The 72,089-nt window shown below is 48.6% G+C and overlaps 3 non-coding genes and 1 pseudogene across 3 annotated transcripts; 3 read left to right on the top strand and 1 right to left on the bottom strand.

Annotated features, from left to right (window-relative positions):
• Positions 1–25,094: 25,094 nt before the first annotated feature.
• On the bottom strand, positions 25,095–49,940 carry LOC133359713 (E3 ubiquitin/ISG15 ligase TRIM25-like; annotated as a pseudogene).
• On the top strand, positions 42,624–42,695 carry TRNAA-UGC (transfer RNA alanine (anticodon UGC)). The gene has a single exon. It is a non-coding gene; the product is annotated as a tRNA-Ala (tRNA).
• TRNAA-UGC (transfer RNA alanine (anticodon UGC)) lies at positions 43,198–43,269 on the top strand. Its single transcript has one exon. It is a non-coding gene; the product is annotated as a tRNA-Ala (tRNA).
• TRNAA-UGC (transfer RNA alanine (anticodon UGC)) lies at positions 44,099–44,170 on the top strand. Its single transcript has one exon. It is a non-coding gene; the product is annotated as a tRNA-Ala (tRNA).
• Positions 49,941–72,089: the final 22,149 nt, after the last annotated feature.

The following is a 72,089-nucleotide window of genomic DNA, read 5'->3' as shown; positions in this document are numbered from 1 at the left end:
TCAGGTTCGTTTTTGTAGTTTCCTCTCTCACTCTCTCGCGTCGTGGGAGTGTGTGGTGAAAAATTGTGCTGCACATAATCAGAATTCGCGCACACAACCAACTTCTGTACTCCGTTATCAATGGCATTCGCTCTCTCTGCGATTACATGCACATTTGCCGAGTCAGTGTGTCGATTTAATCCCGTGCCTCGTAATGTTGCCCTTTTGGTTTTTTCGAGTGGGTTGGATTTCAACACCATTCCCGATACGTCATTGACATTTGCTCCATTCCAGCACTCCGATCCACCTTAATTTTGGTTTCCCTTGGATATTTTTCATTCAAAGGCTCACGCCTGCACTCCTCAGGGCGTGTCTCTGTGTTCGCTCTCTCTGCCCCACCATCGCGCGCTCTTGCGACGTGCGGCACTGGTTGTCCTCTTTGTCTCTGCTGTCTGTTATCTACTGTCCGATCACACTTCAATTCAGCCCTGTCCTTGCATTCGGTCTGCGCGTCATTTACGGGAGCACTGTCCGCGTTTCTTACCGCATCGTATGCATTTAATGTTTCCCGGTCGTGGTGGTATTTGTCCGCCCTGTCACTTGCAGCCTGCTTGCATTTCCCAATGAGGCCAGGGTTTAACAAAACTTCAGCGTGCGTGGCGCGTATGGGCTGCTCGCACTCAATCACTGTGGGTGGTTCATCACGTATTTGGACCGCATTCTGTGTTATTCCTCTATTCCCTCCTGGTATAGCCGGTGGAGGAATTGGTCGGAATTGGACCGATTGTGTTTGACCTCCCATCCTGCGATTCTCCTGAATGTTCGCATCCATACCTCCGCAGTCTGTGTACCACCTTCCCGCTAGATGGTTATCTTGCCATCTTTGTGTGTAATTTGGACCTTGCGTGTGTCGTGGGATGGGGTGTTGATATGGTTCTGCTCTGAACCTCTCCCTCCTGCGATTCTCGTACATTTTTGGCCCAGTGTTTTTCCCATTTGGGTGCCAAATTTTTCCTGGATTGTTACTTCGCCATCTTTGTGCATAATTTTGACCTTGCGTATGTCGTGGCATGGGGTGTTGATATGATTCTGCCCTTGGTCTCCACATTCTGCGATTCTCCTGAATGTTCGCCTCCGTACCTCCGCAGTCTGTGTACCACCTTCTCGCTAGATGGTTATGTCGCCATCTTTGTGTGTAATTTTGACCTTGCGTGTGTCGTGGCATGGGGTGTTGATATGGTTCTGCTCTGAACCTCCCCCTGCGATTCTCCTGAATGTTCGCTTTTGTGCCGCTCTCATTCTCGTGCCCCCCTCTCTCTGGGTTATTTTGCCATGTGTGCGTGCGTGTTTGCTCCTCCCTGCATTGTGGGACTGCTCGGTGATTTTTATTCCTCTCTGAGAGGCTGGGTTCCTTATCCCTCTCCCTGTGTTTTGGATCCGAATTATGATTCTTAGCTCTGTATAACCATGCCATGTATGCCTTGCTCTCTATGCGGTGTAAGGATGCGGTTTCTGGATTCAAAACCATTCTCACCCTTTCTGTAATCTCTGGGCTCAAGGATTCAAAAAACATAATTTTGAACATTTTATCTCCTTCGTGGTATTGATTCACATCGCCTGCGTAATACGCTCTTTTAAATTATAAAAGGTAGTCATGTGGGTCTTGGTCCATGCCCTGGGTCATCGATTTTACCGCATAAAACCCCTCAGTGAGTGTCGAATATTCTCCAAACTTCCGAATCACTGCCAGGCTCAGTTGTTTAAAATCATTTCTAACCTTGTGTGGTAGTGAATTTACCCATGGTATAGATTCTCTATGTAAGCTTCGTTTCAACAAACTCGCTTTTTCATCCCGTCTCATCAGCCCTCTAATCATTGCCTCCTCTTCTACTGTTGCGATATGTGTGTGTATATCCATAGTCTGATTGTGTGGGTCAAAATCGGGAATTCTGACTAGAGCCTTGTCCATCAATTTAAGGGTTTTACTGTTGAATAGGTATTCCGAAAGTTGATCGCCGTCAGCGTCATCATCAAACAAGTTATCATCAGGCAATCTGTCACTTTGGTCTGTGCCGTGTCGGGCGTGTTTCAGCGGCGTGCATTTTTTGTGTGCGCGCCCAGTTCTGTGTCGCTCGTGTTGCCATTTACCTTCAGTTTTTGCCTCTGCCTTTAGTGAGGAAAGTCCTGGCGACTTTACTTTAACATTTGCCTCCCTCTATCTGTGAAGTTGTCAGTCTCACATGTTTTTGTTTGCATATGTATCTCTCCATCCCTTTCCTCGAATTGTGAGGGTTTCCCTTTGTCAAGGATTTTTTGTTCGATATCCATAATTTTTGTGCGATCAGTCCCTGGACTCTGTCCACGTACCCAAGAGTGTGATTTACTGTTACTTCCATACTTATTCTGTGGATCAACGTCTTTGAGTTTCGCTGGTGTCGCGAGCACTGATTTCTCCTCCCTCTCGAGGGTGTGAGGACATTTTTCCTCGTTTATTAGAGAAAATTTCTCTCCCGTTTCCTTTCCGAATTTTTCCTCATTCCCCAATCCCTGTCTGTATGCCTGTGTGGGAAGGCATGAGTCCTGTCCTGCCTTCTCTGCAGTTTTTGCATCGTGTTCGTCTTCGTTACATTTTATCCAGTCAATTAGTTTCCCTCGGGGTGTGTCCGTGTTATCGATACAGCTCCCTTCCCATATGTCTCTCTGACTGTACTGCTTTGTAACAGATTGGTCGGTACGTTTTAATACGAGCTCCCAGAATCCCGTAATCCATTCAAATATTATTCTTAATCCTAGCATCTCAAGTGTGGCGTCAGCTGCCCTGACATTCCTTTTCAGAGTACTTATAAAACAATTATCTCACAGAGTGTAGTCAGTTTGACTCGAGCTATTCTGTTATTTTCCGATTCAGAGTGCGTATCTCTAACACAATTTATCACAGGATACAATCGGTTCGATATGATTTATCTAAATTCCACTGTCTTTGTTTCAACCTGCTATTCTGGATTTTAACCTCAGAGGGCGTTTTTTTTTGTTTTACGCCCGTTTACAATCACCATGCAATGTTCGGTCACGATATTCTGGTTAACACGTAGTGATTCATTCCTTCATCCATGCAAAACACTGTCTGCGAGAGATCCCGGACGACGCCACCCATTATGTTGTATGTGTTGGGTTATGAAATTTTGATAAAAATAATAAAAATCAATAATTTTCAAAAAAATGCGCAAATCGCATTAATTATGGTAATGTATGTATTAACATGCATAAATTATGATAATGTGTGTAATTAAATGCATAAATTATGATAATCGCTGAGATAATCGTAGTAATTTATGCGGATGCTTGCGATTATGTTACTGTGAGCAGTTATGATAATTAGGCTTAGCTTCGTTTATCCAGTGTTATATCAATCAGGAAAACACGATTATCATCGATTAAACGTTTACCGATTATCTTAGTGTGTTTATGTTATTTTAGGTCTCCAGTTTCAGATCTCATCACAGGATACAGTTATCAAGAATAAGATAGTTTTGCATGGACTTGGAAAGAACACACGATATGCTTCTGTGATAACAATTTTATTCTAAACAAACACGTGACATTCTAGCATGCAGGTCAGACATGCGTCAATAAATTCATGGGCAAGATTATGCAATTAACGAAATTGAATGACTAAAAATACTTCTTCATTGGCAAGATTATGCAGTTAACGAAAATGAATGACTAAAACATTTATTCATGTAACTCGATGGCAGCAACTGCTTTGCACGATCAGTTGATATTAAACGCACCACCTCGACATGGCAACCCTTTTTGAAACGCAAAGACAATTTTTTTTTCTTATTCGTGTGCGTGCTGTGTGTGCGTTGTCCCCTCGTAATATTAATTGTGTCGTTAGCTTGTGTGGTGTAGGAGGATACAAACAGCGGCCAGAAGTTTTCTCTGGGTTGGGCGTGGCCGCCGCGAGCCCCTGCTGCTCCCTCGCTCGGACGCGTCTCTGCTTGTGCGCTCTCTCTCTCTCCACTGCTGGATGACGAGTTGGCACGACGCTCGGTGACGCCCGGTGACGTCTGAGTCGTGCTGCTCTTGCGCTCTCTCTCCCTCTACTGCTAGATGACGAGTTGGCACGATGCTCGGTGACGCCCGGTGACGTCCGAGTCGTGCTGCTCTTGCGCTCTCTCTCCCTCTCCTGCTGGATGACGAGTTGGCACGACGCTCGGTGACGCCCGGTGACGTCCGAGTCGTGCTGCTCTTGCGCTCTCTCTCCCTCTACTGCTAGATGACGAGTTGGCACGATGCTCGCAGTCGCTCTGGACGTCTTGTCTGTTTACACTGGTCGTTGGTAGGTGTGCCCTCAAACACACGGTGCATTCGATGGCGCTGTCCTCTTCCTCACAGCCGTTCGATCAGGCTTTCTCCACTGCTTCGCGCTCTCTGCTTTGCTCGCTTGGCGATCTCCGCCTTTCCTGCGGGTTGATCGCTGGTCGTCACTCTGACGAGGAGCGATGTTTCGTTCGTGGCAGGGTGGACGTTGGTGTCTTTGTTGGCTTCACTCGCAGCTCGGCGACTCAGGGTAGCGATTCTTCTCAGGTGGTGCAGACCTCGGCTTGTTGCTGCACGTCGCTACCCCGCGAACCTCGTCATTCTGGATGACGAGAGCTTCTTCGTTGGCGGTGACGAGAGGAGATGGGGCCGACGCCCCGTACGATCTGTGGTGGGGGCCTGAGCCCCTGACGATCTGAGTTGAATGGATTTTTCCCCGGCTTATATCGGGAAAATCCACTCAGTCTTCCCGAGTTGTTCGAAGGCCGTCATATATCTTTCTGTGGGTTGAACACATCTGCGTCCGTGTGTTTCGTGTGTCGTGTGCGTGTTTATTAGTAAAGACACAGCTGTGTAATCATTCTGGAAGGAGGGGTGGGGAATGTTATTTGCTCGCGTGTGCAAATCTTGCTGTCCGTGCTGCGGGGAGACAAAGACGGCCGTGTTTAACTCAAATGTGAGCACCCTCTCCTCTCTCCGCGTCTCTTGCGAGAGAAAACAAACAGAAAAAAAAACCAGATGTTCTCGAATGTCAGCACAAACCCCCCCCTTTGTGACCTTTCTGCTCCGTTCTTGCTTGCCCTGCATGGGTCATTCTGAGGTCAGACCCCGCTGGAAGACAAAGGTGGTCGAGGAGATGTATGCGATCCTTATGTGGTCCTGTGTGTTACATTTATTCTTGATACATTTTTTTTATGAGTTCCTTCGGTCTTAGTATCGTGGTAATCATTCGTCTATGTTTAATGAATATTCGTAATGATCCACGTCACATCATTATTTTTGAGGGTTTCGCCAAGTTTAGTTCCCCAGAGATTGGTGTTTTATTCTGAGTTATTTTTTTTAATGTCCTGAGGTTAAGTGTAACTATGTTTCCACTTGAGCTTTCTGGAATTCGTACTCTTTAGTTTTTAGGAGGTCGTGTAGGTAGGAAACATTTTATTCTAAATAATATGTATGCGGTGAATATAAGGGAATTACTAATAATAAAAAAATTATTGTTTGTTGGTTAATTATCTTTGTTAAGTTTCTACTTTTCGGTAAGGAAAACGTTAAGAAAACGCGAAGTTTCAATCGTTATTTACTCTGCACCTTATCTGTACATCTCCAGATGTCTTGGGAGGTTAGTCCATACATCTTTTGTCCATCTGGATGTCTATGACCTCTCTGTGACCGACTTCTTACCAGTTTAATGGCCGTTTCACAGATTCCTGGTGTGCTTGTAGTGGGTTGTTTTCATTATTTAATTTAAAAAATATATATATATAGATAAAAAAAATATATATATTTTTCTTAATTATTCTTAATATTAATAACGGAAAACAGGGCATAGATGCAACAGCACCCCCTTTCGGTACGTAATGTCGAAGGAAAATTCCTGTAATGATTCCAACCACCGAGCCAATTGGCCTGATGGTTGGTCCAGTTTTAAGGAGTATTGCAAAGCCGCGTGATCAGTGCGGACGAGAAACTTCCTTCCATACAGGTACGGCCGGTACAGACGGACAAAATGCACAATCGCCAAAGTTCCCGCCTTGTCACGCAATACTGTGTTTCTGCGGGGGATAGAACCCTGCTGCCGTACGCAACCACTCGCTCCACCCCGTCTTATCGTTGTGATAAAACGGCCCCAATGCCGATGTCGCTAGCATCTGTGTCAAGGATGAACGGCTGTGAAAAGTCCGGGTAATCGAGCGTAGGCGCCGTGGCAAGGTGATCCCGAAGCGAGTGAAAAGAGCTTTCCTCCTCCGGCCCCCACTTAAACCTTTGATTTTTGCCCATCAGAACATGCAATGGTTTAGCCAATGTTGCAAAGTTCTTAACGAAGCGGCGATAATAGGATGCGAATCCAATAAACCGCCGAACATCGCCCACCGAAGTGGGTGTGGGCCACTCTCGGACACATTGCATTTTCTGAGGGTCCGTAGACACGCCATCCGAACTGACGATATGACCCAAGTAACGGACGGAGTGTTGCAAAAGGTGGCATTTCCTAGGTTTAAACTTTAAGTCAGCCGACCTCATCCATTGAAAAACCGTCTCCAGGCGTTGGAGGAGTTCATTAAACATGCGGCTAAAAACGATGATATCGTCTAAATATATGAGGCACGATTCCCACTGTAATCCAGCCAGTACCAATTCCATGAGTCGCTGAAACGTCGCCGGAGCCGCGTTCAGGCCCATAGGCAACCGATTAAATTCAAAAAAACCTTGCGGCGTGCGGAATGCCGTCTTGGGTTTTGACTCGTCATCGAGGGGAAGCTGCCAAAAGCCCGAGGAATTTAGCACCCAATAAAGCGTCCAACTAGTCATCCATCCTTGGCAAAGGGTACGCGTCCGCCACAGAAATCTTATTTAACCGGCGGAAATCTACGCAAAACCTTGTCCCACCATCCTTTTTCTTAACCAGAACCACGGGCACGCCCCAAGGGCTGTTGGACGGCGAAATGATATCTGCCGCCAACAACTCGTCCACAGCGCCGCGCACATATTCTCTTTCTGCCGGGCTCATGCGATGCGGATGCATACAGATGGGAGGTGTCGCACCGGTGTCAATATGGTGTGACAAAAGTGACGTGCGGCCGAGATCCAAATCATTCCTGCTGAAAACGTCAGCGTAACGTAGCAATAATGACTGCAGGGCAGTCCTTTGCTCGTCCGACAAGGAAGAGTTTTCCCCGCACAATTTCGCGATCCACCGTTCCTGCGAACGATCGCGTGGACGTTCACCAGTGGGTATTTGTGCGTGCGGCTTTTCGTCAAAAGTGGCGAAATCGGTAGTGGCGTGAGCCAAGACCGATCCCTCCGGAACAACAATCCGGTCAGGCCCTCCATTCAACACCTGTATGAACGGTGCCTGACCTGGCCGCACGATCGTTTGGGCCGCCGCCAAGGAAAAAGATTTAGCCACCGAATTTGACGGGGACAAAAGCACGCCCATTGCACCCTTTTTAACTTGAAGAGGTTTCCGGCAACGCAGCGGAATGAGCATTTGTGCGCCCGATGGGACTTCAACCGTAGCAGCGACTACGGCGGTAACCACGTTTCCCAGAGGCATACTGCCCAGCAGGGAAGGCAGGAACGACATCCTACGTCCCCCCGGCATTTCCAAACAATCTTTGTCGACCCGTATAGTTAGTGGCATACGGCGCAAGAAGTCTGTACCTAGCAAGCATGGAACAGCTAGCGAACGCGAGATCAACACGGACCCCTTAGCGGTAATATTCCCGATAGCGATGCTCACATCGACCTGACCGTAGATACCCATGCTACCCCCATTAGCAGCTATGCACGCATCATTAACCCGACGTATCCGTGACGTGGGAATGGACAAAAGATGAAAGATCACATCGGAAATGATGGTAGCAGATGCACCAGTGTCCACTAAAATACGTACATCGACGCCCTCGATGGTACCCCGTACCGTCGATGAGCCCGATGCCGCAGCTACAACCCTACGAGCCAATTTTTTCCATTGTGTAGCAGAGCGTGGAAAAGATGCAAAAGAGGGGCAATTATCATCAGGATTACAAGCATGTGTGCGAGTGGATGAATGATGTGACACGACCTGCCAGGTGTCCGATTTGTGCCGACTCGCCCGTTGGTGTTGCGGCTTCGAGCCCAGCGGGGGAGATGGAGGTCCCCTCGGCGGAAGCGGTGAAGGCAGAGGTCGGCAGCGGCAGTCGCGGGCGAAATGGCCTCGCCGGCCGCACTTGAAACACGTGGCCGTCGTCGACCGGCGGTCGAACGACTCGGCCCTCGCACGTGGACTGCTCGCGTAGCCACCACGCTGGTCGCGCGACCGCCGTCCCGGAATCCCATGCGGAACAGCAGCAGCAGCCAGCACATCGTCGTCGCCGGAGTCGTCGGAGCAGTGTACGACCAGTCGTGGAGACCACCCCAATGGTGGCCCGTCGATTTCTGGTTTCCCCGTCCACGCCGCCATCTGGTCCCATCGCTTGATATTAAACTTAGCGTCCAGGCAGCGCGCCACCCATCGTGATGTAAGCGGTTCGTGGCCGCATACCGGCAGCGAGATGTTGAGCTCCTGGGACAGCTCCAGCATACGGGAAAGGATGAGAGGATCCAGATGGTCGGCTGTCGCGTTGGGGTACGCGGCCATGGCCAGCGCCACCAACGCCCCCCGATACGCCAAAGGCGACTCCTCCGGTCCTCGGCGACGCGACGTAAATTTTCTCGTGGCCGCCGTCGGCGGGTCGTAGAAATCCGCCATCTCTGCGAATGCATCACGCAGCGTCTTCTTCTTGGTCGCCGTGATGGAGCGGAAGACCCCCAACGAAACATCATCGAGCAGTGTAGGTAGCGCTTCCAGTGCCTCCGCCTCCGTCCAATGCATGGATCTGAAGGCCGACTCGAAGCGCCATGTAAAAGCACTCCAATCGCCCCCGGTGATAAATTCCTTGATCTGTGGAAGGCGATGTCCCCGGTGGCAGGCAAACGCCGCGGGCGTCTCCGACTTTGTTTCCCACGCTCCACTCGTTGCAGGCAAGATGGCGTCCGGCGACCGCGTAGTGGCAGGCTCGCACAAAATGGCGCCCAAGGGCTCCGGTGCTGCTGCCCCGCCCACGATGGCGGTCTCTTCCCGCGTGGCAGGAGCAATGGCGGACGCCGATTCCTGGGCGGGATCTCTCTCCGCGGCGTTGAGCTGGTCCGCTATCTGGCGACTCACGGCTGGTGAGGACGCCACTGCAGTCACCAAACTGAGCAGAATAGCGCGTAAAGACTCGATCTGCTCCGCCATCAGCCGCCATCCGTCCTTCGCTCCCGCTGCGGTCGACTCCTCACCCTGTCGGCGGGCAGACAATCAGCTCAGTCACCCACGCACGTGGCGCTCAGAGCCCGCACGCGCATGGCTCCTGCTCTCTTCATTCCCAGGTCTGCTCCCGACTTCCTCGTCTCTCTCCCTCTTCATCCCTCGGTCACGTGGTACCCCCCAGCCAATCATCCGTAGTCCGCTCAGCCCGTTCCAGATCATTCCCCGTCAATCCCGGGACCACGCCTCTGATCCGGCTTCCCATTAGCTGAGGCTCAACTTGGCCAAGCCAATGACTCTAGCTAACGTGCCGTGATCACGCCGAGGCCATGCTCCCTGTCTCTCCCCTTATTGGCTACACAGCGGGACCGGCAAGCCAATCGCCACGTAAGCCCTACATGGCTCTTATTACACATACCTGGGGGGTTTGATAAAGAAAGAAGTTGTATGTACTTACGTGCCCGTGCTTAATTTGTGTATCGATTATTTAGCTACTAAACAAGTCTGGCCACGTCTCATACCCCCCAGAAAGGGCATCTCGCAACTTCAGGGGCTGCGTGCACGCCAGGTTAAGAACCACTGTCTACAGGGACCAATCTCCTCTCATAAACCACGAGACCCCTGAGGCCTACAGGTCGCCTCCTTCTAAGGACTCCAAGGTTAAGGCTCTGTTCGTGTGCAGATGGGGTGGGTGAGTGAGTGGATGCGTGAGTGGAGGTGGGTGAGTGGGTGGGTGGGTGAGTTTGGGTGGGTGAGTGGGTGGGTGGGTGGATGAGTGAGTGGGTGTGTGAGTTGGTGGGTCAGATGCCTTCTATGACCTCCTGTCACAGGTGCTGGCTAAAGTGGCCACTCGGGACAGAGTCATCTTGTTGGGTGACTTCAATGCCCGAGTTGGTAATGATGCTGGCACCTGGTCTGGAGTGTTTGGAAGCCATGGGCCAGATCAGCTCAATAACAACGGTAGGAGGCTGCTAGATTTTTGTGCAGCCCATGGACTTGTAATTACCAACACGCTCTTCTGGTATCGGCGCATCCACACAACATCATGGATGCATGCCGGGTCCAAGCAAGAACATTTGCTGGACTACATGGTGACGGACCAGCGGATGCGAGCCCATGTCCTTTACACCAGGACCTACCGTGGAGCTGATCTGCCCTCTGACCATCGACTAGTCATCTGTAAGATGCGCCTGCCATTCTTCCACTCCGGTGGTGGGTGTACACCCAGGACCCCATTCCAACCTAAAGTGGCCTGGTCTCAGTTAGCTGATGAAAGTTGCAAGCGAGAATTTCATCATCGCTTGCAGCTGGGGTTGGCATCATCCCCCACTCCTCCTGATTTCGAGGGTAAATGGGCGAGGTTTAGGACTGTGACTCATGCAGCTGCAATAGCTGCTTTGGGTTCGCGGTCCAGACCTCCCCAGAGACCCTGGCTGACAGAGGAGGTGTTCAGGATAGTTGAGAAAAAGCGACAGGCCCACTCTCATCGGCAACAGCATCCCACATCAGAGAATGAAGAGGCTTACCGCAGCCTTCCCTCGGAGGTTCGGAGAGCCGTAAGGCACTGCAAGGATGGGTGGTGGTCGCGGGTTACTGAGGAGATGGAGTCTGCCTCAGTGGCCCGCGATCACAAATCACTATTTAACTCGATCAAAAAATGAACCTGGTGTGCCACACCTATTATCATCATTAGGGGAAAAACGGTGATCCAATCTCCGACCCCCAGGAACAGGTTTGAAGATTTGCTGAGCATTTCTGTGAGGTCCTGGGGGAGGGGAAATCCCTCAGCCAGGAAAACATCATTGCACAACGTGGGGATAACCCTGCTGAGGCTGCGGTTCCTAAAACATTGGAAGAGGTCACCCCCTTTGAGCGGCTGGCTGAGGGGAGACAGCGCTGTCTCCCCGACAGACCTGGTCTTTACCTGAGGACGGCTGCTTGCGTTGTGGCCGAAACGTCGTGAAAATTATTTTATTATGTTTTAATTTTATTATTTTATTATTTCCCTTCTACGTGACTTTACCAAAAGAACCAAAAAGATCATAACAACAGTGTGAACCGCTGGACGGGTTCCGCAGGATTAGAAGGATGCCCTGGTGGCCCCCCTCTTTAAGAAGGGGGACCGCACAGACTTTAACAACTCCAGGGGCATCTCACTCCTCAGTGTGCCGGGAAAGGTTCTGTCAAGGATTTTTCAACATCGCCTTGCTAGGCACGCTGAGAAGAGGCTTGTGGAGCCCCAATGCGGTTTCAGGAAAGGGCGGTCCTGCACAGATGCCATATTTCTGTCCATCTGCTACAGCAGAGGTGTATGGAATTTCAACAAGACCTAGATATCTGCTTTATTGACCTGGTCAAGGCCTATGATACCATCAGTAGGCCTGGGCTCTGGGTTGTTCTTCGTGCTTTCGGAGTCCCTGACCCTCTGCTTACGATCATTAAGGACCTTCATGATGGTGAGTGGACCCGGGTTAAACTACGTGGCCGGGAGTCAGAGCCTTTCCCTGTACACCTTGGGGTGCGACAGGGATGTCCTCTGGCTCCCATATTATTTAACATCTATTTTGACCACGTAGTTCGTGAAGCCTTCAATAGCTGTACTGGGGGAATATCCATTTGGTACAGATATAATGGAAGGCTGATCGATGCCCGGGTGCGATCAAGGGATGGCTCCCTATTGGTAAATCATGTTATGTAAGCCGATGATTTGGTAAAAGCTGCTCATTCAGAGGAGGAGTTGGAGAAGCTGCTGCTGAGACTGGAGCGTGCCACTAAGAGGTGGGGCCTTACCATCAGCCCCACCAAAACTAAGCACCTGCCTGGGTATTTTGTACCATCGGACACTCCACCCCCACAGCTCCCAATCGGTGATGGGGCAGTAGTGGAGAGAGTGGAGAGTTTCCCATACCTGGGCAGTGTGCTTATGACCGGCTCCAGTTTAACAGCAGAGGTCTCACTCCGAAGCAGTCGAGCGGCAATATATTTTCATCGGTTGCGTAACGCTGTGTGGAAGCTACCTGGTCTGTCGCTCCGCACGAAGATTCAGGTCTTCTCGGCCACAGTCATTCCCTCCCTTCTGATTGTGTGAGTGGGTTGGTGAGTGGATGGATGAGTGGGTGAATGGGTTGGTAAGTGGGTGGATGATTGGGTGAATGGGTGATGGGACTGTTGCCTGCACTGTGCAGCTCCCAAGACTGAAACAACACTTTGTCTTTAGATATCAGACAATCTGAATCGTTAAAGCTGTTTTTTTCCGTTTTGAAAACGCACCCCTTTAAACTGGCCTTCATCCCGTTTGCCCTGTTGGTGAGTGAGTGAGGGATTGAGTTTGTAAGTGAGGTTGGTTAGTTGGTGAATGAGGTGGGTGAGTGGTTAAGTGGGTGGATGGGTGAGTAGCTGATTGAGTGGGTGAGTGAGTAGGTGAGTAAGTTGGTGAGAAATTAAGTGGGTGAGTGAGTGACTGGGAAGGTGGGTGGGTGCGTAGGTAAGTTTGTGAATGGGTGGGTGAGTGAGTAGGTGAGTGAGTGGCTGAGTGGCTATATCACCCTTTACCCCCCCCCCATCCCCCTACCAAGCCCTGCCCGTCTACCCTGCAGGCTCTGTCTATTTTCTGCTTTCCATACGCGCGGTGCATTGATGGCGGGACCCTACAGATGCAATTCGCAACTCTCCAAGTGTAAATTATTGTTGTAGTTGTTGTCATATGCACACGATAAGTAGTAAGTAGTGTCCCTATAATGTACAAAGCGTCTTTTGCAGCAGGAATGTTTTTTTAAATAAATAAATAGCAGAAGAAAATATTTCAGCTTCTTGTTTTGAGTTTCATTTTGACACTCGCGTGACGAAACCTCTGCGTTTTTAAAAACAAACAACGCTGTATCCTTTATATATTTATTTGTTATCTTAGTTTTTTCTTCTTCTAATGTCGTTCCAAAAGGACTCCCCAAAACCTTCCTCCGAGGTGGACCACTCAGCAATTGCTAATCCAAACAAGTTGCCAATAACAAAACTAATACGGGGATTGTTTGTATTCGCTTGCAGTTACTGGCGAGTTTGGATACCTCACAAAATTGCCAATTGGTTCAAATATTGACGTTCATTCTTCATACATTTATTTCTCAGAACCATGTTGCGTCAGGCAAGGGCGGTACTTGGTTGAAACTACATTCAACAAGGGAGGTTACAGCAGTGGCCAACACAGGTTGAGAGCCACTGCTGTCAACATTGCGGGGGCCATCCCATTGCGTGCCTGGCACAGGAGTTGGTCCAGATGTCTGGTGACCGCCCGAATAAATTGACGCTTAACTTTTTTTCCTTTGCATATTAATTTCAGTTTTAAATAAACCTTACATTAAAATACATATTACGTTTTAGAGAATGAGATGAGGGAGGGAGGGGGATGCGGTCACAATACATCTGGACCACCCCTGTAGTGTTAAACTTCAGTACCCGTAATACGACCGGAATGGTGTTGTGTCACGTGATGGAGGGGTGAAAGTTACCCCTTTGAAAATAGCTAGACAACCATATAAATATATAGGGACACATAAAGATACATAGAGACCCATAGACATAAATAGAGACCCATATATATACTAGACACATAGAGACACATGTAAATATATATAGGGACACTTTGAGATACAAAAGATACAGAACCCTGGAGAATAATCCACACAACCAAGTGAAGAGAGAGAGAGGCACATGTGACCCGTGCCCACCTTTAAACAACAGCTTAACATATCGCACTCGGGTCGCTGGGTTCGTAGCCCAGCGCAGCGCTCACCGCTGTGGCCACCGCTCCCCCCCCCCTACACGGAGTCGTCCACAGGCGCCAGGGACACACCGAGGGGAATCCCCTCTGCGTCATCAGCGCCCCACTCGCCCCCCATGGCCACCCACGGCAGTCAGGAGATGTTTTTGTTTCGTCTTCCAAGCGGCCTCTCGCTTTCAAGCGAAAGCCTCGCCCAAAATCTCGCCTCTCCCTCCTCCTCCACTCGAGCAGCTGCGCTGTGAGCAGCTCGGCAGCGGTGCCACTCACGACCCCTCACGTCCATTCTCATTGACGTGTGCACACTCCTTCACTTTGATGCTGTAGCTCGTGTGCCTACACGCAGAGGTTTCTGTCACGCGTGGTTTGTTTGAATTCAAAATAAAATATATTCTCAACAGCAGCGATTTCCCCCGTACTTTATGTGATGTATAATGGGTGGGTGGCGTTCGTGCGATTGAAAAAGTTAATCCAAACCGCACCGGCATTGTTCACCCAACGCTGGGGCGAGGAGCCGTCTCGAGCACGCCCTGCCCACAGGACGTCCACAACGCGCCGAGTGTCTCTCAACTCGGTGCTCTGTACAAGACGCAGCTACTCACACTCGCCTGCCCTTAACATCCACCATTTAACAAGGGGGGGGGGGAACCGGCGCATTTATTATTTATTTTATTAGCTTGGTTTTCTCTTACTCATGTATTATTCATACATAATTCATTTTATGTAAATTATTTAATATATATTTTTCATAGTATTTTCAAATATAATTTTATTTACATTATTACGTCAATTAAAAATATGTATTTCTCTAACTTATTCAGAAATAATTCACTTCATGAAAAATGTTTTAAAATTATTTTATATAAATGCGTCAACGTATACATTTTATTTACAATTTATTTTATTATTCATTCATATTAATTTTATTTACATTTTTCTTTACTTATTAATTTTCTTTACTTAATAACTTTATTTGCTACTTAATGTTCTTCTGCTATTCGTTGCGCGCAATTGCAAATTGACCCGCTGATGTCGTTACGGGTTTCTTTTATTCTATTCCTGTTGCTCTGTGGCCCCGCTACCGTTCCCGTGCTGCTGCGATGTGCACCGATGTCCACTTCAGTGAGGGCGATGTTGGCACGCAGACTGAAGGTCGATTGAAGAGGACAAATGCAAGTCCCTTCGTGTCCAGTCAATGTCTCTTTACTTGAACAAATTTGTGAAACATTACCCCATTGCTCGAGGAGTATCCTGAAGCTCATTAAATAACTTAACAATTATGATTGGAATCTCAGCTCCACCGTAACGAAGAATGAAAGCTGTCAATGCTCCTCACATTTCCCCTTACAACTGAAGAAGCTTCAAATCTTGATGATGCTCCCAGCACGTGGAGGGAACGTCACAGACATCGTGTTGACCAACAAGGGGCAGAACCTGAAAGCGCATCTGGGAGAGGCACAACGCGTAATCTGCACACCGCACTCCGACGTGCACGCCACTCACCAATCCAAGCGCCACAGTCCATGCTCAACCTTGCGCAGCTTCCGAGATCTGGAAAAAAAAAACGGCGACATTCCGGGTTGATTTAGCCACAGCCTCTTGTGAAATCTCCCGTGCACTTTCATTGTTCAGCGCGCCCCGCGAATCCCTGCGGTGGAGTGGCAGCGCCCTCGCGTAGCGCGCACCAACACCGCTACAGGCAGCGCCGGGACCCAAACGGCGTCTGGGAATCGGTCGCGATTCGTGACTCCGTCCGCAACTCTGGACTAGTGCCGGCAGTAAAACAAATGAACCCCCAACATCCCCATCTCCCCCACCCCCTAGGGGTCCTTACTCTCGCTTGACAACCCCCAAGCCCCCCCCCACCCAGACCACCCCCACCACCTCACGCCCCCTTCCCGAGCACCCCCTCCCCAACTCCAAACCCTCCCCCTACCCCTCCCCCTACCCCACCTCCTATCCCTCCCCCTACCCCTACCCCGCCCCCAAACCCAGGGCGCCCTCCCCCTCCCTCATCGCACCCCTCTTCATGTACTGCTCTCTTTGGTGAGGCCTGGGCTGGGCAAGGTCTCGTGCTCGTCACTGGGTAGGTGACAGTCAGCTGCTCGCTCAGCGAATCCCTCCGTGCGGTCGACTGCCGCTCAGCCAGGCCGCTCGCTCGCTCAATGCAACGCGTCGTGTTAGAGGCATCCTGGACCACGGCAACGGTGTGAAGGAGCGACGTCAGCGGCGCGAGTTCACGTTGAGATGTCTCCACGTGGGGTCTCCTCGTGATAGGAGCCCCACGGTGTCCGCGTCTCTGTCGCTCAGGGCTGCGCTGTAACTCGGCGTGGGGAGCGGTGGCGCAGCAGTTAGTGGTCGTCCATAAAAGACGTTATGCGATTTGGACGATGTTTGACCCCCCCCCCCTCGTCACACGGCGTCATAAAAAGTCAGACCCCCCCTCAAATATGACGTCACAAAGCTCTGCCCTCCCCCCCAAAAAAACATGCTTCAAATCGCTTTAAACTACAGTGGTACCTCGGAGATCGAACTTAATTCGTTCCAAAACCGTTTTCGAACACCGATTTGTTCGAACACCGAATCAATTTTCCCCATAAGAATGAATGGAACTAGCATTAATTGGTTCTCCACTCAAGGATGCTCCTATTATGGGCCATTTTTACACAAAGTTTACAATATAAAATAGAGTACAGTACATAAAAGCGTACAAAAAACAAGAAACAGTTATAATTAATATAATAAATGAACATTGAACTTCACTTTACCTGTAGTAAGGAGAGTGGATGGCTTGAGTGGAAGGTGGTGAGGAGGGGAGGAGGAGGTGTCAGTGTTGCTTGGAAGGGGAGTCCCCCTCTATAAAAACGTTGGGTTACTGCCCTTCTGGGGTTCTTTCTTTTCTTTGACTTTTTTCGAGCACTAACTGTGATTCACTAAAATAAATGAAATTAACGAAAAAGTTAACGGAACGATGTTTTGCGGGTCTGCACTGGGCGACACTGGGTCATTCGCCTTTGCCTCGGTCGCCCTGGCTACGCGTCTCGGTCCATACAGGGTCTTTCCAGTTGTTCGACCTCCGAATTTTTGTTCGATGTCCGGAGCAAAAAATGGTCGAAAATTTAGTTCTATCACCGAATTGTTCGAGTTCTGGGGCGTTCGATCTCCGAGATTCTATTGTATTGTCATTGTAGTGCGTATATATTTATTTAAAGTTGCGCATTTTGATGTGACGTCACATTTTTCAAACCCACCCCCCCTCGTCACACATTGTCACAAATGTCTGCCCCCCCCCCCCCCCCAGGTGCATGACGCCATTTATGGACGGCCCCTTGTTGACGCGCTGCGCTACGAACCCGGGCCATTCCCGCTCATATATATACATATATATTTATATATATTTAATCAAGGACTCTTTCGCAGTGTAGATCTCCGTTGTCCTTTATTTGGGTTCGTGTCAATCTCGCCCCTACGGCGTCCTCGCTCAGGCCCGCGGCTCGTCCGTCGAGCACTCCGCAACCACGCCGCTGCTCCGCTCTGCAGCCACACCGCTGCTCCCGCTCTGCAGCCTCACCGCTGCTCCGCTCTGCAGCCTCACCGCTGCTCCGCTCTGCAGCCACACTGCTGCTCCACTCTGCAGCCTCACTGCTGCTCCGCTCTGCAGCCACACTGCTGCTCCGCTCTGCAGCCACCCTGCTGCTCCGCTCTGCAGCCACCCTGCTGCTCCGCCCGGACACCGATGGCCGACGGTGCCGTGGCCTCCCAACCCGTGGCAATCGCGCCACTCTCTCGTCACTGCCCAGCGTGGCCTCCTCCCGTTTCAGAATAAAAGGGCGATCAAAATCCGGATAGTCCAACGTCGGAGTCGTCGCCAAACGATCGCGTAGGCCTTCAAACGCCGCTTCCTCCGTCGGTCCCCAGCTGAACCTCTGGCCCTTCCCCATAAGGAGGTGCAAGGGCCTAGCGATCGTAGCAAAGTTTGGAACGAACCTGCGATAATATGAGGCGAACCCAACGAAGCGACGTACGTCCCCCACTGAGGCCGGGGTTGGCCAGTTGCGAACGCACGCCGTCTTCTTTGGGTCCGTGGCCACCCCGTCCGCACTGACTATGTATCCCAAGTAGCGCACGGATCGTTGCAGTAGGTGACACTTTTTGGGTTTAAATTTCAAATTGGCGGAGCGCATCCTAGCAAACACCGTTTCCAATCTCTGTAGATGTTCTGCAAACGTGCGGCTAAAGACGATAACATCGTCTAAATATATCAAACATGTGTCCCACTGCAGACCCTTCAACACCAGCTCCATCAACCGCTGAAAAGTGGCGGGGGCAGCATTCAAGCCCATAGGAAGACAATTAAACTGAAATAAGCCCTGCGGCGTACGGAAAGCCGTCTTTTCCCTCGAGGACTCATCCAGGGGAAGCTGCCAGAATTCCGAGGAGAGATCAAGCGTAGAAAAAAATTTCGCCCCGGACAAGGCATCGAGGGAATCATCCATACGCGGCAGGGGGTACGCGTCTGCCACGGACACTTTGTTCAATTTGCGAAAATCGACACAAAATCGCAATTTCCCATCCTTCTTCTTCACAAGGACCACCGGCGCGCCCCACGGACTGTTAGACGGGGAAATAATGTCAGCAGCCAGCATACCCTCCACTGCGCCGCGAACATGATCCCGCTCCGTCGGGCTCAACCGATGCGGGTTCATCCGAATCGGAGCGGCATCCCCCGTATCAATGTGGTGGGAGAGCAAGGATGTGCGTCCCAAGTCAAAATCATCCGAGCCGAAAACGTCGGAATAGCGTTGCAACAGCGCGCGAAGCGCGGACCGTTGTTCCCCAGTCAGGGATGAGTTTTCCCCGCACAACTCGACAACCCACCGATCATCCTGCCCCGTGGGGGCCGAAACCCCCCCTACCAGGTCCCGGCGGCCCCGGCCGTCATGGGCCGTGAAAGCCGTCGTGGCATGAGCCAAAACCGTTCCGGCCGGTACATTAACATTATCCGCACTCCCATTCAGCACCTGTAAAAATGGAGGCTGACCCAGCCGGACAATCGTCTGTGCCCCGACCAGCGCCGAGCCACCCGTTATAGCCGTGGACGGACGCCAGGCACTGGTTTCCGATACCTCAACGGAATAAGCATCTGCTAACCAGGTGGAATATCAACAGATACCTCGGACAGCGCCTGCACCTGGCAGACAGGGGCAGATTGGCCCCAGGGCGACGGCAAGAACGAAATTTTCCGACCCCCTGGCAATTCAATGCAATTTTGATTCACCCTTATTTGAATAGGCATTTTTGCCAGGAAGTCGGTCCCCAACAAACAGGGTACCGCGAGGGACCTGGAAATCAACACGGTCCCCGAAACGGACACCCCCCCAATCGATATGCTGGCGTCCACCTGGCCCACAATGCCCATACTTCCCCCGTTCACCGCTATGCAAGAGTCATAAACTGGTCGCACCCTTCCTGGCGGAATGGCTAAAAGATGGAAAATGACGTCAGAGATAATAGTCACGGACGCACCTGAGTCCACCAAAATGCGCACCTCGACCCCTTGAATAGAACCAGGCACAGTGGACGACCCAGTAGCGATTAATGGCACACGGACCGCGCGGCGATGGTGATGCATGAGGTGACAGGCCTTGCCGGGTGTCTGATGCGCACTGACTCGCCTGTCCTGGATGGTCCTTTCGCGCCGCATCCGTGGTCGAGGCCTCCTGCTGGGGCAGCCCCGGGATGCGAGCCCAACAATCCTTGGCGAAGTGGCCTTTACGACCACAGTGGAAACACTCCAAGTCGTTTCGGCGCGCAGCACCCCTTCTGTCCCGACGCTCCCGCGCCGGCAACCCGGAGCGCAACCCCGCACCCCCTCGAGCAGGCCACTGGGCGGACGCGGCCGTCAACTCCTGCGGACCCCTGTCGTCAGGAAGGTAGACAGCCTTCTTGGGGTCCCACCCTGTAGCACCGCCTTCGACGATGGGGCCCCCCGTCCAAGCCGACACCTGTTTCCACCGCCGAAGGTTAAATTGGGCATCCAGGCACCTAGCCGCCGCACGGGACGTCAACTTATCATGGCTGCATACCGGCATGGGGATGCCCAAGTCCCTAGATAACTCCAGCATCTTCCCCAATACCAGGGGTTCCAACAAATCAGGCTCCGTCTCCGGATACGCGGCCATAGCTAGCTCCAGCACGGTGCCTCGGAATGCCACTGGCGATTCTTCAGGCGCCCTTTGCCACTGTACGAATCTGCGATGAGCATCGTCCGGGGGCTCATACGCATCCGCCATTTCCTCAAACACCCCCTGTAGCGTCCTCTTCTTATCGGCCTTGATGGAACGGAAGAACCTGACGGACTCGTCATCAAGAAGTGTTGGTAGGACTTCTATGGCATTCGCGTCCGTCCATTTCGCGGATCGTACAGCCGCTTGAAAACGGCAGGCAAACGCGCTCCAATCTCTGCCGATGGAGAACTCTTTAACAGTTGTTAGATGACGGCTGCGGGTTCTTGCTCCGCCGTCCTCCGTCGATGGTGACTCGTGCGGCAGCGACAAGATGGCGTCACTCCGCAACGTGTTCAAAATGGCGTCTCCCCACAGTGGAGGGCGCAAGATGGCGGCTTCCCGCCGTTCCTCCTCGGCCACGCACAAGATGGCGGCTTCGTGCCGCGTGGTGGAGAGGGCTGATGGCGTCGCAAAGGCCCCGGTCTGCTGTTCCCCGCTGGGCCTCCCCGAACTCATCGTTGGCGTCACTCGGGTGCACAACTGCGTCAACACCGCCTTTAGTGACTCAAGTTGGGCCGCCACTTGTCACCATCCTCCGTCGGCGTCCACCTGCGCGGATGGACCCACCGAAGCGGCAACGTCCCGCACCCCCGGACCCTCGCTCGTCCCTGCGTCGCCTTCCCCCTCCATCGTTGGAAGCGCCACCGCAGGAGGAAGGTCGTCTTCAGAAGATGTTGCAGAAGATGGTGCAGGGACGTTCTTTCTTCTGAGCTGTTTGGACATGCCGTTTCACTTCCAACACCAGTGTAATAAAGGACTCTTTCGCAGTGTAGATCTCCGTTGTCCTTTATTTGGGTTCGTGTCAATCTCGCCCCTACGGCGTTCTCGCTCAGCCCCGCGGCTCGTCCGTCGAGCACTCCGCAACCACGCCGCTGCTCCCCTCTGCAGCCAATACACTGCTCCCGCTCTGCAGCCGCACCGCTGCTCCGCTCTGCAGCCTCACTGCTGCTCCGCTCTGCAGCCACACTGCTGCTCCGCTCTGCAGCCACCCTGCTGCTCCGCTCTGCAGCCACCCTGCTGCTCCGCCCAGACACCGATGGCCGACGGTGCCGTGGCCTCCCAACCCGTGGCAATCGCGCCACTCTCTCGTCACTGCCCAGCGTGGCCTCCTCCCGTTTCACTCCGTCTCAACTCTCCGATCCCTTCCGGTTCTCCCCTTAAATCCTCTCCCTCACGTGACCCTAACTCCTCCTTCTCCTCACGTGACCGAGACTCTGCCCCCCTCAATCCTTGCTCGCATTACATATATGAACATATATATTCATATCATATACGTTTGATATTAATGTTAATTACATGCAAATAGATTTCGAAATGGATAGTTACACAAATAATATTCATACGTAAATATAACCATGTAAGTACAACACTTAATATACAGTGAATATGTAGAAATATAAATATGTATATGTTTATAAATTAATTAATAATTGTTGCCAATAGTCGGAATTTGTGAGCGGCGAGTTGACACAAAGCCTGGGGACGACTTTTACTGTTAGCTCCCAGTGCCTGTCACTGTGTGAAGTTCACACGTGGTGGTTGTTGTGGTGGTGGTTGTTGTAGTTGTTGTGGTGGTGGTTGGTGTTGTGGTGGTGGTTATGGTGGTTGTTGTCGTTGTGGTGGTGGTTATGGTGGTTGTTGTGGTTGTTGTGGTTGTTATAGTGGTTGTTGTGGTTGTTATGGTGGTTGTGGTGGTTTTGATTGTGGTGGTGGTGGTGGTTGTGGTCGTGGTGGTTGTGGTGGTGGTGATGGTGGTTGTGGTGATTGTTGTGGTGGTGATTGTTATGGTGGTTGTGGTGGTGGTTTTGGTGGTGGTTGTGGTAGTTGTTGTGGTAATGGTGGTTGTTGAGGTGGTTGCTGTGGTTGTGGTTGTGGTGGTTGTCGTGGTGGTGATTCTTGTGGTGGTGGTTGTGGTGGTGGTTGTGCCGGTGGTGGTTGTTGTGGTGGTTGTGGTGGTTGTTGTGGTAGTGGTGGTTGTTTTGGTGGTTGCTGTTGTGGTTGAGGTAGTTGTGGTGGTGGTTGTTGTGGTGATGGTTTTGGTGGTGGTTGTGGTGGTGGTTGTTGTGGTGGTTGTTGTAGTGGTTGTGGTGGATGGTGTAGTGGTGGTTGTGGTGGTGGTTGTTGTGGTTGTTTTAGTTGTTGTGATGGTTGTTGTGGTTGTGGTGGTGGTTGTGGTGGTTGTTGTGGTTGTTGTGGTAGTTGTGGTGGTGGTTGTGGTGGTGGTTGTGGTGGTTATTGCAGTTATTGTGGTGGTTGTGGTGATGGTTGTTGTGGTGGTTGTTGTGGTGGTTGCTGTGGTGGTTGTTGTGGTGGTACTTCTGGTGGTGGTTGTGGTGGTGGTTGCGGTGGTGGTTCTGGTGGTGGTTGCGGTGGTGGTAATGGTGGTGGTTGTGGTGGTTGTAGTGGTGGTTGTGGTGGTGGTTGTGGTGGATATTGTGGTTATTGTGGTGGTTGTGATGATGATTGTTGTGGTGGTTGTTGTGGTGCTTCTGGTGGTGGTTGTGGTGGTGGTTGCGATGGTGGTTCTGGTGGTGGTTGCATTGGTTGTTGTGGTGGTGATTGTTGTTATACTGGTGGTGGTTGTGGAGGTTGTTGTGGTTGTGGTGATTATTGTTGTGGTGGATGTGGTGGTTATGGTTGTTGCGGTGGTTGTGGTGGTTGTGGTGGTGGTTGTGGTGATGGTTGTGCTGGTTATGGTGGTGGTGGAAGTTGTTGTGGTGGTTGTTGTAGTGGTTGTTGTGGTAGTGGTGGTTGCTGTTGTTGCTGCTCCATCGCCTTCTCCTGGCGAGCTCCAGGCCACGTGGCGCCCTCGCTGGGAGTTTCCAGCAGCGTCGGTGGTGATCCCCCCCCCACAGTGCTGCAGGGTGCCCCTCAGGGCCTCTGTTTGTTTTTGTTGTCGCCAGCGCGGTGACGTGGTGACGTCACAGCGAGGGACTCCCCCAGTGGCGGGAATCCAGAACGTCAGAATCTGTGTTTGTAGTACAGGAGGAATCCGATGAGCTGTGAAGCTCTTTGTGTTCACAGATGCTGCAGTGGTGAGGGGCGGGCGTGGGGGGGGCGCGTGGGGGGAGCGTGTGGGGGGGTGGAGGAGAGGGGGAGCGGTGACGTGCTGACGTTGGGGAAGAATTTGTGGGGACGTCACCGCGTTGGGGCAGCGTGCATGGTGACATCACCACGTCCATGACGCAGCAGCAGCAGACAACTTGAACAGGTCCGACATTTACACTATGGGAACCTCATTTGCCAGTAAAAATATGATAATTGGTTTTTTACCCTTCTATCTGGCAACAAAACTGACACCTTTTTACAAGGAGTCATGTTTGCATAGACCGCAATACCTGCAGTCATAATACAAACAAAAGAACATAACTCTAATAATGTGCACTGTCCTTGAAGTTGATTGGTCCACACCCGAGACAGCTTTGCTTAGAGCCTAGTCTCACATGGGTTGGACCAGATGACGCCAAACGGCGCACAACTCAAAGACAATGCACCATCAGAGTATTGAGTTGTGCGCCTTTTGGCGTAATCTGGTCCAACCCATGTGAGACTAGGCTCTATGGAAAGCTGTCTCGGGTGTGGACCAATCAACTTCAGGGACAGTGCACATTATCAGAGTTATGTCTTTTGTTTGTATTTATGACTGCAGGTATTGCGGTCTATGCAAACATGACTCCTTGTAAAAAGGTGTCAGTTTTGTTGCCAGATAGAAGGGTAAAAAACCAATCATCATATTTTTACTGGCAAATGAGGTTCCCATAGTGTAGATGCTTGCCCCGAGCTCTCATACTCTGATGGTACATTGTCTTTGAATTGTGCGCCTTTTGGCGTCATCTGGTCCAACCCATGTGAGACTAGGCTCTAAGGAAAGCTGTCTCGGGTGTGGACCAATCAACTTCAGGGACAGTGCACATTATCATAGTTATGTCTTTTGTTTGTATTTATGACTGCAGGTATTGCGGTCTATGCAAACATGACTCCTTGTAAAAAGGTGTCAGTTTTTGTTGCCAGATAATAGGGGAAAAAAACAATTATCATATTTTTACTGGCAAATGAGGTTCCCATAGTGTAGATGCTTGCCCCGAGCTCTCATACTCTGATGGTGCATTGTCTTTGAGTTGTGCGCCTTTTGGCGTCATCTGGTCCAACCCATGTGAGACTAGGCTCTAAGGAAAGCTGTCTCGGGTGTGGACCAATCAACTTCAGGGACACTGCACATTATCAGAGTTATGTCTTTTGTTTGTATTTATGACTGCAGGTATTGCGGTCTATGCAAACATGACTCCTTGTAAAAAGGTGTCAGTTTTGTTGCCAGATAGAAGGGTAAAAAAACAATGATCAGGTCCGACATTGTTGGCGCCTTTTGTGTTTGGCACCGTCTCTTTGTTTATTAGCACGAATGACGCTACACACAACTACGTTGTTGTTGTGTTCTGTATTTTTATTGTGGAATCGACGATACAAGCGTCACAACAAAAAAGTTATAATGCTACTGTCGTACGCACACATTTAAACTTTTTATTATTAATGATATTATTGTTGCTGTTGTATCTCTCCCACAAACCATGACAACATCAGCGTATAAACACATCCCAGTTCACCATTGCTAATCACTGCACCCCTACACTACAGTCACACTCCTCTGGCAGGGTGAATACATCCACGTTGACTTCACACACACACAGAGCGGTACTTATTTTATCACCCCCCCCCCCCCCCCATGAAGGTTGTGAGCATTGTTTACGCTCAGCCAACCCCTTTGTGATGGAGAGCCACGCAGCCCCTAGCCACCGAGAGCCACCAGCCAGCCACGGGCATGGCGCTGAGCGTGGCGGTGACGAGGGTGGCGAGCGCCGTGCGTCGTGGTGGCGTCTGCCCTCTGCGCTGTTCACGTTCACCTCTCTCAGGACGCACCACTCAGATCCAGGATCCTCACTGAGGCACCCCACCCCCACACCACCAGCCCAGGGTATAGGGGCTGAGTGAAGGTTTGGTGAAACGAGTGCAACGGCGCCATGGAGTCGGCGCTGTAAAACGACAGCAGCCCCGCGTCCCAGTCCAGGTGGACCCCGACTCTCTGCGGAGGCTGCTTCACCGACAGTGACGTCACTACCCCGCCATGCAGCACTGAAAAGCTGTCGCCATATTTCTGTAGACACCAGGAGACATCGCTTTCTCCCAGGCGGCACTCATCCCCTCTCCGTGGGATCGTCCCGTAGGCGACTCCAACCCGACACCCCCACGCGCTCCCCACGTCCACCTCCCAGTAGTGCTAACCCGACGAGAAGCTCTCAGAGCACAGCGTTTTTGGCCGGCACTCAAAGCGGTGTGGGTGATGGGGGCGACCCTGGGGGACATCGCTCTGCGTCACCGTCCTGAGATCCGAGGAAATCTGGAAGACGTCGTGGGCTGAGTTTGTGTCCAGAGTCGGTGAGCGTCCATCTGTGATGAGTATTAGTGTACACACACTAATATTAGTTAGTTTTATTGTACACATACTAACATTAGTTAGTATTAGTGTACACACACTAATATTAGTTAGTATTAGTGTACACATACTAATATTCGTTAGAATTAATGTACACATACTAATAATAGTTATTATTAGTGTACACACACTAATATTAGTTAGTATTAGTGTATACAAACTAATATTCGTTAGTATTAGTGTACGCTTTCGAATATTAGTTAGTATTAGTGTACACTAATACTAACATTAGTTAGTATTAGTGTACACACACTAATATTAGTTAGTATTAGTGTACACATACTAGCATTATTTAGTATTAGTGTACACACACTAATATTAGTTAGTATTAGTGTACACATACTAATATTTGTTAGTATTAGTGTAAACACACTAATAGTTGTTAGTAATAGTGTACACATACTAATATTCATTCTAGATTTGAAGCTTTCGTGACTGCAAGGATTCATATTCTTAGGTTTTTTCGGTAAAGTCACGTAGGTAAAACATCAAAATTTATAAAAATAAAATAAAATAAAGATCACGACGTTTCGGAGGCAACACAAGTCTCCGTCATCAGGTGGGACCGTCACAGCCAGATTAGCTGCATCAAGTGAGGCAATGATTCAAGATGTAATCCCTTTAAAGCGAGTTGGGGGGGGAGGAGAGGGGGGGGGGAGTTCATCAGAATGTGGTAGCCAATGAATGGAACGTATCGGGAGGGAGGGGGGCGGGGCCAAAAGGGTGGGCGACGGCGTGGAAGCGATTGTGCGCAAGAGACAAACTGCTGCACACGCCAACGCATTGGGCAGAGAGGGGGAAAGGGGAGGCCTGAAACAATGACACAAAAGAACGGAAATGCCATTGTTTATACCAACGCTGGCTGAACAATGAAGAGATTACTGTTAAACACTCGGTAAAGTAAAGTAAAATAGTGCCTGTCAGATAAGATGGTCCAAAAAAGTGTAATTAAGTCTTTTTTGCGTGGTTAATAACATCTTTCCAATGATTACTAAGTTTGTACCCATCATCACGGTTGAAATTATGTCTGTGTTTGTATATTTGTATGGCTTCGTGTACAAACCTTTGATGGTAGCCAGGAGGTTTGCAGAGAACCTTGGTCTCGGAAAAGACAATTTCATGAGAACCCACCGAGTTGTAGCAATGATCGGCAACGGCCGAAGAATCAGTTCTGCCGTGTTTCAGATCTGACTTGTGCTCGCGGACACGATCAGCAACATGACGTTTCGTTTCTCCAATGTAGCAATCACCACAAATGCAACTCAATTTGTAGACTCCAGGATACTGTAAGTCAGGAACGACATCCTTCACAGATGGAATCAGATCACGTATTTTATGCACTGTACTGAATCGGACTTGGATCTTATGTTTGTTTAGAATTTTGGAGATCTTTTTGGTCACGCCTGCTATGTATGGTAACGTGATAGTTTTGGTCGGAGTTTCATGTGGCTGTTTCTGTGTGGTGGGAGAGACAGCTTGGCGGATAGAACGGTGGATGATACTTTCGTCATCTGGCCACATGGCCTCCCAGCATTGAACCACTTCTTGGACCACATCAATTCTAGACACCCATCCATCAGATTCACCATGGAAGTGGAGAAAGACGGTAAACTACCATTCTTGGATATTCTGTTTGAGAGGAGGCCTGACGGATCCTTGGGACATTCTGTCTACAGGAAAGCCACCCACACAGATTCCTACTTGAAACCGGATTCCCACCACCACCCATCTCAAAAGAATTCTCTCATCAAAACGCTATACCACAGAGCCCATGGCATTTCTGACCAACACCACCTGACCGGTGAATTAAGACATGTACATCGGGCCCTCAGGATGAACGGATACTCTGACCGTACTATCCGCCAAGCTGTCTCTCCCACCACACAGAAACAGCCACACGAAACTCCGACCAAAACTATCACGTTACCATACATAGCAGGCGTGACCAAAAAGATCTCCAAAATTCTAAACAAACATAAGATCCAAGTCCGATTCAGTACAGTGCATAAAATCCGTGATCTGATTCCATCTGTGAAGGATGTCGTTCCTGACTTACAGTATCCTGGAGTCTACAAATTGAGTTGCATTTGTGGTGATTGCTACATTGGAGAAACGAAACGTCATGTTGCTGATCGTGTCCGCGAGCACAAGTCAGATCTGAAACACGGCAGAACTGATTCTTCGGCCGTTGCCGATCATTGCTACAACTCGGTGGGTTCTCATGAAATTGTCTTTTCCGAGACCAAGGTTCTCTGCAAACCTCCTGGCTACCATCAAAGGTTTGTACACGAAGCCATACAAATATACAAACACAGACATAATTTCAACCGTGATGATGGGTACAAACTTAGAAATCATTGGAAAGATGTTATTAACCACGCAAAAAAGACTTAATTACACTTTTTTGGACCATCTTATCTGACAGGCACTATTTTACTTTACTTTACCGAGTGTTTAACAGTAATCTCTTCATTGTTCAGCCAGCATTGGTATAAACAATGGCATGTCCGTTCTTTTGTGTCATTGTTTCAGGCCTCCCCCTCCCCCCTCTCTGCCCAATGCGTTGGCGTGTGCAGCAGTTTGTCTCTTGCGCACAATCGCTTCCACGCCGTCGCCCACCCTTTTGGCCCCGCCCCCCTCCCTCCCGATACGTTCCATTCATTGGCTACCACATTCTGATGAACTCCCCCCCCCCCCCCTCTCCTCCCCCCCCAACTCGCTTTAAAGGGATTACATCTTGAATCATTGCCTCACTTGATGCAGCTAATCTGGCTGTGACGGTCCCACCTGATGACGGAGACTTGTGTTGCCTCCAAAACGTCGTGATCTTTATTTTATTTTATTTTTATTAATTTTGATGTTTTACCTACGTGACTTTACCGAAAAAACCTAAGAATATATACTAATATTCGTTAGTATTAATGTACACATACTAATAATAGTTATTAAAAGTGTACACACACTAACATTAGTTAGTATTAGTGTACACAAACTAATATTCGTTAGTATTAGTGTACACATACTAACGTTAGTTAGTATTAGTGTAGTGGTGATACGCGCTGGGTAGGGATCGTGTGCCAGCGCGTAGTGATTGGCTGTGTGTGTTGGTGACGCGCGCTGACGGTGAAGGATCAGGGGTCAGCGCGGGGTCGGGGGTTATGACGCAGTGATTGGCTGGGTATCGGTAACGCGCGCTGACAGCGATGGGATCCTGGGGCAAGCGCGTGGGGATTGGTCAACTAAGGGGGATGCTCACGTCGAGGTCCGCATACGCTCCGTCTCCCGAGAGCGGGGGCTATATAAGGTGGTGCGTACAGGCGCACAGTTGAGTTGGTGACCAGCGAAGACTGAAGACGGTGGAAGAAGAGATAGGGCCCTGCGGCACCTAGTCCCGCTGTCCTTGTGAGGACCGGGGCTCTGTGTGACCCAGAGGCGGGACCCTGGGACCCGGGGCCGAACGTCCGTGTGAGGGCCGGCCCTCGGGACCCAGAGGTTGTGACCCACGCCCAAGCTGGGGTGGGCCTGGAGGCTCCACGGACGTTACGGGGCTGGAGTGCAGTGGGAGCATGCAGTGTGAGCATGCAGCGTGAGCCATAGTAACTACACGTGTCAAGTGGAGTGTGTAGTGGGAAAGGTAGTGACCACACGTGTCAAGTGAAGTGTGTGTAGTGTGAGGAATAGTGACCACACGTGGTATTGTGACAAGTCAAGGTTTAATAAAATATGTGCTACCCGTCAAGTGGTTTCCTGCCGTCATTCCGAATACTTCATTAGTGTACACACACTAATATTAGTTAGTATTAGTCTACACATACTAATATTCGTTAGTATTAATTTGCACATACTAATATTAGTTATTATTAGTGTATACACACTAATATTAGTTAGTATTAGTGTACACAAACTAATATTCGTTAGTATTAGTGTACACTTTCTAATATTAGTTAGTATTAGTGTACACACACTAATATTAGTTAGTATTAGTGTACACACACTAATATTAATTAGTATTAGTGTACACACACTAATATTCGTTATTATTAGTGTACACACACTAATATTAGTTAGTATTAGTGTAAACATACTAATATTAGTTAGTATTAGTGTACACATACTAATATTCGATAATATTAGTGTACACAAACTAATATTCGTTAGTATTAATGTACACATACTAATATTAGTTAGTATTGTTGTACACATACTAATATTAGTTAGTAGTAGTGTACACATACTAATATTAGTTTGTTTTGGTGTACACATACTAATTTTAGTTAGTTTTAGTGTCCACATACTAATATTAGTTAGTATCAGTGTACACAAACTAATATCAGATAGCATTAGTGTATACATACTAATATTCGTTAGTATTAGTGTACACAAACTAATATTCGTTAGTATTAGTGTACACATACTAATATTAGTTAGCATTAGTGTACACAAACTAATATTCGTTAGTATTAGTGTATACATACTAATATTCGTTAGTATTAGTGTACACAAACTAATATTCGTTAGTATTAGTGTACAGATACTAATATTAGTTAGTATTAGTGTACACATACTAATATTCGTTAGTATTCGTGTTCATATACTAATATTCGTTAGAATTAGTTTACACATACTAATATTATTTAGTATTAGTGTACACATACTAATATTAGTTAGCATTAGTGTACACCTACTAATATTAGTTAGTATTAGTTTACACATACTACTATTAGTTAGTATTAGTGTACACAAACTAATATTCGTTATTATTAGTGTACACACACTAGTATTAATTAGTATTAGTGTACACATACTAATATTCGTTAGAATTAGTGTTCATATACTAATATTCGTTATAATTAGTTTACACATACTAATATTCGTTATTATTAGTGTACACACACTAGTATTAATTAGTATTAGTGTACACATACTAATATTCGTTAGAATTAGTGTTCATATACTAATATTCGTTATAATTAGTTTACACATACTAATATTAGTTAGTATTAGTGTACACATACTAATATTAGTTAGTATTAGTATCACAAACTAATATTAGTTAGTATTAGTGTACGCATACTAATATTCGTTAGTATTAGTATACACATACTAATATTCGTTAGTATTAGTGTACACATACTAATATTCAATAGTTTTAGTGTACACAAACTAATATTCGTTAGTATTAGTGTACACATACTAATATTAGTTAGTATTGGTGTACACATACTAATATTAGTTAGTATTAGTGTACACATACTAATATTAGTTAGTATTGGTGTACACACACTAATATTGGTTAGTATTAGTGTACACATACTAATATTAGTTAGTATTGGTGTACACATACTAATATTAGTTAGTATTAGTATACACACACTAATATTAGTTAGTATTTGTGTACGCATACTAATATTCGTTAGTATTAGTATACACATACTTGCCCGATGAAGCTGATTGTAATTATCAGCGAAACATTGTACTCAAATTTTAAAATGCTGTTGATTCTCTCTTCAGCACACCGGTGGGCTAAAGAAGTTAATAATGTTGTCCTTTGAAAAACGTGACACATTTTTTACTGTTTGGCCGTGTCGGGTGGTGGAGGGTTACGACACATTTATAAATAACGCGTTCTGACCCAAAAACCTATATTATGAATACTATTGGTTGCGACAGCCTACGTGTTAAATTATACTAATATTAGTTAGCATTAGTGTATACATACTAATATTCGTTAGTATTAGTGTTCATTTACTAATATTCGTTAGTATTAGTGTACCTATATTAATATTAGTTAGTATTAGTGTACACATACTGTTAATCACTTGTGAATAATAATTGGTGAATTATAATTACTAATAATAGTATTACACTAATATGACCATGGGTGTGTGTGCAATGGTTGTGAAGAGTGGTGATGATTCCAGCACTACGATGTGAACGCCACTCTCAAAGCGTCTCTCTCCAAACACGACGCCTGTACCACAGCCACCACAGCCTCGCACACTCTCACACCCACACACAGACATTGTGTGTCACAGCCTCGCACACTCTCACACCCACACACAGACATTGTGTGTCACAGCCTCCCACACTCTCACACCCACACACAGACATTGTGTGTCACAGCCACGCACACTCTCACATTCACACACAGACAGTGTCACAGCCTCGCACACCCTCACACCCACACACAGACGTTGTGTGTCACAGACTCGCACACTCTCACATCCACACACAGACATTGTGTGTCAATGCCTCGCACACTCTCACATCCACACACAGACATTGTGTATCACAGCCTCGCACACTCTCACACCCACGCACACACATTGTGTGTCACAGCCTCGCACACTCTCACACCCACACACACACATTGTGTGTCAAAGCCTCGCACACTCTCACATCCACACACATACATTGTGTCACAGCCTCGCACACTCTCACATCCAAACACATACATTGTGTGTTACAGCCTCGCACACTCTCACACCCACACACAGACATTGTGTGTCACAGCCTCGCACACTCTCACATCCACACACAGACATTGTGTGTCACAGCCTCGCACACTCTCACACCCACACACAGACATTGTGTGTCACAGCCTCGCACACTCTCACGTCCACACACAGACATTGTGTCACAGCCTCGCACACTCTCACACCCACACACACAGACATTGTGTGTCACAGCCTCGCACACTCTCACATCCACACACACACATTGTGTGTCACAGCCACGCACACTCTCACATCCACACACACATTGTGTGTCACAGCCTCGCACACTCACAAACACACAAAGACATTGTTTGTCACAGCCTCGCACACTCTCACATCCACACACACAGACATTGTTTGTCACAGCCTCGCACACTCTCACACCCACACACAGACATTGTGTGTCACAGCCTCGCACACTCTCACACCCACACACAGACATTGTGTGTCACAGCCTCGCACACACTCACACCCACACACAGACATTGTGTGTCACAGCCTCACACACACTCACACCCACACACAGATATTTTGTGTCACAGCCTCGTACACTCTCACACCCACACACAGACATTGTGTGTCACAGCCACGGACACTCTCACATCCACACACAGACAGTGTCACAGCCTCGCACACTCTCACACCCACACACACAGACATTGTGTCACAGCCTCGCACACTCTCACATCCACGCACAGACATTGTGTGTCACAGCCTCTTACTATTTCACACCCACACACAGACATTGTGTGTCACAGCCTCACACACACTCACACCCACACACAGATATTTTGTGTCACAGCCTCGTACACTCTCACACCCACACACAGACATTGTGTGTCACAGCCACGGACACTCTCACATCCACACACAGACAGTGTCACAGCCTCGCACACTCTCACACCCACACACACAGACATTGTGTGTCACAGCCTCGCACACTCTCACACCCACCCACAGACATTGTGTGTCACAGCCTCGCACACACTCACACCCACACACAGACATTGTGTGTCACAGCCTCGCACACTCTCACACCCACACACAGACATTGTGTCACAGTCTCACACACACTCACATTCACACACACACATTGTGTGTCACAGCCTCGCACACTCTCACACCCACACACAGACATTGTGTGTCACTCCGCTGCTGGGTGAGCGCCTCTCCGTGCCGTGCACGTCCTGGGGGGGGGTTATTTGACCATACTTCACCGCTCTCGTCAGTGCTCGTTGGCGATGGTGGGGATCGTGAAGTTGGAAGCGTAGAGGTGCAGTACAACAATAGTTACCGCTGCGCTGCATGCCCTCTGCTGGTGTGATGTGTAAACATTCGGCACGAGGAAGACAAAGGCGGCCGGGCGCGGTGCTGGCCACCCACCCCCTCGTGTGCCGTGCCGGCCGTCACGGCTTCTCGCTCACAGCACTTGACCCATTGGTCTGTTCAGGCTGCACGGGGGAGCTTTGTCTTTGCAGGCACTGTATGTACAGTGTTTCACTCTGTGTCGCTGTGCCTGTATTTCTCACTGGGCTGACTCTCGATCTGCCCGATGTTATCTCCCTCACCTGCTATGAAGGAGGTTGTGGGTTTTATCCCGACCCTGACCATGCCTGTTGCTGCTGTATATTTGGAGTCTGTGTCTCTCTCTCATCATCATCACAGTGGCTAGGGAGATGTTAACAACCTCGCCAGGTATATAGGAGGCGTGGGTTCTATCCTGTGACCCTGACAATGCCTGCTGTTGCTACATATTTAGAGTCTGCGTCTCTCTCTCATCATTAGCACAGTGGCTTTGAGATGTTATCTCCCTGGCCTGCTATGTAGGAGGTCTTGGGTTCGATCCCGACCTTGACGATGTCTGCTGTTGCTGCTGTATATTTAGAGTGTTTGTGTCTCTCTCCCCGTGGTGGTCGCGCGGATTTTTCATCGCGTCCTCCAATTTGTCGCTTCACATTTAGACTCAACGTCATGCGTTAAGATCATTTGGCTGCTACTATAAATTTCCACGTGGTAATCCACTTAGTTGAGTTGTCATTTGCGGCAAGTTCCCTTGAGAAATAGAGCCACATAGCTCAGTGGATCTTACCTGGTAAAATTAATTTTTTTTAAAGATACACGCCCCAAGGACACTGCTACGTGTCTGAAACAAAGTGCAGCAGCCTACCGAGCGGTGCCGGTCTGCATCATTCTGTTTGTAATGAAAATGTTGACAGAGATCAGTGCAGAGTGCAGAGAGAGACTCACACACGAGAGCAATGCGCTTCGTATTCACTCCTCCCAGCGAGATGGCCTCTGTGAGCTCTTGGGGACTGAATGTGGGAGGAGGCGCATCCTGGATTCCCTGCGCGTCCAAGATCCTGCACTCAGCACGGGAGACGCAGAGTCTATGGAGGGTGCAGTCCCTCCACTCACACAGCACGGGACACGCAGAGTCTATGGAGGGCGCAGTCCCTCCACACACACAGCACGGGACACTCACAGTCTATGGAGGGCGCAGTCCCTCCACACACACAACACGGGACACTTAGAGTCTAATGCAGGTCCATGTCTCTTGACACACGGACAATATGGGATACAACTGCATACAATTGGGTTTATTAGGAATCACATTACGACTGTTTGCTGATTTGTCCACCAGTTGGCAGACAAAGCTCGAGTTTGAGTCTGGGTTGGTACTGACCTGAGTCTCTCATGTAGTGGATCCTGAAAAACACAAACCCGCATTTCACATTAACATTGACATCCTAAACAGACGCCCCACCTCCACACAGTCACCTGTCACTTAAAGTGGAGCACAACATCAAGGAATTAACAAATATCTGCAAACAGAGAATGATGAAAAACAGAGTTATCTGTGTGCATTTGTACTGTGAAGCCTATTCTTATTAAATTTTGACTTAAAACTATCGTGACTGCAGGAATTTATATGCTTGTGTTTCAATCGAAACCTCGTGAGTTTTTTTATATTTTTATTATTATTTTTTTATTGTATTTTCTATCTACGTGACTTTACCGAAATAACCATAGGATATTAATTCCTGCAGTCACTAATGCTTAAATTCAAACATAGAATTCCTCTTCTTTTTTTTCATCAAAAACAGGATTCGTTTAACTGGACACGAACCCCAACAAATAACAAAGCCACTCTTTGCAGGTCTAGTCTAGCAGCTAAACAAATAATTAACTAATGTTCAACAACTCGTGTTTTTTAACTCTTGCTCAGTAGCGAGCTGGTTATCACAAATGATAGCTCAACGAACTGGCTTATGTGGACATTTATAATAGCAGTCAAATACTCTGAATGGGTGATGTTGATTCGAAATGTGGAGTGAAAAACCAGAGGACCTGGTAAAAAATATTCGCGATCACAGAAAGAGAGAGACGTAGACTCCACATTTACAGCAGACGTCAGGGTCGGGTCAAACCCACGACCTTCTGCATAGCAGGTGAGGTAAAGGCGATGTTGTACTGGAAAAGTATAGGTCTGAATGTCACACGGAAGCAAACGAGCGTCTATTTATGGCCACTGACGCTTGCTCCCAGATCGAAAAATACTGAAATTAGATTGCCAACAATGTCAACGTCTCACAGGGCGGTGCGGCTCTGCTGGTTGTAGATAAACCCTCTGATAAACCAAGGCTGTGAGTATAAACTATTTTAAACTACTTTTTTTATGCCTTACCAGGTAAGGCCCACTGAGCTATATAGCTATGCTTCAGGAGTAACCTTGCCAGCTATTAAAATTAAAGAAGTGGCTTATAGTGTGGAAATTTATAGTAGCAAATTACCCTAAACACCTGATGTTGATTTAAAATGTAGAGGGAAAAACCGGAGGACCACACATCCACGAGGAGAGAGAGATGCAAACTCCAAATATACAGCAGACGTCAAGGTTGGTATCGATACCATGACCTCCTGCTTATCAGGCGAGGTAGTTAACATCTCAGAGCCACCACGGCGAGTGAATGGAGGTGGTGCAACCTGCAGGAAGAAGAGCGGGTCCTGCACGGCGAGGGCGGCGAGCAGCTGGTTGATCTCCCGCTCCAGGCCGCGTGCTCTGCTCTCGTAGCGATCGATGTCCGCCTGGATGCGGGAGAGCACGCAGCAGCCTTCCTCGTCCACGCGCTCCAGCACCTCCCTCTCCTCCTCTCTCAGCTGCTCTCTCCGGCACTCAAACTCTCGGCTGATCCGTGCCTTGATCTCACGCAGAGACTCCTACACAGACAGTGCCGAGTTGTTGAGTCACTCGTTAGGTAATGACGCAATGTGGTGTCATACAGGTAATGATTGTTATCATACCTCGATTATGTACATGGAGGTGGGTGACGTATGCATTGGGAGCTCATGAAGATATAAAGCACAGGGAGAATGAGAATGGGATATATTGTAAGGTGTTAATATCATAGGCAAGGGTAGTATTTGAAATACGTAAGTCTGTAGCTACACGTTGCCGAGTGTCTATCTGGGGAAAATGAAATACATCTGTATGGGTATCATTCTTATCTGTCTGTCTGTCTGTCCGTCCCACTCTGGATCTACCAAACAGTGCATGGGAGGGAAATGCGCATTAAACCGAAACAATTTTCTTCCCGAGTACATTACAAGAAAATTGCGTCAAAGTTTCTGCGAATATACAGAGCTAATACACTTCACATTGCTCTATTGTTTTAAATGAAAAGGTGCTGAAATAGACAAACACTGCTGATTTCGAAGGCAATTCTCACGTCCACTTCCACTTGCACTCAGGCTAAGTTGATGTGATTCAGATTTGGGTGAGCCAGAAAGGAGGAATCTCAATCGTCCATCATGGTTGTGATCAATGAAGGAATCGACAGGACAAGTCGCCAATTTATATTCCAGCATGGATCTATTCCACCCCCCCTAAACCAAAACTGCTGTCATGTTGGAAGTGGCGTCGTAAATTAAGCTTCTGTGTCATACCGTGGAACCCTTCTATTCACGTAGTAAACGTGTGTTGCAAATCTGGCCGTCCTAAACTGGTTGGAATGGTACCCACATTTTTTTCCTGAAGTGTAAAAATGCACAAAAGAAATATATTTTATTGAGGATTAAAGTTTCAGAAATATTTTGCGCTAAAATAATGGGCTTTATAAAAAAAAGTGCCGACAGACAAAAACGGTTGCGAACTCACACTTTGCTCCGTTAGAGTTTGATGTCGTTCATTTTGTAGATTGAAATTTTGTAGATTGCAATTGACTAAAGTTGTATCCCGCGCCAATGCGTGGGGCAGTGCTCGTCAATGATAAAAGCTAAGTTTAATTGAATACGAATCGTAGGCAAACCAGAAAAGGGAATTGTGCGGCTGCCATCTCTCTCTGTACGTCCCTGAGCGTCCGTGTCCGTGACGCCGCCGTGTTCCTCTTCTCCTCTCTCCCCTCCTTCTTGACTCGGAGCTCCTCCTGCGTTTTGGTAGATAAATAAATAAATACGCGGTGCTCACCATTGCCATTGGTGGATCACTGATAGATCATCGCCATCCCGCATCTCTGATTAGCACGGTTGTCTACGAAAGAAGTTAAACTTAAACACACACATCTGTTGTCATATTTATGGATACGTTTTGATTTATATTTTACATTTTCCCACGATTGTATATCGATTGCACTGTCCATGTCATGCATTGAGACAAAGAATCCAACGGGAACTACTGCAGAGCAATGCAATATCCTGTTAGACAACATCATTGACAAATATCACGTACATCTATCTATTCTATCTATATAAATTAACATCTAACTTTATCTGTGACTAGCTGTACTACCCGGCTTCGCCCGGGACTTGTATCTACCACGGCCGGCCGCCTTTGTCTCCCCAGTGGCGATGTTAATACGCTACAGCAGTTACTCGTTTGAGGCAGAGTCGACCTAGGGGAGGTTCAAATAATTGTCACCGGTGGTGGCCGTGAGCGGGAATCGAACTGGGTTCGCCGGGTTGGTAGCGCAGCGTAGCGTTAAGCACTACACCCACCGCTCCTCACACACCACACACGCACAGACACACACACAGACACACACACAGACACACGCAGACACACACAGACAGAGACACACACACACACAGACAGCACGCTAACCACTACACTACCGCTCCCCACACAGCACACACGCACACACACAGACACACACACAGACACACACACACAGACACACACACACAGACACAGGCAGCACGCTAAGCACTACACTACCGTTCCCCCTACACAACACACGCGCGCGCGTCCATAGGTACACATACACGCGCTTGCTGCAGACACACACGACTTTCAGGGTGCGTACGGCAGTAAACGACTGAAATAATAAAGCGGCAATGCTGTGTAAGGAACGCCTTAGACCCGCATTACACATTTGTGTAATGCGAGCGTAAACACACAAACACACACAAACACATACACAATACACACACACATACATGCAGACACACAGACAGACACATAACACACATACATACACACACATACAAACACAGAAACACATACACACATACATAGACACACACATACATACACACAAACACATCCACAGACGTACATACACACATACATACAGGCACGCAGACATACACATAAACACATACAAAAAAACCCACATACATACACACACATACATACACACAAACACATGCACACACATACATACACACATGCATACAGACACACAGACATACACATAAACACATACACACATACACATGACCCGGCTTCGCCCGGGACTTGCATCCACCACGCCCGGCCGCCTTTGTCTCCCCAGTGCCGATGTTAATACGCAACACCAGTTACTCGTTTGAGGCTGAGTCGACCTAGGGGAGGTTCAAATAATCGTCACCGGTGGTGGCCGTGAGCGGGAATCGAACTCGGTTCGCCGGGTTGGTAGCGCAGCGTAGCGTTAAGCACTACACCCACCGCTCCTCACACACCACACACGCACAGACACACACACAGACACACACACAGACACACGCAGACACACGCAGACAGACACAGACAGACACACACACAGACACACAGACAGCACGCTAAGCACTACACTATCGCTCCCCACACACCACACACGCACACACACAGACACACACACAGACACACACACACAGACACAGACAGCACGCTAAGCACTACACTACCGTTCCCCCTACACAACACACGCGCGCGCGTCCATAGGAACACATACACGCGCTTGCTGCAGACACACACGACTTTCAGGGTGCGCACGGCAGTAAACGACTGCAATAATAAAGCGGCAATGCTGCGCGAGGAACGCCTTAGACCTGCAACACATTTGTGTAATGCGAGCGTAAACACACAAACACATACAAACACATACATACACACACATACACACAAACACATACACACACATACACACACATACATACACACAGACATACACACAAACACACACATACATACACACAAACACATACACAATACACACAGACATACATGCAGACACACAGAGACACACATAACACACATACATACACACACATACATACACAGAAACACATACACACACATACATACACACACACATACATACACACAAACACATACACACACGTACATACACACATACAGACACACAGACATAAACACATACAAAAAAACCCACATACATACACACACAGACATACACACAAACACATACACACACATACATACACACATGCATACAGACACACAGACATACACATAAACACATACACATGACCCGGCTTCGCCCGGGACTTGGATCCACCACGCCCGGCCGCCTTTGTCTCCCAAGTGCCGATGGTATACGCCACACCAGTTACTCGTTTGAGGCTGAGTCGACCTAGGGGAGGTTCAAATAATCGTCACCGGTGGTGGGCGTGAGGGGGAATCGAACTCGGTTCGCCGGGTTGGTAGCGCAGCGTAGCGTTAAGCACTACACCCACCGCTCCTCACACACCACACACGCACAGACACACACACAGACACACGCAGACACACACAGACAGACACAGACAGACACACACACAGACACACAGACAGCACGCTAAGCACTACACTACCGCTCCCCACACACCACACACGCACACACACAGACACACACACAGACACACACACAGACACCACGCTAAGCACTACAGTACCGTTCCCCCTACACAACACACGCGCGCGCGTCCATAGGTACACATACACGCGCTTGCTGCAGACACACACGACTTTCAGGGTGCGTAAGGCAGTAAGCGACTGAAATAATAAAGCGGCAATGCTGTGCGAGGAACGCCTTAGGCCAGCAACACATTTGTGTAATGCGAGCGTAAACACACACACACATACATACACACACATACACACAAACACATACATACACACAGACATACACATACACACAAACACACACATACATGCACATACACACAAACACACACATACATGCACACAAACACATACACAATACACACACACATACATGCAGACACACAGACAGACACATAACACACATACATACACACACATACATACACAGAAACACATACACACACATACATAGACACACACATACATACACACAAACACATGCACACACGTACATACACACATACATAGAGACACGCAGACATACACATAAAGACATACAAAAAACCCACATACATACACACACACATACACACAAACACATACATACACACATACATAGAGACACACAGACATACACATAAACACAAACACACATACACATGACCCGGACTTGGATCCACGATGCCCGGCCGCCTTTGTCTCCCCAGTGACGATGTTCACACACGACAGCAGTTACGCGTTTGAGGCTGAGTGGACCTAGGGGAGGGCCAGGTCCGTTTCAAATAATCGTCAGCGGTGGTGGGCGTGAGTTGGAATCGAACTGGGGTCGCTCAAGCAGCTTAATGACTGTTTGTACAAAGAACATATAAAGAATCGATTATAATAACCAGGCAAGAGTCCACATTATAGACTGCCAGTACACGCACTCAGCTTCATAAGCAGGCTAGAGTGTACATGATAGAGTGGCAATACGCTCACCGAGCTTAATAAGCAGGCTACAGTGTACATGATAGACTGGCAGTACGCTCACCCAGCTTAATGAGTATTTGTACAGTGAACATTAAAGTAATCGATTGTTGGCGCGTTGGGTTTAAAAGTAATATTAATAGCACACATTGTGGTGGGGGTGTAGTGAAGAGTAGGAAAAACTTTGATAAATTTACCTCTGAGTGGCGTGGTGGGTGTCGAGGCCTAGTAGCGTGCAAAGCCTGCGGCCTCGCCTAAAATTGTCGGCTTGGAAAAGGCAGGGTACGGGTGGCGTTCCTTCCCCCCCCCCCTAGCGCTCCAACAATACTGTGTAATGGGTATTATTTAATTAAATACGGAGCTTATGAAAGTGGCGAAGGCGTGGCTAGCCGTTGGCAGGGGCAACCGCCGTCCAATGAAACTGCAGCCCTTGGCGAAGGCGTGGCTAGCCGTTGCCAGGTCCAATGAAAGCGGCGAAGGCGTGGCTAGCCGTTGCCAGGGGCAACCGCCGTCCAATGAAAGTGCGTATGGGCCAAAGTCCACACACACACACACAGACAGACAGACAGACATGAACGATTTTATATATATAGATGAATGCTGCACTTCCCGTCATTTTCATGCAGGGGGCGCGTCGGTTTGAACGACGGAATCGGTCTGCAGAACGAGGCGATTCTGTGTTGATTCCCAGAATCGATTCCCAGAATTGACTTGGCCCCCATCGACACGACTTTGCCATTTGTCTTACAATGACGATGACAATTTCCCATTCTCCCCGCATACGCTATCACAATCAACAAGTCGCAGGGACAGACGTTCCATTACGTTGGTAAGCACACAACTTTACCTATCTTTCTATAATGAATAATACAGGTAGGAACAATATGTTCCACACTGCCCACTCGGGAGTTTTTGTCTGTTTGTCTGTCGTGCATAAATAAATATATAATATTAACAGCTCTTTGATTGGTGGAGACCTGCTGCCGGATACGGAGAGGGGAGGTGGCTAAGGGAGGAGGGTCAGGGGAGGGGCCTAAGGAAGGTGGGAGTCAGGAGAGGGGCCTGAGGGGTTGGGGGGGTCAGAGGAGGGGCCTAAGGGAGGGGGGGTCAGGGGAGGGGCCTAAGGATATGGGGGGGAGGGTCAGGGGAGGAGCCCAAGGGAAGGGGGGTCAGGGGAGGGACCTAAGGGAGGGGGGGGGTAAGGGGAGGGGCCGATAGTTAAAGGAGCTGGCTACCTGGCTGGCTGGCTGCCAGCGTGGTGGGGATGTAGCTCAGTGGGAGAGCGCACGCTTTGCATGTGTGAGGCCCTGGGTTCAATCCCCGGCATCTCCATGTCGGAAGCTTTTATTTAATTAATTTTTCCAACAAAGGTTGAATTCCAAAATCAATTGGCTGTGTCAATGTCCCTGTAATAGGGGTGCACATGAACTCTCGTAAATATTACCCTATATGAACGATACCTTCGGATGAAATTGTGTTGATTTCAGGAACTTGCTATTTGTATAACTAGCGATGCATACAGTGATCAAATGGTTTACTTAAACATTTGTAGATGAAAGCAAGTGCTTAAAAGTATCCAGAACACCTTTATTTCCGAATTAAATATTTCCAAGAATAAATAAATTGGGACAGCATTATCGTATCCATCCACATGTATTCTTGTTATTTATTTTTGTTTCAAAGAAATACATTTTGCTTGAACTCTGTGCAGACTCGATGTGTCCAGGGCCCAGGGCCAACAGGAGAGTTAGTGGGGTGACAAGGGAGAGGAAGAAGCTGATGACGAAGTTTCACCCCATACCTAGGTGGAACTGCGCCCCTGTAGAACCAGAATGGAGATGTAGCTCCGTGGTAGAGCGCACGCTTTGCATGTGTGAGGCCCCGGGGTCAATTCCCGGCATCTCCATGTTGGATCTAGAATCCATGTTGGAAGTTTTTATTTAATTTATGTTTCCAACAAAGTTTGATTTTCAAAATCAATTGGCTGTGTCCATGTCCCTGTAATCGGGGTGCACATGAACTCTCGTAAACACATTCCTGCGGAGGGAGCTGGAAGGAACGTTGGGTTGCTCGGTCAATGGCCAGGGTCAACGGCGGCGTGGTGTATTTCGCAAATATGGCCAACTGTGAGGGCGGGCACAAGCCGGCGTGAGTCGGTTAAAGTTGAGTTTTATAAGGGCACCACGGGGTGACCAACCCTTCACCACCCTCCCCCACCCAGCCCCTCCCCACCCTCCCCTCTCCACCCAGCCCCACCCCTCCCATTTTTGGATGCACGACGGACGGACGGACACAATAATCCCCTGTGGGCTGGTGGAACCAGGTGCTTCCTACCAGTATAACCCTATATGAACGATACCTGAGGTTTAATTTGTGTTGATTTCAGGAACTTGCTATTTGTATAACTAGCGATGCACACAGTGATCAAATGGTTTACTTAAAATTTTGGAGATGAAAACCAGTGCTCAAAAGTATCCAAAACACTTTTTTATTTCCGAATTAAATATTTCCAATAATAAATAAATTGGGAAAGCATCATAGTATCCATCCACATGTATGCTTGTTATTTCTATTTCTTTCAAAGAAATACATTTTGCTTGGACTCTGTGCAGACTCGATGTGTACAGGGCCCAGGGCCAACAGGAGAGTGAGTGGGGTGACGAGGGAGAGGAAGAAGCTGATGACGAAGTTTCACCCCGTATCGAGGTGGAACTGCGCCCAGGTAGAACCACCATGGGGATGTAGCTCAGTGGTAGAGCGCACGCTTTGCATGTGTGAGGCCTCGGGTTCAATCCCCGGCATCTCCACGAGGTGATATTTTGCCAGTGGACAATTTTACTCGAAGGAATATGCATGGCCTGCACAAAACGTCTGCTTGTTTTCATTCGTTATGGTTGCTGAGCATAAATCCAGAAGACCAACATGTCATACGGTCAGCAATGAACAGCACTGCAATCAAAGTTGTAGTCGATAAGAGTTAACATGTTTATGGCATTCATATTTTTGGTTCTTTCGGTAAAGACACGTCGAAGGGAAATAATAAAATAAAAAATATAAAACAATACAATTCTCACGACGTTTCGACTGCAACACAAGCAACCATCATCAAGTGTGAAATCAAAATATTTATGGAAATTTGCAAGATAATTAGACTTGAAACCGTAGGATGGACTTTCAAATTTGAGCAGTGCGTGGAGGAAGCCGAGAGAAAAGTGTTGTGACCTGCCGAGTGGTGGTCGAACGGAGTGGGTGAGAAGAAAATCAGTCTGGAGTCCTCATCGCTGAAGGATAACTCAACGAGTGGAATAATACAAGTAGGAACAACAGTTTCACACTGCCCACCAGGGATTATTTGTCTGTCGTGCATAGCCCCTCCCAAACATGTACGTTCCGGGATTGGTTGAAGTGCATCACGTGACCGCGAGCTTTCTGTCGTGCACGAATGCGCTGTCCAAGCAAGTTCCTACCTGCCCACTCCGAAGGAACGTGTTATAATAATATAAGATAAAATTTCTAAACGGAGCATTGGATACTTTCAGGAATGCGTCGTTCGTGTGCAAATTTTGTGACTTTCCTGGCCGAAGGCAGTAAATGCCTTTGTGAGGGGGTGCCACAGGCGCCCCCGAACAACTAGTTCTAAGATCTTCTTGGTTCTTTCGGTATGACATGTGGAAAAAATGACTGCCTCTTCAGCTGCCGCTATGTCGACTAAATGTAAGGACAACTTGATTTCCAAATTCAACCGCCTCTCAAACAAGAAACCGGACCCACACATTGAAAAGCTAGATGTTAACAAAGTCGTAATTAATCGCAGTAACAGTCTTATTTCTGAAGGTTTGAAATCCGTTTTAGCTAAAGGACTAAACTTTGCAGTCACACCTAGACACATACCAGTTAATGATATAATTGCTCGAGTAGATGTAGCTCTCAAGGGCTTGAGTCACATCGCTGCAGACGTAGCAAGATCTGAAATCTCTGTAACCCTCAAAAACGCTAAGATGCCAGCTAGCAACATCAGCAAAGATGAGCGTTTTGAATTAGCTCAATTAAAAAAGAAGGATGACATTGTCATCCTCTCAGCCGACAAAGGCAATGCCACTGTCATCATGGACAAAATAGAATACAACAACAAAATTCAAGAACTACTAAACGATGGCAGCTATACAAAAATAAAAAGAGACCCCACCAACAGCCTCGTCTCCAAAACCAACAACATCATTTCTGCTTCAACCGCATTAATTGATCAGACCAAACAGTTCTCGTTGAAACCTTCTGCAGCCAGGCCACCAAGATTGTACGGCTTGCCAAAGATACATAAAGAAGATACACCTCTTCGTCCCATTGTCTCTACTATCAACTCCCCCACTTACAAACTGGCTCGTTTTTTGTCCGAAATCCTACGGCCTTTCACTGGAAAAACCACCTCTGTAGTACTAAACTCTACTGACCTGGTATCGACAATCAAGGGGATTGCCCTGTCCCCAGACGACCTGCTTGTCAGTTTTGATGTGGTTTCCTTGTTCACCAAGGTGCCTGTGCCTGACACCATCGCAATAATTGAAGACTTGGTTCATCAAGGACTGAATGCTGGGGTACCCCCCCTGGTGAGACACTGCTTAACCAATACATACTTCACCTGGAATGGAACCTTCTACAAGCAAATTGAGGGCACCCCAATGGGCTCCCCCCTATCTCCGGTTGTAGCCAACATCTTCATGGAGAAATTTGAGACGGACGCCATCCAGACTGCCACTCTACGCCCGACCTTATGGAAGAGGTACGTAGACGACACTTTTGTCATCTGGCCACATGGCCGGCCTGCTCTAGACCAATTTCTCGACCACATCAATTCCATACACCCCGCCATCAGATTCACCATGGAAGTCGAAAATGATGGCAAGCTACCCTTTTTGGATGTCCTAATCAAAAGGAGACTTGATGGTTCAATGAGCCACTCTGTTTACAGGAAAGCCACCCACACGGATGCTTATCTAAAACCGGATTCCCACCACCATCCATCCCAGAAGAATTCCCTCATCAAGACTCTATATCATAGAGCCCAATGCATCTCCGACCATGAACACATTTCCAGTGAACTCAAACACGTACGCCAAGCTCTTAAGGCTAATGGTTACTCCGACTACACAATCCGCAAAGCCATCACTCCAACCATCAAGAAGGATCCTGTTGAGGAGCCTTTCAAGACCATCACCTTACCCTACATTGCTGGGGTCACAAAAAAGATCTCCAAAATCCTGATTAAACACAAGATCCAGGTCCGATTCAACACAGTACATAAAATCCGTTATCTGGTACCGTCTGTAAAAGATGTGGTTCCAGACATACAGTACCCTAGCGTCTACAAACTAAGTTGCCTCTGTGGTAGCAGTTACATTGGGGAAACCAAACGACATGTCTCGGACCGCATCCGTGAACATAAAGCTGACCTGAAACACGGTAGGACAAACACCTCAGCCGTGGCAGATCACTGTTACAACTCAGTGGGCTCACATGATATTGACTTCTCCAAGACAGAGGTTCTCTGCAAGCCATCTGGCTATCATGAGAGATTCGTTCATGAGGCGATCCACATATACAAACACAGAGACAATTTTAACCGAGAAGATGGATTCTGGCTTAGCAATCATTGGAAGGACGTAATAAACCATTTCGACACACATTAGGGTGGGTAGAATAATACATAGTGTTATATTAAATGTATAAGGTATACGTTGGTTTACAGCAATACAGTATATAATTTAATGTTGGCAGTATATAGTACGGTATATGCTCGTGTGATACAATAGAATAAAGTTTAGATGGAAGCATATTATATAATTTTTACGACGTAGAATTGTAATGTATTACTTGCTGTTAGTAACTCAGCTTAGTGTAGAGTATAGTAAGTATACTGATGGTGCTATGCAATTTATACTTTAGTTTTTTATGTAGTTTATACTTTAGTTTTCTACGTGGTTGTTGAGTAACTGCAGCTACATATCATTAACATTCCTTTCCTTTGTTACTGCTAATCCCTGCACCCCCCCTTGGTGCTGTTGATCCTGCATAATGCATGGGCATAATATGACTTTGAAACCCCCCCGCCCACCTCCTACGCATTTTCCATGTATATGCTAAATTCCTCTTCATATGCACATTCTTTTGTTAAGGCGCTCTTTCTACCACCTCCAACGCAGCTTATATATAAGCTCCTAGCTTGGCATTGTCTCATTCTTCACCTGAGGACGGCTGCTTGCGTTGTGGCCGAAACGTCGTGAGAATTGTTTTATTATGTTTTATTTTTATTATTTTATTACTTCCCTTCTACGTGACTTTACCGAAAGAACCAAGAAGATGAATCCCTGCAGTCACGAAAGCTTTAAATCGAAATTTAGTTCTAAGATGTGTTTAAACCTCTTCCAGTGATGGATGTAGCGGCTTATCACAAGCCCTACTATACATAGTAACTTAGTCAAACTAAGATTTTGAATTCTCACGCAAAATATGATTTAACATGATGTCAAATGTTGAGTCGGCTTAGACCATCAACTCACTAAACTTGGGAATCCAGTTTAAACCATGGGAGGCCGACTATATTCCAACTCAGTATTACAGCGTTAATTCTAGATTTGAAGCTTTCGTGACTGCAAAGATTCATATTCTTAGGTTTTTTCGGTTAAGTCACGTAAGTAAAACATCAAAATAAAAATAAAATAAAATAAAAAATCACGACGTTTCGGAGGCAACACAAGTCTCCGTCATCAGGTGGGACCGTCACAGCCGAATTAGCTGCATCAAGTGAGGCAATAATTCAAGATGTAATCCCTTATAAGCAAGTGGAAGGGAGGTGGAGAGGGGGGGGTGGAGAGCTTATCAGACTGTGGTAGCCAATGAATGGAAACGTATCGGGAGGGAGGAGGGGCGGTGATCAAAGACTGCACGTAGTGCTCAACACAATGAATGGAAACGTGTCGGGACGGAGGGTGAGCGGTGATCAAAGACTGCACGTAGTGCTCAACACAATGAATGGAGACGTGTCGGGACGGAGGGTGAGCGGTGATCAAAGACATCACGTAGTGCTCAACACAATGAATGGAAACGTGTCGGGACGGAGGGTGAGCGGTCATCAAAGACTGCACGTAGTGCTCAACACAATGAATGGAAACGTGTCGGGACGGAGGGTGAGCGGGGATCAAAGACTGCACGTAGTGCTCAATACAATGAGCAGAATGCTCATTGTATTGAGCTCACCCTCCGTCCCGACACGTTTCCATTCATTGTGTTGAGCACTACGTGCAGTCTTTGATCACCGCTCACCCTCCGTCCCGACACGTTTCCATTCATTGTGTTGAGCACTACGTGATGTCTTTGATCACCGCTCACCCTCCGTCCCGACACGTCTCCATTCATTGTGTTGAGCACTACGTGCAGTCTTTGATCACTGCTCACCCTCCGTCCCGACACGTTTCCATTCATTGTGTTGAGCACTACGTGCAGTCTTTGATCACCGCCCCTCCTCCCTCCCGATACGTTTCCATTCATTGGCTACCACAGTCTGATAAGCTCTCCACCCCACTCTCCACCTCCCTTCAACTTGCTTATAAGGGATTACATCTTGAATCATTGCCTCACTTGATGCAGCTAATTCGGCTGTGACGGTCCCACCTGATGACGGAGACTTGTGTTGCCTCCGAAACGTCGTGATTTTTTATTTTATTTTTATTTTGATGTTTTACTTACGTGACTTAACCGAAAAAAACCTAAGAATATTACAGCGTTACCAACTCAGCGTTCTGACATCTGAACCACCCTGCCACCTCTACATGGGTCTCCCTATAAAGGGGCGTTTGGTCTTAACAGGGGCTCACCTGGTCGAGGTGAGGGGTCACGACCCACTGATGTGAATCTCTCAGCCTCCTGTAACATTGTGGATAACAACGGAACATCACACTTCACCTGTCTTGTCTGTTGCGCTTTTTCCACTGTGATGACTCTGTGCCAGGAGTGGTCTCCTGCGACGGGGCAGACATGGCAGACCGGGATCTTATCCTGTTCACAGTAAAGAATTAGCTCCTGTCTGTGCTCCCGACACCTTCTCTCCTCCAGGTTTGCAATGGGAGCCACCAGGAGATGTTCTCTCAGCTTGGAATTCTCTAAGTGAGGCCTCAAATGTGTCGCACAGTACGATGTCTCGCATCTCACGCAGGTCATCACAGCAGGAGTCTGGCCGTCACCGCAGTTGTCACACAAGATGGCCAAGGCCATCCCTTCTCCAACTCTGAGCTGCTCCGCAAGGTTGGCGAGGGCCACGTTCTTTTTCAGCCGGGGTCGCACGGGGAACAGCGCTCGACACTGCGGGAAGCTGAAGCTGCTCGCTGTCTCCCAGGTGGTCTCCAGGCACCGGAGGCAGAACGAGTGTCCGCAGCTCAGCGTGCAGGGGCAGACGAACGTGTCCAGGCAGATGGGGCAGTGCAGCTCATAATCCACACTCTCACTGGGAGTCGCGCTCGCCATGACCCATGGGCTTCGCCTAGATCGCTCGCTGTGTGGCTCAGAGAGACGCTGGACCAGGACGTCTCTCTTTTAGTGGCGGTGAAGAAGGAAGTAAAATACTTAAAATAGTTTCATTGTCGTCACTGACATCACGAAACTGCATGGAATGTGAACCCGCGCCCCGAGGTGCGCAAACAACAGCCTCCAGGTGAATACGGCTACTGTACACACCGCTACATGAACAAAATGTATCAAAGGAACTAAAGAAATGAGTTGTTAATATAAGTCGTAGAGGTTCAGCTGCGATGGCTGATTCGTGAAATGAGTATCGAGAGATAATGTAATCTTTCCAAAGCTTAACGCCCAATTTTCTGACTATGGTACGACAGAACAATGGATTGCATGCCACGGTCTCTAGGATATGTTATCTCCCTCGCCTTATGGCTGCTTTATATTTATAGTTTGTTTCTCTCTTTCTGTCTCCCCTTGATAGCGTGATTTTGTATCTGAGTCCTCCGATTTTCCTCTCTACATTTAGAATCAACATCACGCGTTTAGAGTATTTGGCTGCTATCAATTTCCACATAAGCCGCTTCATTATGTAATAAAGGACTCCATCACACGATGTTGATCTCCGTTGGTCCTTTATTTGTGTTCGTCTTCCGCTCACCCCGCTGGCCTCCTCCTCGGCCCAGCGTCGTCTCTCCTTACGCCCCGCGCACTCTGCAGCTACCCTGCTGCTCCGCTCTGCAGCCACACTGCTGCCTCCGCTCTGCAGCCACACTGCTGCTCCGCTAGCCCTGCAGCTACTCTGCAGCCTGTGCAACCTCGCACCCTCTGCTAGCCTCCGCTAGCTCTGCAGCTACTCTGCTGCTCCGTGCAACCTCGCACGCCCTGTGCTAGCCTCCGCTAGCTCTGCAGCTACTCTGCTGCTCCGTGCAACCCCGCACGCCCTGTGCACCGCGCGCACTCTGCTCTCTCCGCACCCCGCTGGCTGGGGCCGTCCGGTGAGCCCCTTCAGCCTCCAGGCTGAGGGCATGGCGGCCACCCAACGTGGTCTCCCTCTTCACTCCCTCGACTGCTCCAGATGTCTTCCTGTCTCCTTCCTATAACCTCTCCCCCACGTGACCCTGACTCTACCCTCTTCCACGTTACCCTGACTCCTCCCTCTCGGATCGTCACATCCGGCCTGCCCATTTACGCTCGCATTACAATTATACTCTGATTTGTAATAGCCAGGTCGCTTCTGACAAAAAGCCACGTAGCTCATTGAGCCTTACCTGGTACAATTAAAAAGAGTTTGTGTCTCTGTAGATACATCATTGTTGTATCCTAACCCTTCTTCCATAATTGAGATTAATAATATTTGATGATTTTTATATATTATCTTTTTACTTGTTTTTTTAATGATTGAAACACACCAAGCGCAGCAAACTGCAAAACACCAGGTGTTGTTAAGTAATGAACTGGAGGAGGGCTAGGATGGCAGAATTTGCAACCTTGCTTCAAGGAAAGATAAGGCCTGATGAACGGGCACATGTCACCCGTGCAGGCGGCAGAGACAGTGGGAGTGTCAGCCAGACATAGTTAAGGCAAAAAGCCCAACCATCCTGCATGGTTTTAAAGTAACGTCAAAATTCGAAATTCAACAACAGAGTAGGCTAAATTATCGATCCTCGCGCTCGCTCAAATTGGAGACCAGGCTGCGAGCTACATAAATGAACCATTGCCCATTTGCTAATCCAATACTGAATGTTAATATTACTGAAGTCAAAACGAATTCTATGACCTCAGCACATGGGCAAATAATAGGGCAGTGTCGACTCAAAGGCAATGGAAGAAACAGAGGCGCCTTTGTCTAAATCACAACCACAGAAAGCCAGGAATCATCACTGATTGTGTGTTCAGGGATTCCGAGCTAGTTAGAACACGTGCACAGGGGGGGAGCTGATGTAAACAACCCTGCACGTCTGAACGTGAGGGGGCCTTTGACCTGAAAGTAAGAATAACACTCCCAGAGCAGAAGGTTGGATGACCACAGTGAGACGAGAATAAGAGTGGTGTATATCTCTCAAGGAGGCAGACCCAGCTGAACAACAAGGCTGCGGGGGTCACCAGAAGTTCGCATTCGCCTAGTTAAGACAAAAAGCTCAATTATTCTGTATTGCTATTAAAGTAACGTTAAAGTCGGAATTTAACAACAGGGTAGGCTAAAGTTATCGATATTCACACCCACTCCAATTAAACCAGGCCACAAGTTACGCCTACTGAACCATCACCATTATTAAGTCAATATGAAATGTTATTTCCATACTTCAATACTTTCTATACAATTCGACCCGAAGCATATGACAATCAGAACCTTCCTAAGTCAAAATTGAATCGCACCCAGACAGGAGCGAATAGTCAATATAAGGTTGAAGAGGGAAGGAAATCAAGAGCACGGCGAACTGCAAACGTAAGCAAAAAGCCGGGAACAACACCAGCCCAGCAACAGCGAGTGGGGCTTCGACAGGCCATAAAGTAGAATAATAACTCCCGGGGTCAGGGGACACAAGAAGAAGCAGGCAGACAAAAACCAGAACTGACTCCAAGGTTCAACCGCCCTCACCTACTCAGGAGGGACGGAAATTAATGAGGCCTTGAATTAACGGCAGGCAACAACAACGGCGAGCAGAGATAGGGTGGGGCAAAGACTGCGGGGCTATGGAATGCAACTTCGTGTCAGTAAAGCCCTGACAAACAAGTTAAGTTAAAGACATCACAATACATAATATCGCACATAACATCAATGTTAACGCTATTCACCATAAACTATATTCCGCTTATATAACCATCCAGGCACCAAGGAATACGAATTCCTAGGATCAAGAAACTTACCCCTTAACCTAAGATATCGGAAATAAATTAATAGTAATAAGTATATGCATGAAAAGACAAAGTAAAACTTATGGAAAAGCCAGGATAACGGGATGAATCACAACCAGGTCGAATATAATACATAATAAAAAAAAACGATGTTAAACCCAGGGTCGGAGAGAAAGGGAGATCCCGGCCGTCTTTGTATCCCCGCAGCGCGGGATAGGAGTGTGTGTACGATCGGGGAAACACCTACACTTGGGTCGGGCACCACGATGGGAAACGACAGACCTTAGGTTACATACAGAATCATAACTGTGAAATAGTAAGGGACAAATGTTAACTTAAAACTTTTTAACCATTTCTTTGTGCGCCGGGTCGGAGAGAGTGTTGCCCCTCCCTCCAGGTTGTGCAACACGAACAAAGACGCCTATGAGACGATTTGTAACGTCTGTGTTTTGGGTTCATGAAGAAGGCCAGACAAGAGATAATATTGCACCCAGACAGAGAGACGACTTCGAGGCAATTTGTAACATCTGATTGTTTGCTCGTGGGTTTTATGGAGGGAGTGTGACAACGAATATACCGTCAGTGATGCACACAAGGACACACGGACATACGGACAGACACATGGACACACCTGCCTACGGACAGATCCTGACACAGCAAAAATCGGAAGCCCCGCCTTGTGGGCGGGATCCAGGGGGATTTTTCGGCATAAAGTAAAGGATCCTGAGCATTGGAAACCAGTGCGACGGGAGGGTCCACTCAGAAGCTCGACCGGGAGGGTCGACTCAGGAACGAGTGCGACGGGAGGGTCCACTCAGAAGCTCGACCGGGAGGGTCGACTCAGGAACGAGTGCGACGGGAGGGTCCACTCAGAAGCTCGACCGGGAGGGTCGACTCAGGAACGAGTGCGACGGGAGGGTCCACTCAGAAGCTCGACCGGGAGGGTCGACTCAGGAACGAGTGTGACGAGAGGGTCCACTCAGGAGCGCGACCGGGGGAGTCGGCTCAGGAGGAGTGCGACCAGTGGGTCCACTCAGGAGTGCGACCAGAGAGTCGACTCAGGAGCGAGGGCGACCAGCGGGTCGACCCAGGAGCGAGCTCGACCGGGAGGGTCGACTCAGGAGCGAGCTGCGACCAGTGGGTCGGCTCGACTCATCTTCAGCTCGTCAACCTCTGCCGAATCGGGGGTCTCTGCTGCCACCGGAGTGGTGAGCATCGCGGATCGGCGACAACCCAGAGCTGCACGCTACGAGCGAGTTGTGGGCGCCACCTACCGACCGGGTTCCGAACTGCGACAGCGTATCAACAGCCATCCGAACCAATTCGCCACGGGATCGACTGATACGTATGACGCGCACCGCCCCCTCACCACACGACCACCAGGCGTCTGTTTGACCTAAAGAATCGACTCCGAACACTGACTATTCAAGACAACTCTTACCACTCAAAAACACTCGAACCCATAAGCCATCCGTGGCTGGAAAGCATCACAACGAGACCGAGTGATGGCCCTCCGTCTCTTATAAGAGTATTCTTAATTTTTATCTTTAATATTTAGTGGGCTGTACTCTTAATCGCATAAATTCCCAACAGATCCATCAATACGAACTGATTCTTGGCACCTCCTTCCGCCGAGCCACGCTCACGTGGGGAGTGGTGGCCCACCGGATCCTTATCAGGTGATCTGGTCCCCAATTAGTAAACTTGGTATAAGATAACGAGCTTCGGAAAAGGAGCACCGTCGCAGGCCCTTACTCCGAGCCGTTCTGAGATAACCTGCCGATGTATCTGTTGAGATTGGTGCCTTTAAGAATAATAACTGTTTTTGATTGTGTTTTTTTTTTATCGCCGTATAATCTTTCAAGTATCTTTCAGTCATAATCACCGCACGTACTCGCATCCTCTACAGAATATTCAACTGTTCCGTGACCCAAGGTGCTAACAACGTGATAAGGGTTGCGTATGATCAATAAGGAGTGCGGTACTGCGTGAACAATATTGAGTATAATCATTCATTAACGTTAAGGTTTTCTTAGCATAGTATTTGCATGTTTTAACGACTCTCTCTCTCACTAACAACCATCGCGTTATGCGGGATCCATGTGCCGTTGTCAAAGTGAAATCAGACAATCGTTGATGATACTGTATTGATGCCGTATTGACGTTCAGGGATTGAGAGTTCGCATACTATATCATAGTTAAGGTTGAATTAGTAATAAATTGATCAATACAGAAGTGGTTGTGTGATTCTTTCCTGGAATCTATGCATAAGATCTGCTTCTGCGTTGAGATTTGAACTTGGTGACCTTAATAAACACACTAATACATACTCAGTAAATGTTAAAGCGATAACGGGGTGAACCGGGGTCTGGTTATCATAACGACTTGCGTTATCATAATTACACCCACTCGCATAATTAATACGATTACCTCTCGAATTGGCATAATTAAAATGTGCGTAATTACATAAATTAACATATTTCCGGATAATTACACATTTGGCCAAATTTCATTTAATTATTATTATTTTCACTGAATATTCATAACCCACATAAACAACATAATAATTTCACCCACGCACGCATACAACATAACAAATTTTCATAACCAAATTTTCATAACCAACATATACAACATAATGGGGGCTCGTCCGGGATCTCTCGCAGACAGTTTATGCATGAATTCAGGAACGAATCACTGATGTGTTAATCAAAGTGTTGTGAACTAACGTTGCCTTGTGATTGTAAACGGGGGTATACAAACAAAACGCGCTCTGAAGGGAGGTACCAGAGTAGCAGAGTATAATAAAGACAGCTGGGCTGAGATTATTTGCTCGAGTTGAACTGACGCATCCTGTGATACAATTGTTTATATGCACTCTGAAAAGAAATATTAAGGTAACTCTTGCCATACTAAGATGCTAGGATTAAGAATAATATTTGAATGGGTTACGGGATACGGGGAGGTCGTATTTAAACGTACCGACCAATCTGTTACAAAGCAGTACAGTCAGAGAGACATATGGGAAGGGAGCTGTATCGATAACACGAACACACCTTGGGGGAAACTAATTGACTGGATAAAAAGTAACGAAGGCAAACACGATGCAAAAACTGCAGAGAAGGCAGGACAGGACTCATACCTTCTCACACAGGCATACAGACAGGGATTGTGGAATGAAGGAAAATTTGGAAAGGAAACGGGAGAGAAATCGTCTCTAATAAACGACGAGAAATGTCCTCACACCCTCGAGAGGGAGGAGAAATCAAAGCTCGCGACACCAGCGAAACTCACAGACGTTGAGCCACAGAATAAATATGGAAGTAACATCAAATTACTCTCTTGGGTACGTGGACAGAGTCCAGGGATTGATCGCACAAAAGTTAAAGTAAAATCGCCAGGACATGGTACACTAAGGGCAGAGGCAAAAACTGAAGGGAAATGGCAACACGAGCGACACGGCCCTGGGCGCGCACACAGAAAATGCACACCACTTAAACACAGGGGACACAGCACAGACCAAAGTGACAGATTGCCTGATGATAACTTGTTTGATGATGACGCTGTCAGCAATCAACTTTCGGAATACCTGTTCACCAGTAAAACCCTTAAGTTGATGGACAAGGCTCTAGTCAGAATTCCCGATTTTGACCCCCACAATAAGACTATGGATATCCACACACATATCGCGACAGTGGAAGAGGAGGCAATGATTAGAGGGCTGAGGAGACGGGATGAAAAAGCGAGTTTGTTGAAACGGACCTTACATAAAGAATCTATTCCATGGGTAAAGTCACTACCACACAAGGTTATAAATGATTTTAAACAATTGAGCCTGGCAGTGATTCGGAAGTTTGGAGAATATTCGACACTCACTGAGGGGTTTTATGCTGTAAAATCGATGACCCAGGGCATGGACCAAGATCCACGTGACTACCTCGTCCAATTTAAAAGAGCGTATTACGCAGGCGATGTGAATCAATACCACGAAGGGGATAAAATGTTCAAAATTATGTTTTTTGAATCCTTGAGCCCAGAGATTACAGAAAGGGTGAGAATGGTTTTGAATCCAGAAACCGCATCCTTACGCCGCATAGAGAGCAAGGCGTACATGGCATGGTTATACAGAGCTAAGAATCATAATTCGGATCCAGAACACAGGGAGAGGGATGAGGAACCCAGCCTCTCAGAGAGGAATAAAAATCACCGAGCAGTCCCACCATGCAGAGAGCAGCAGAAACGCACGCACACATGGCAAAATAACCCAGAGAGAGGTTGGCACGAGAATGAGAGCGGCACAAAGCCGAACATTCAGGAGAATCGCAGGAGGGGGAGGTTCAGAATAGAACCATACCAACACCCCATGCCCCGACATGCGCAAGGTCAAGATTACCCACAGGGATGGCGAAGTAACAATCCAGGAAAAATTTGGCACCCAAATGGGAAAAACACTGGGCCAAGGGTGCAGGAGAATCGTAGGAGGGAGAGGTTCAGAGCAGAACCATATCAACACCCCATCCCACGACACACGCAAGGTTCAAATTACGCACAGAGATGGGAAGATAACCACCTAGCGGGAAGGTGTTACACATACCGCGGAGGTATGGATGCGAACATTCACGAGAATCGCAGGATGGGAGGTCAAACACAATCGATCCAATTCCGACCAATTCCTCCACCGGCTATACCAGGAGGGAATAGAGGAATAACACAGAATACGGTCCAAATACGTGATGAACCATCCACAGTGATTGAGAGCGGGCAGCCCATACGCGCCACACCCGCCGAGGTGTTAAACCCGGCGCTCAATGTGAAATACAGGCAGGCTGCAAGTGACAGGGCGGGCAAAAACGTGGACAGTGCTCCCGTAAATGACGCGCGGATCGAATACAAGGACAGGGTTGCATTGAAGCGTGATCGGACAGTACAAAAACAGACAGCAGGGACACGCCCTGAGGAGCGCAGGCATGAGCCTTTGAATGGAAAATATCCAAGGGAAACCAAAAATTATGTGGATCGGAGTGCTAAAATGGAGACGAATGTCCATGACGTATCGGGAATGGTGTTGAAATCCAACACACTAGTAAAAACAAAGAGGGCAACATTACGAGGGACAGAATTAAATCGACACACTGACTCGGCAAATGTGCATGTAATCGCAGAGAGAGCGAATGCCTCGAACCAAGTGTCAAAGTGGGTCGTGTGCGCGAATTCTGGTTATGTGCAGCACAATTTTTCACCACACACTCCCACGACACAGAGAGTCAGAGAGGAAACTACAAAAACGAACCCGAAAACCGTGATCGAATTATCGAAGTGATAAGTGGTGAACGAGGCAACATGAGGAAGGTAACGCATAAATGCGTTCGAAACCGCTACCTAGCGTTTCCCAGGATTTAACAAAAACAAAAATGAATATTCGTCGGAGTCATGATGTATCAGAACCGATGTAACGCAATATCGATGTTTAACGCTTGTTTAATTTTCTTTGCTCAATTCAAATATAACCATGTTAAGTTGTGACACGTACGCGCGCGTTGTAAGGAATAGCAGCAAAACTTGAGGACAATCGATGGTTCATGATGGAAGAAGGGTATACATTTTTTTTTTAAAAATAACCCGTGGCCATTTGACCACTGGTCATTTTTAAAAGGGCGGTATGTTGTATCCTAACCCTTCTTCCATAATTGAGATTAATAATATTTGATGATTTTTATATATTATCTTTTTACTTGTTTTTTTAATGATTGAAACACACCAAGCGCAGCAAACTGCAAAACACCAGGTGTTGTTAAGTAATGAACTGGAGGAGGGCTAGGATGGCAGAATTTGCAACCTTGCTTCAAGGAAAGATAAGGCCTGATGAACGGGCACATGTCACCCGTGCAGGCGGCAGAGACAGTGGGAGTGTCAGCCAGACATAGTTAAGGCAAAAAGCCCAACCATCCTGCATGGTTTTAAAGTAACGTCAAAATTCGAAATTCAACAACAGAGTAGGCTAAATTATCGATCCTCGCGCTCGCTCAAATTGGAGACCAGGCTGCGAGCTACATAAATGAACCATTGCCCATTTGCTAATCCCATACTGAATGTTAATATTACTGAAGTCAAAACGAATTCTATGACCTCAGCACATGGGCAAATAATAGGGCAGTGTCGACTCAAAGGCAATGGAAGAAACAGAGGCGCCTTTGTCTAAATCACAACCACAGAAAGCCAGGAATCATCACTGATTGTGTGTTCAGGGATTCCGAGCTAGTTAGAACACGTGCACAGGGGGGGAGCTGATGTAAACAACCCTGCACGTCTGAACGTGAGGGGGCCTTTGACCTGAAAGTAAGAATAACACTCCCAGAGCAGAAGGTTGGATGACCACAGTGAGACGAGAATAAGAGTGGTGTATATCTCTCAAGGAGGCAGACCCAGCTGAACAACAAGGCTGCGGGGGTCACCAGAAGTTCGCATTCGCCTAGTTAAGACAAAAAGCTCAATTATTCTGTATTGCTATTAAAGTAACGTTAAAGTCGGAATTTAACAACAGGGTAGGCTAAAGTTATCGATATTCACACCCACTCCAATTAAACCAGGCCACAAGTTACGCCTACTGAACCATCACCATTATTAAGTCAATATGAAATGTTATTTCCATACTTCAATACTTTCTATACAATTCGACCCGAAGCATATGACAATCAGAACCTTCCTAAGTCAAAATTGAATCGCACCCAGACAGGAGCGAATAGTCAATATAAGGTTGAAGAGGGAAGGAAATCAAGAGCACGGCGAACTGCAAACGTAAGCAAAAAGCCGGGAACAACACCAGCCCAGCAACAGCGAGTGGGGCTTCGACAGGCCATAAAGTAGAATAATAACTCCCGGGGTCAGGGGACACAAGAAGAAGCAGGCAGACAAAAACCAGAACTGACTCCAAGGTTCAACCGCCCTCACCTACTCAGGAGGGACGGAAATTAATGAGGCCTTGAATTAACGGCAGGCAACAACAACGGCGAGCAGAGATAGGGTGGGGCAAAGACTGCGGGGCTATGGAATGCAACTTCGTGTCAGTAAAGCCCTGACAAACAAGTTAAGTTAAAGACATCACAATACATAATATCGCACATAACATCAATGTTAACGCTATTCACCATAAACTATATTCCGCTTATATAACCATCCAGGCACCAAGGAATACGAATTCCTAGGATCAAGAAACTTACCCCTTAACCTAAGATATCGGAAATAAATTAATAGTAATAAGTATATGCATGAAAAGACAAAGTAAAACTTATGGAAAAGCCAGGATAACGGGATGAATCACAACCAGGTCGAATATAATACATAATAAAAAAAAACGATGTTAAACCCAGGGTCGGAGAGAAAGGGAGATCCCGGCCGTCTTTGTATCCCCGCAGCGCGGGATAGGAGTGTGTGTACGATCGGGGAAACACCTACACTTGGGTCGGGCACCACGATGGGAAACGACAGACCTTAGGTTACATACAGAATCATAACTGTGAAATAGTAAGGGACAAATGTTAACTTAAAACTTTTTAACCATTTCTTTGTGCGCCGGGTCGGAGAGAGTGTTGCCCCTCCCTCCAGGTTGTGCAACACGAACAAAGACGCCTATGAGACGATTTGTAACGTCTGTGTTTTGGGTTCATGAAGAAGGCCAGACAAGAGATAATATTGCACCCAGACAGAGAGACGACTTCGAGGCAATTTGTAACATCTGATTGTTTGCTCGTGGGTTTTATGGAGGGAGTGTGACAACGAATATACCGTCAGTGATGCACACAAGGACACACGGACATACGGACAGACACATGGACACACCTGCCTACGGACAGATCCTGACACAGCAAAAATCGGAAGCCCCGCCTTGTGGGCGGGATCCAGGGGGATTTTTCGGCATAAAGTAAAGGATCCTGAGCATTGGAAACCAGTGCGACGGGAGGGTCCACTCAGAAGCTCGACCGGGAGGGTCGACTCAGGAACGAGTGCGACGGGAGGGTCCACTCAGAAGCTCGACCGGGAGGGTCGACTCAGGAACGAGTGCGACGGGAGGGTCCACTCAGAAGCTCGACCGGGAGGGTCGACTCAGGAACGAGTGCGACGGGAGGGTCCACTCAGAAGCTCGACCGGGAGGGTCGACTCAGGAACGAGTGTGACGAGAGGGTCCACTCAGGAGCGCGACCGGGGGAGTCGGCTCAGGAGGAGTGCGACCAGTGGGTCCACTCAGGAGTGCGACCAGAGAGTCGACTCAGGAGCGAGGGCGACCAGCGGGTCGACCCAGGAGCGAGCTCGACCGGGAGGGTCGACTCAGGAGCGAGCTGCGACCAGTGGGTCGGCTCGACTCATCTTCAGCTCGTCAACCTCTGCCGAATCGGGGGTCTCTGCTGCCACCGGAGTGGTGAGCATCGCGGATCGGCGACAACCCAGAGCTGCACGCTACGAGCGAGTTGTGGGCGCCACCTACCGACCGGGTTCCGAACTGCGACAGCGTATCAACAGCCATCCGAACCAATTCGCCACGGGATCGACTGATACGTATGACGCGCACCGCCCCCTCACCACACGACCACCAGGCGTCTGTTTGACCTAAAGAATCGACTCCGAACACTGACTATTCAAGACAACTCTTACCACTCAAAAACACTCGAACCCATAAGCCATCCGTGGCTGGAAAGCATCACAACGAGACCGAGTGATGGCCCTCCGTCTCTTATAAGAGTATTCTTAATTTTTATCTTTAATATTTAGTGGGCTGTACTCTTAATCGCATAAATTCCCAACAGATCCATCAATACGAACTGATTCTTGGCACCTCCTTCCGCCGAGCCACGCTCACGTGGGGAGTGGTGGCCCACCGGATCCTTATCAGGTGATCTGGTCCCCAATTAGTAAACTTGGTATAAGATAACGAGCTTCGGAAAAGGAGCACCGTCGCAGGCCCTTACTCCGAGCCGTTCTGAGATAACCTGCCGATGTATCTGTTGAGATTGGTGCCTTTAAGAATAATAACTGTTTTTGATTGTGTTTTTTTTTTATCGCCGTATAATCTTTCAAGTATCTTTCAGTCATAATCGCCGCACGTACTCGCATCCTCTACAGAATATTCAACTGTTCCGTGACCCAAGGTGCTAACAACGTGATAAGGGTTGCGTATGATCAATAAGGAGTGCGGTACTGCGTGAACAATATTGAGTATAATCATTCATTAACGTTAAGGTTTTCTTAGCATAGTATTTGCATGTTTTAACGACTCTCTCTCTCACTAACAACCATCGCGTTATGCGGGATCCATGTGCCGTTGTCAAAGTGAAATCAGACAATCGTTGATGATACTGTATTGATGCCGTATTGACGTTCAGGGATTGAGAGTTCGCATACTATATCATAGTTAAGGTTGAATTAGTAATAAATTGATCAATACAGAAGTGGTTGTGTGATTCTTTCCTGGAATCTATGCATAAGATCTGCTTCTGCGTTGAGATTTGAACTTGGTGACCTTAATAAACACACTAATACATACTCAGTAAATGTTAAAGCGATAACGGGGTGAACCGGGGTCTGGTTATCATAACGACTTGCGTTATCATAATTACACCCACTCGCATAATTAATACGATTACCTCTCGAATTGGCATAATTAAAATGTGCGTAATTACATAAATTAACATATTTCCGGATAATTACACATTTGGCCAAATTTCATTTAATTATTATTATTTTCACTGAATATTCATAACCCACATAAACAACATAATAATTTCACCCACGCACGCATACAACATAACAAATTTTCATAACCAACATATACAACATCATGATGTCCTGTAACTCCATCTTCGGGTAATTACCCCTACGTGACAAGTTGCTTGAATGCCATTGTGGCATCTGAGATGTAATTTGTCTGTAGCCTCCCGTGACCCATCCGGGAATCTGGAGCCTTTTGCTAGCAGTGTGAATCTATCACCAACTCTACCTGGTGGTGATGTCACTATCTCTCACCTTGTCCGAGACTGCAGATCCCCATCCCAATCATTCAAAGCCACACCCACTGTTTATTTCACCTGCGTTGTTTCACATTCACACGCACAGCTATTAAACACGCGTCCTCCATCCATCTTTCGACATCCCCTCCCCTCCCCAAGTGCTCCGGTCTTTGCTCATCACACAACGTTGCTCCTCGGGCGTGTTGAGGCACAGCGTGGTGCGATGCACAGGCGTCGTGGCAGCTAAAAAAGCCTGACGGCCACTGCTGAAGGCTTTTCAGAACAACCAGAAGTTTTCTTGATTTGAAGCTTTCGTGACTGCTGGAATCCATACTCTTTCGTTCTTTCGGTAAAGTCACGTAGGTATTAAATAAAATAAATCACGACGTTTCGGGCGCAACACAAGCGTCCATCAACACAAGCGTCCGTCATCACCACCTGATGACGGACGCTTGCGTTGCGCCCAAAACGTCGTGATTTATTTAATTTTATACCTACGTGATTTTACCGAAAGAACCAAAGAGTATATAAGTTTACTTCTCGGAGTAGAGCCCTTTAAGCTAATAAATTCTGTTTCAAGGGTGAATTTTCCAGCAGACATCATCAAAGCATTATTTAATTAAAGACCCACTCACTGGCCAAATCATACACTCAAGCACTCACCCACTCACTTGTCCACTCACTCAACCACTCACTAACCTACTCACCCACTTATAACACCCACACACTCATTCACCCATCCCCCCACTGGACCACTCTCTCACACACACTTCATAATAATACGAATCAGATGTTCACTTCCCTGACAAGAGCCCACTGAGTTAAGGAAGCTCTTTCTCAATGGCGCCTCGACTGGCAGATGTGGGCAAGTTTTGTCGTTGGAGGCCTGACTCTCGCCAACTATCTGCCTGTCACGAGAGACCGGGGCGGTGCCTCTACCTACAGTTGACAGGGGTCGCCAACCAAAATAACAAGGCCATTTTTTTTCAAATTCGGTAAAAAATAACCCAAATATTTCCAGAGTTGCCGCCACAATGCATGCGAATGAGACATACATTTGGAACTTCTTTCACATCGTACCTAGCCAACCGCGCTAATCGGGGGTGCAGGGGAAGGACAACGAACTAAACACGACCCAGAAGCAGTTCTAAAGAAATTAGTCTGTCAATGATAATTGGTTTTTTACCCTTCTATCTGGCAACAAAACTGACACCTTTTTAACAAGGAGTCATGTTTGCATAGACCACAATACCTGCAGTCATAATGCAAAAAAAACATAACTCTGATAATGTGCACTGTCCTTGAAGTTGATTGGTCCACACCCGAGACAGCTTTCCTTAGAGCCTAGTCTCACATGGGTTGGACCAGATGACGCCAAAAGGCGCACAACTCAAAGACAATGCACCATCAAAGTATGAGAGCTCGGGGTAAGCATTTACACCATTGGAACCTCATTTGCCAGTAAAACATATTATAATTGGTTTTTTACCCTTCTATCTGGCAACAAAACTGACACCTTTTTTTTTACAAGGAGTCATGTTTGCATAGACCACAATACCTGCAGTCATAATGCAAACAAAAAACATAACTCTGATAATGTGCACTGTCCTTGAAGTTGATTGGTCCACACCCAAGACAGCTTTCCTTAGAGCCTAGTCTCACATGGGTTGGACCAGATGACGCCAAAAGGCGCACAACTCAAAGACAATGCACCATCAGAGTATGAGAGCTCGGGGTAAGCATTTACACCATTGGAACCTCATTTGCCAGTAAAAAATATGATAATTGTTTTTTTACCCTTCTATCTGGCAACAAAACTGACACCTTTTTTACAAGGAGTCATGTTTGCATAGACCACAATACCTGCAGTCATAATGCAAAAAAAAACATAACTCTGATAATGTGCACTGGCCTTGCAGTTGATTGGTCCACACCCGAGACAGCTTTCTTTAGAGCCTAGTCTCACATGAGTTGGACCAGGGGATGTTCACATCCCCTCGTAATCCAAGTGCATTGTGTTTGTTTAGGCTGCGTGTTGAAGAACGTGCTGCTGACATCTTAAGGAGTCACAGTAGAAGTAACTGTTGTATTTCGTGTAATAAAAGACTCCGTCAGGCACTGCTGGTCTCCGTTGGTCTATTATTCAAGTTCTTTCTCCGCACCCCGCTGGTCTCCTCCGCGGACCAGCATCGTCTCTCGCGCGCCCCCGCACGTGCTTCCTCCTCAGCTCCCCCACTTGTCCTCACACCCCGCTGGTCCTGACAAGGGACGAGCGTCTCCTCTCGCGTGCCGCACACGCTCCTCTCGCGTGCCCCGTACGCTCCTCCATTAGCTCCTCCTCGCACGCGCCCCGCTCCGCTCCTCCCCGCTCCGCACACCGCTAGCCGACGGTGTGCCGAAGCCCAATCAGCCACATGGCTGATGGCGCGGCGGCCACCCAACGTGGTCCCGCTTCTTCACACCATCAACTGACCCCGTTCTCTTCCGGGCTCCCCTATATATCCTCTCTCCTACGTGACCCTAACTCCTTCCCCTTCCGGATCGTCCTATCCGGCCTTTCCATACTGCCCTGCTGGCTCCACCTCTATTCACCTCGCTTCCCATTGGAGCCTAGGTGAACGGCAGCCCCTTCCACACGCCCCCCATACCGGGCTCCGCCCCCAATACCCCGGGCCGTGTGATTGGGCCAGAGCCCAGCAGCAACCCCATTTACGCTCGCATTACATTCGTATTGAACGCCAATAAATGGCCACTTTAGCACCTGGAGCAGGCTTGAGAGACGTGACGGTGAACACGCACCCCAACCCAGACAACCACACGTGCAGTATTTGCATTTGATGGGGCTTAGTGCACCTCATTCATCCAGTAGACGATAACAAAAAACATTTGGAATAAATATCGATTGGCTTGGGGCAATGCTTGCCACTTCGTTCCGAAGTTCCATCACTGCGGGTGCTGTCACCATTACTGCTCTGTCTACTGCACAGTCGACGTTCCCCATCCTCGGACATCATTCACAAGGTTAGGCTCATTTTATGCAAGTGTCATTTTTCCCAATATAAAAATGATACCGCATATTATTTATTATTTTGATATTACCAGGTAAGGTCCACTGAGCTACAATGGATAGTTATTTTACGGAAGCGATCTGGCCACATACAATAGCTCAACAAAGTGGCGAATTACATGCAAATTTGAAACAGCCAATAACTCTGAGCATGTGTTAATTCTAAATATGGACCGAAAATCTGGAGGAACCCAGATCAAAGTACACGTGCATTCAAACACCAAATATACAGGCGTCAGGTTCGGGATGGAACACCACGACCTCGTGCATACCAGGCAAGGGAGTTAACATCTCACCACCACGGTGAGATGTTATCGCAATTGTGATTGCACACAGCAGCTTCAATCATCGCCTGCTACTGGCAGACATTTGCACCAGTTTAAGCTTGCAGAAGAGACTCATTCTGGTCTCTCCAGTTCTCGGCAGGTTAAACTTTGAAAACCTATTCACGTACCCACCTGGTGACAAAAAGAAATAAATCAAGGGGGTTACCGAGGCAGAGTTGATGAGGGGGATTCCAACAAGATTTTTGGCAGGGGACAGGTGAAGTTACGTAGAGAGTTGTAGATGTTGTGGGAATAGATTATACGAGAGTAACCACCAACCTAGACTAACATAAAGACCCACACATGTACATGAACGAGTCTCCAAGACCCACTCAGAGGAATCCGTAGACTTATAGAGACCCATTGACGAACATTGAAATGGGTCAGCAGCAGATGCTGGGAGCACTGAGTTATCGGATTGGAATGAGCAGGCTGGAGGCAAGGGTTGGTGGAGCACAAACTGAAAACTGCATTACCTGCGGGCATCGAGATGGCGACGTCCTGGCCTGCCAGGATTTGATGGCGGTACAGCAAGTGAACAAATGACATCTGTACAGGAATTGTTATTGCCCCAACCCTGCTAATCACACACGTTCAAGTGTTCACATTCGCTCGTAATCCAAGTGCATTGTCTTCGGTTAGGCTGCACGTTGAAGAACGCGCTGCTGACATCTTAAGGAGTCACAGTAGAAGTAACTTTTGTATTTCGTATTGAACGCCTGTAAATGGCCACTTTAGCACCTGGAGAATGCTTGAGAAACGTGACGGTCAACACGCAGCCCAACCCAGACAACCACACGTGGAGTATTTGTATTTGATGGGACTTAGTGCACCTCATACATTCAGTAGACGATAACAATAAACATCTGGTAATTTAGGGACATCTGAAAAATGTCAGGCAGACTTCAGGAAATATCAGACAAGAAGCATGGATACTATGCATGGTGAACTTACTATATCTGCGTTTTTAGGCAGTCTCGATTACTTTTGAGACAATAGACTATACCCTCATTGCCCCAAATAGCCTGAAACATGTCACGTGATTTGTTTGCTTTTGTTTAAAGTGCACAATGGAAAGACAACTCATGCTTAAACTGTTTGCATTATAGCTGTTCAAGAGATAACGCACTCACCTTTGGAATGCTGCTGAGCGTTGTGTCAGTGTTTGCTGAGTCATACCACTTCTAGTTGGTCTCCAAAGATCGCAGGTATTTTAATGTTTAAGCTGCCAGTCAGTCCTCAACGTAAAACAAACCTCTTATTTAAATTGTAGATTTATAATTATTTGATGACACTGCGTTAACAGTTGTGCACAAGCAAAGATAACAAACTCTTAACACATTGGTTAATAACATCCAGATAAAAAAAAAACGTGTACTGGTGATGTTTCAAGCAATGGCTCTTCTTGAGAGCATATACATAATGGGTTTGAGAATGCCAATTGCGATAAACATCGCGTATTGTGTATATAGATGCATCTATTTTTATGGCAGTGCTATTGATTTGTTGAGTTGTTTTGAAAAATGATGAAGATTACAATTCGTAAAGCGCAGCGCATTGGCAGTAGAACACAGGCTGAAGAGGCTTCACCACCATCTTGATCAGCATCACTCGGTGGAGCCCACCTGAGTGGAAGCCTTTTGAAGGGGGGGGGGCGGTTTTGGTGGATCACGAACATTTGTGAAACTCAAAAATAGCTGAGGCTGCAAAGTATTCAGATGTTGCTCATGAAGCGGGTTCGTTAAACCTTCTGTGTGGCACTATACGTACCTTGCCTCCATCCGTCAGTTATTTTCCGATTACTAGGCTGGACATTGATGTGGGTAGAACAGAGTAGAGCAGTTCAATCCAATGTTGTACTACAATATGTGCCTCTGTCTATAGATGCCACATTTTACAATCAACCTGTACTGGAAGGCGTGGTGAAGTATGGCCAAACAACTGTGGGGGTCGCTGGCCCCCGAGATCCCTCCCTCTGTACCGCTAACGGCCGGGCTAACATCATTACTCGCCCCCCCGCTGCTAGGCGAACCGCTGCTGGGTTCTTCACCCATGGGGTGGGAGCCGTCGCTCGAGGATTCCCCTCCCCCGCGGGTCCGCGTAGTAGGCATGGTTAATTACTGAGTAGTATTACGCCCCCTTGCACACTACCACGATACCTCCCTTTCGTTATCGCGCACCTGTATCCTACACGTAGCGAACGTACGCCCACACCCACACACAGCTCCGCGCGGAACTCACTCACCACTGACTAATCACGTTAGGATCGCGCACCTGTATTATACACGTAGTGAACGTACGCGCACACACGCATACAGCTCCACACGCGACACCCTGCTCAACGAGATCACACGAGGCCACGATCAGCTATTAATGGTTTATTACCGGCTGCCTGTGAATTGTTGTTAAATCAGTGTGCATCGACGAGGCTTGCCTACTCTGATACCCCTGGGTCTATTCTCTATTTATCTGCTTACGAAATACTTTTACCTCCTTACTCACTGTTAGATGTACCCGGTGTCCCGTGGCTTCTCCTCGCTGCTCGTCTGGGCACGTCTCACGGACGTCGAGGGCAGAGCTGGGAGCCGTCACGATCGCTGGCTTCTTGGAGTGAGAGAGCGATCTACCCGTTTGCGCCCCCTTTTTATCGCCCCTACATCAAAGAGATGCCGCCCCGCCTGTGGTTTTGCACTCCCAGTTTTTCTTTATCAATGGGCGCGCGCCAGTCCGGGCGCGTGCGGCGGGTCCGGGAGGTCTTGGCTATGCTAATTAATCCCTTTCTCATGCATGGTGCCTTTATTATGCGCTCTTTACTCCTCCGAGGCTTAAGCGCGGCGCATATTCTAATTATGCTCCTCCCTAACAATGCTTATGCGCGGCGCTTATTCTAATTATGCTCTTCCTTATGCCCCTCTGCTTGCCTTGTCGATATGTGCGTGGGTGTGGGGGGTGCGTTTCAAGCGCAGCGGCCGAGTGGCCCCTCGCCGCGACCTTGCAATCTTAATGCCGGTCGCAGCGCCGCGAAGTAGCATCGGGGGAGGTCGTCCAATTTCCTGGCCGCAGAAAACCGTGAAAGTTAATCCCGATAAGGGCTTCTCGGATAAAAACCGGTCGGCCAGGTGACTTCCCCTCGGAGCTCTATTGGGGGGGGGAAATGCGTGCGGGTGTGTTTATGTGAGGTGAGGTGAGGGGGACGCGGGGGTCGGCTCCGTCCCTTGGTGGTGGCGAGGTCGGGGTGGGGCGTCCGCTGAACGGCTTCGTGGCGGCGGCATCACATAGCCCCCCGAGGTGCTGGTCCCCGTCTCGGGTTGACTGGAGCACCTTGCTTGGGCCGCGCTCACGAGGAAACGCTGCGGGGTCCGAGGCGTCCGTCCGGACCTCGTGGCTGGTCTCGGGGTAGGTGGCTCCGTCCTCTGTAGCTTCGGCGGTGGCCTTCTCCTCCACTCCAACGGCTCTCCCTGTTTCTCGGTACCTGCAGGCTGGGGTAACAACTCAGAAGCAGAAGGGTTTAGGGGCCGTCGTCCCCGCCGTCCCCTGGCGGGGCCGGGGCGCCTCGGGGCTGGTGGTCCGGCGGGGCCCATGTAGTGGGCGAGGCCCTCGAGCCCGGGTGGTGTGGGGGTCCCGTGGGTTCGCGGCACTCCGGCGGCGGGGATCTCCTCCGCCGGAGCTGCTCTCCATGGTTTAAAATGGCGGACGTTGACCACCGCTTCGCGTCCTCTCTCTCCACCTTGGATCAATACCGTCCAGGGGGAGATTTGCCGCACCACGGTCCACTGTCCCCGCCAGTAGGTCGTCAGCTTCCCCACCTGTCCGGTTCTGACGCGAGGGGTGTGTAGCCATACCTTTTCGCCTGTCGAGAAGAGGGGGGGCTCCACGCGGGGGTGGGTGCTCTGCTCCTGTCGCCGATGCGCGGCCTCCACGTGCGGATAGGCCTGGCCCCGGACCCCTCGTAGGGTCTCCATCAGGTGCTCGACGGGGCGGCTCCCTTCCTCCGTTTGGGGTGGGGGAACACCGAACAGCAGATCTGCGGGTAAAAGAGACTCACGACCAAACATCATTTGGAACGGGGTTTGTCCCGTCGATGTGTGCACAGTGGTGGTGTAGGCGAACAGGGCGTAGGGGAGGTGTTCGTCCCAATCCCGTTGATTTGCGGCCGTCATACGTTTGAGCTTCCCCGCTAAGGTTTGATTCATGCGACCACCATACCGTTCGCCTGGGGGTGGTAGGTTGTGGTTCGGTCCTTCTGGATTCCGAACTCTCGGCACAGCGCTTGAAACAACTCGGCCTCGAACTCGCTACCCTGGTCGGTGAGGACTCGTTCGGAGATCCCATGCTTAAGTACGTAATGCTCCACGAATGCCCGGGCCACCACCAAGGCCGTTTTATCAGGGATGGCCACTGCCACGGGGTAGCGGGTGAAATACTCTATGGCTACGAGGATATACCGGTTGCCTCAATGTGATCGTGGGAATGGCCCCTGTAGGTCGATCCCGACCAACTGATTCGTGCGGCTGACGCGGAACGGCCTTAGGGGTACCTGGTATCGTGCCGGTTTCGGCCCGCACTGCTGACAGGCGCGGCAGCCCTGTACCCAGGCGGCCACGTCTTGTGCCAATTTGGGCCAGAGATACTGGCGATGCAGGGTCTCTCGAGTGCGTCGTTCCCCGTCATGGCCCCCGAGCGGGTGGTCATGCACCAGCCATAGCAGCTGGGGTCGCACCTGGGCAGGAACACAGATGCACCCCGGCTGGCCGGCCTCGGCTAACTCCCGTACCACTCCGTTCTCCACACACAACCGGCCATACAAACCGCTCCAGGGTCCTGGTAGGGCGCTCTTTTCCTCCCGCAGCGCCGCCTCCACCGCCGCCAGATCCGGATCCCGCTGTTGGGTCTGTCTCAGCTGCACGTCGTTCAGGCCCGGGAAGGCGCAGCCGACGTCCTCCTGGATCCGTCCGATCGGGGCGGGGTGGTCCGCCGGGCCCCGAGCCGTGGGTCCCGTGCTTGCCGGGCGGCCAACGGGATCCTCGATGCCACCTGCGGGGGTCTCTGTGGCGCACACTGCACTCTCTCTCGCTGGGGGGGGGGGTCAGTGGCCGCGGCCTCTCGGGGGTCCGTTGCCTGCCGGCAGCATCCCCCCGTGAAACACGGGCAGGCTTCCTCCGCCCTTGTCTCGGCGTACACCGTGGGCCGCCTCGACAAGGCGTCCGCGTTTGCATGCGTCCGGCCAGCTCGATACTCGATTTGCAGGTTGTACTCCTGCAACTGCGCCAGCCACCGGGCCATCTGCCCCCGCGGCTCCTTGAATGTAAGAAGAAACTGCAGAGCATAATGGTCAGTGCATACGCTAGATTTCCTGCCGTACAAATACGGCCGGAACTGCTTACATGCGAAAATCACGGCGTACAACTCTTGGCGGGTCACGCAATAGTTCTGCTCGGCCCCACTCAAGGTCCGGCTGGCGTATGCGATGACTCGTTCCGTCCCATCCTGCACCTGTGACAACACCGAGCCCAGCCCGCTGCTGCAGGCGTCGGTGTCCAAAATAAAATCGGTAGTAAAATCTGGGAAAGCGAGGGTGGGGGCATGGGTGAGGTGGTCTTTGAGAGTGGTGAAGGCCGTCTGGCAGGCCCCCGTCCACTGATATGGGTGCTTAGGGGAAGTGAGTTGGGTGAGGGGGCGTGCAATCTCGCTGAATCCCTTCACAAATCGACGATAATAGGTGGCGAGCCCCAAAATTGATCTGATCTCCGTCAGATTCTTTGGCCGTGGCCACTCCACTACGGCGCGTATTTTCTTCGGGTCAGTGCGTACCCCTGCCTCGCTGACGCGATGTCCGAGGTACCCCACCTCGCGTTGTGCGATGTAACACTTACGTGGCTTGAGCTTGAGATGAGCCGCTCGCAGTCGCTGGAATACCTCTCGTAACCGGGACCAATGCTCAGACAAAGATCTACTGAACACTATCACATCATCC

This window comes from Lethenteron reissneri, chromosome 65 (genome assembly GCF_015708825.2).
Source record: "Lethenteron reissneri isolate LAM-NWPU_2019-01 chromosome 65, ASM1570882v1, whole genome shotgun sequence".
Classification (NCBI taxonomy): domain Eukaryota; kingdom Metazoa; phylum Chordata; class Hyperoartia; order Petromyzontiformes; family Petromyzontidae; genus Lethenteron; species Lethenteron reissneri.
The sequence above is the reverse complement of the archived record's forward strand: the minus strand, read 5'-3'. Positions and strand labels throughout refer to the sequence as shown.